This window comes from Nesoenas mayeri (assembly GCF_963082525.1).
Source record: "Nesoenas mayeri genome assembly, chromosome: 13".
Taxonomy (NCBI): Eukaryota; Metazoa; Chordata; class Aves; order Columbiformes; family Columbidae; genus Nesoenas; species Nesoenas mayeri.
Genome location: NC_137550.1, coordinates 11654021 through 11724167, shown reverse-complemented (window position 1 = coordinate 11724167; position 70147 = coordinate 11654021). Strand labels below are relative to the sequence as shown.

Sequence of the window (70147 nt, the reverse complement as noted above, 5' to 3'; positions counted from 1 at the left end):
TCTGTGGATGGAGGGGGGCTGCGAGCTCCCAACTCCATGACTCGGGGCTGCGGAGGACATCATGCTGAACACGGCTGCACATCGCTGTGGGACACAGCCCCTGGGAGTGCTCTGGTTGTGTTAACAGCAACATGGCCTCTCTCTTTTGCAGGCTTGATCTTACTGTTTTACTTCGTTTTCTACACGTGCCTGGCTGGAATGTTTGCCTTCTGCATGTACGTGATGCTGCTCACGCTGAGCCCCTACACGCCCAGGTACCGGGACCGCGTGTCTCCACCAGGTACGTTCCGCAGACAGCCCGGCCTCAGGCACCTCTGCTGGCACCTGCCGGTGAAGTGCCACCAATGTGCCGTGGCAGGGACCCTGGGTAAAGTCCTGCTGTGGCTGTACACTCCTACAGTCAACCAGCCCTCCACAACACAGGGTGTTACCACTTACCTCGGAGCACTGACGGTACTGCAGGTTATCTGCAGAGGATCGGGCATCTTAAATAGCCCTATGTGAAGCATTCATTATAATTATACTAATTGTTGTTCTAATCATGCTAATTATTACGCTGATTATCCTCAATGTAAATGGGCAAGTTTAGGCACTTCATAGGAGAAGCCCATTCACTTCAGTTGCTGCTCCTTTATACCTCATATCTTCAAAATAAAATGCAAATTGAGTAGCTTTTATGCATTATTATTTGGGGGAGTCCTGGCAAGATAATGTTTAAAAACTCCTTTCCCTGTAACAGAAGCAGCATTTTCCCAGTGTTTTTGTGTTGGTGGGGAAGAGGAGGCCCCCTCGCCCTGCTCCCTGGACCTGGTCGTATGGCTGGGAGCACAGGGCATCATCCCTCAGTCCCTGTCTGCAGTCCCAAGTCCATCATTTTCCCACAGCGCTGCTGAGACCCTCCCGGTCTCCCACGTTTCCCGGGATACTTTGATGTGCATGGTGCTGTCTGAGTGTGAAATAGAGGTGAGGGATCAGCGGCTTGAGGAGAGACGTTATTTGAGAGCTGGTGTTGCCGCTCTCACGCCTGTGCCCAGCGCCGAGCTCAGCCGCAGTGCAGCCAGCCCCTGCAGCACGTGCCCCGACCCTGAGGCCAGTCCATGCATGTCTGCTCTAGCAGGGTCTGTTTCCTTCTCCAGGAGTAATGATCAGACCGTACTTGAATGGGTTCACCATTGCCTTCAACGTCTCTCAGCCCAGCACATGGCAGCCGTACGTGGACAGCATGCACCACTTCCTAGCAGGTAAGCTCTTGGGCACCCCAGAAGCCATGCCAGCAAGCTGTTTGAATCCATGCACACATGTACATGGTGCAGGGGGCTCCTCCTGGGGCACAGATCAGCTCTCGGCATCTTGTGGCCCCCATCTAGAAAGGGAGGCTCATAAGGTGGTCATGGGAGCTTCTGCCGTGCCTTTCCAGGTGGGATTTTCTAACTCGCTTGACATGCAGATGTACTCTGTGCAGGTCCTCAGAAACATTAACAAGTCTCTTGGTCTCCAACAGCCTATGATGACAAAGTCCAAGAGGAGAAGAATATCAAGTGCACCTCAGGACGATACTTCATCCAAGGGGGCAATGAAAGCGAGAAGAAGAAGGCCTGCCAGTTCAAGCGCTCGCTGCTGCAGAACTGCTCTGGCATTGAGGACCCAACATTTGGCTACTCCAGAGGCCAGCCCTGCATCCTGCTGAAGATGAACCGGGTACAGAGAAAGACAGTTGTCTAATTCCTTCATTCAGTGCATCCCAGCGCGATAAAGACCATGCAGAGACTGAAACCCCTCCACTTCTCAGGCCCAGGGAAAAGGGAACTAGAATCCCAAAACCTGCTGGTTCATACCTGCTAGAAAACATAAAAAAGAAACGCTACCCTACAAAACTTGCTCGGTTTGATTTGCTGAGGCTGAGTGCTTGGAAGGTATTGTGCCTGGCCTCTCCATGGGAGGAACTGAGCTTTAGGGCTGCAGCTCAGGCTCTCGTCTCTTTATAATGGGAATTTTCATAGGATCAAGTTTCTTTGAAATCATCTAATAGCATAGTGGATCAGTGCACATTACTGGGAAAATAAATGTGTGTGGACGTGGCTGTGCTACTCCAAGGAGTCTGTAGTCTCCGGGTACTCTGCTCTGCCCCCGCTCTCAGGAGGCAAACTCTGCTTCTAGGGACACATAACTCCCGTCCTAAGCAATGTGACTGGCACATAGGAGAGCTTAAACCCTGGGTAAGGGAGGCAGCAGGCACCTGGCACTGCATTTCATACAAGCACGGATGTCTCTTGTTTTTGCAGATCATAGGCTACCGCCCTGGTGCTGGGGTCCCTGTGAGCGTGGACTGCAAAGGGCAGGTACTGTCTCATTCCTGCTCTGCAGGGTGCTGTGTAGAAGGCCAAATGTCTCCCTCTGATGGACCCCACCACTATCCATCCCTATTTTAGCCCCAAACACTTGCAGGACCCGGCACTGCCGATGCCTCTGGGCACAAGTGGGGACCAGTCTGCTGAGAACAACGGGGGCCACAGTCTCCTGCTTCCCAGCCTGGTCCTCACCCTCCCAGCTCCTGCCAGCCTCACCAGCAGCGCTCTGCTGAGCCCCTGAGGGCAGCCCCACCGGGCTGCGTACCAGCCAGAGCCTGGAGCTGGGGAATGAGACAGGAGCTGCTCACACCCACCCCACCAGCCCTGCAGGACCCTCAGTCCCAGGGAGCACCCTGCAAGGCACAGCACTAGGGTGAAGGAAGGGTCCAAGCAGCAGCTGGATCACACCCTTGGAGGGCAATAAAGCAGTAGGCAAGAGCAGAGAGGGATCGACAGCCGGCAAAGTCTGTAACCCTCGCCCGTGCCTTCACAGCACAGGGATGCTCTGGCTCTCCCAGCAAACATGCTGCCCACAGGCAGGTACAGCTGAGCCCTCATGTGGATTTCCAAGAGGTTTCTGTACTAAAGCTTCTTCACCTTACTCCAAAGGGAGCTGTATTTTGTGTCCCATGTGTTATGTGTGTACCCTTCTCTTTTTTTTACCAATCACAGAAAGGCAATGAGAGTGATCTCAGATCAGTGGACTTCTACCCTGGAAACGGGACGTTTGATCTCATGTATTATCCCTACTATGGCAAGATCACTCATGTAAGTAAGGACTTTGTTGCGTCCCTTTGGGAAGGAGAGTACAGATGTGCTTTCTGGCTATTTTGGGCAGATGCAGGCAGGAGGGAGGGCACTGGGATTACAGCGCTCTATTTCTGTCTCTGACAAACTGCAGGAAATCCTTGGGGACTCCAGTTCCCCCTTGCCAGCAACGGGAATGTTTAGATTTATCATCTGGAGACTAAGACTGGCTTTGCTAACTCCCAGAGAAGGTCTCAACACTAGCATTTTCCCTGGGAGTTAGGGAAAGCAAGGGTTAGGTAACACAAGAGGAAAAGGATGGGGCTTCTCTCAAAGCTATGACAAAACCACTTCAGGCTGGATGGCTCAAAACGGAGAAGTCCAGCACTGGTGGCTATTTCTGAACACGCTGGCACTGCTTTGGCCTGCGCTAGGCTGTGCGGTGTCAGGAGGTAACACAGGAGGCAGGCGCCAGACTCCTGTTGTCACACTGACTGGCTGAGTCACAGCCCCAGATGCCAGGTCTGCGTGTACTTTGAGCACACAGATCTGAGGAACACCACAGATTTCTCATTAGAAGCCATAGGTTGGTTTTTAGAAGAGGAGGAAGGATTTGGAAGTCCCATTATCCAGTGTTACTTGTCCTGGCCCACCAACCCAAGAAGCACAGTACAGTGCGAAACTCAGACATGATCCCATCCCTCCACGGTACAGAAAGGCTCAGCGTTAGCATCCCGAGGGACTACGATGGGCATCAGGCAAACACACTCCAATGCCTGGAAACCGTGAACCAATTACTAATAATTAACACTGAATATGGAAGCACTGCCTGCTTTACCTCTCCTTCAAAAATTACACTGAAATCTCCTTTCCTTTCAGGTCAACTATACGTCGCCACTGGTGGCTATGCACTTTACAGATGTAAAGAAGAATTATTTGGTTCCTATTCAGTGCAGTCTGAATGGGAAAGGTATTATCAACGATGTTAACAGCGACCGCTTCCTGGGCCGGATCATCTTCACACTCAGCATCGGGAAGTAGCCGCTGCAAACACCGGGCACTTAGGTTAAGTTAATCAGAGGCTTTTTCCTTCTTAAAGCATAAAGCCAGCATTTTTTTTTCTGCTAGAAAAAACAGGCACATGGAGATTTTTGTTAATTTATTTTTGTTCATAGTTAGGAAACAAATAAGATGTAATGGAGCTTGGAACCACATTTTTCATCATCTGATGTAAATCATTATTAGTAAAAATTAAAAGTTATCTAATGGGCAGAGAACCTGCAAAAGTATTTCAGTTTTGATTAAAAAAACAACCCTCTGATATCTGAACACTGTTTTCATAAGGTCTTTTACAAGTGACCCCTGTGGAACACATTTTTCCTGCTTTAAATTAGTTTTACTATAGTTTTATGCGCATTTCTCTGGCAAAAGCTGACAAGGGGGTAGTTTATTAGCACAATTCTTAAAATAAATAAGTTAAAATGGCAGATCTCAAAACGCTTCCTAAGACATTCAGCACCAGGGGCATCTTGACTGCAGCATCTTCCACAGCTCGTTCAGCACACCCAAGGTGTTGGAGCCAAGGCCATGTAGAAAATCACTTGCCTTTGAACCTTTCTAACTGTTCCTTTCTGAAGTGGGAAGATTAATGCATTTCTCCCTCCTCCTCCTCACTCCAGCACTTCTCTCCGCCCCAGGAATCCTCATCAAGCCCATAGGGCTGGGACAAGCGAAAGGCAGAGTGCTCTCCTCTCCTTATTGCAGCTTAGCAGCTCTTCCTTCCCCCTGTTCAGGCACAGAAGCGCCAGTGAAACCTGTGAGACCTCCTCCCCAAATATTTCGGGCCTGTTGTTCCATGTTCCGGAGAGGTCACAGCTATAGCGTTGCAGAAAACCAGAGGAAAACGCTTAGTCTTTTCATCACTAGGGGTCAATGCTGGTATTAGTGAAGTCACCACCGTGTCACCCTCAAAGACGGATGGAGCGCCCTCGCCCCTGTGAGCACGGAGAGCCGCTGACCCCGAGCACACGGGGACACGAACACGCGGACCCCGCTCTGCGTGTGACCGGCTGGGAGGACACAGGACACCTCAGGATAATGCACTAGTTGGGAAGCACACTTACTAAAATTACTGACTGGCTGAACAAGAGCATTACGGCTTGTCCTACATCCTAGTCCAGGTACTTAATCTGCCATCATTTCCTGATCTACATAACTCTTTAAGAAGTCATTTTTTGTATTAAAAATAAAGCGACAGCAGTAAAATTAACTCTATGGTAGTATTCCTAAAATACTGGTGTAAGAGATGCAGCTTGTGACTGTATCTCCCTGTGCTGGGACTGAATTTCAAAGGAACATGTAAAGCGATCCTTGTATTTCAAGCACTTGATTCACTTTCTCGGGCCAAAGAGTTCAGAAGCCCAGTACCACAAGGGTCACTGTACACTGAGTATCACAAACAACCATCCGGCAAAAACTATTTATTAGGAACCGTGAAAAACCTGAACCAGAGGTGTTAATAGTTTAGGAACTAATTTTGCTCAGGTGTGGTTATTCATGTGGCACTGATAGAACTAGGGCAACATAATCACTCTGCCGGCACAACTTACCCGAAGGGGCATGTTCTGATCTACAGGAACTGGCTTCTGCTGCGGAAGATGCTGCCATGGTAGAGGCAATTTCTCCTACATCAGAAATAAGTGAAACCCACAAACATTTCCCCACCTGCCAATTGCTTTAACTTTTAAAAAACATCTGCATTTCTGTAGGATCCTGAAAGGAAACCAAACCTGGCATGCTTTAGGCCATGAAATTACCAGCTCCCCAGCTAGCAATAGGACAAAACTTTATTTATATCTCTTCCCTACCTGCCCATTGGAAAGATCCATGAAGCAGCTGGTCCTTTAGCAGATGTCAGACCCATGCTTTGATCCAATCAACAAAGAAAGATCAGCTAATTGGGATGTAAATGTGTGAACAGATTTGAGGCAAAAGTTTGTTTCCCCACCAACATCCAGCTCCGGGGACACTGACAACCCTGTTAGAAAAGTTCTCAGAAATGGCATGTGTGTCTACTTACACTAAAACAAAGCTTTATGAACACCGTAGTTAACTTTATTTTCCACACACATATTCTGCTTTCAGCATACTTGTTACAGACATTTCAAGATTTGGCAAATTGTATACACCACTCTTCATGCTACAACAACCTTAGTGCTGGCTCATTTATTGACTTCTGCTGAAGCCCAAAAAATATTTTATAGGTATATATAAAATATATATATATGTGCATCAAGGAAATGACCACATTTTACTAAAATAGCATAGCAAAAGTGATGCAAAATACTTTGATCTGCAATCTGAGCACGAAATCACGAATAGAATCCATCTGCTGGCAGCAGAGAAGCAACACACTTTGATGAGCACAGAAATCACCAGTCTCAAAATAATTCACCATTTGCTACGCTGGGAAATCAAGTATTGTGAGAGCAAAGGTGCAACACAAAACACCGAGACAACCAACGCACACAGTCCAACTCAGCGGCGTTAAGGTACACTCCTAAAGAAAAGACAACTTGGTTGAAGAGCCCATTTGCAGTGCAAAAATCAGCATTGTCAGATTCGGGTAAAGCTTATCTTTGGTCACAGTGAGGACAAGAATAATTGAATGTACAGGTATTTCTCAGTCATCAAAACAACTCTTTTGAAATCTCCCTTCCTTGATCATATAGCTACTGTGAGTTACTTAAACACCAGCGCTGTCTCCTCTGTGCACGTGAATTATAGAAGGTGCTTTCCCGACAGTGTAGGCACAGGCTCAATGCACAAAGAGATTAAATATTGAAGTAGCTTTAGCAACCACTCGCTGCAGAGGACAGGAACGCTGCGTGCCGTCAGCAGCTCTGCACAGCCGGCAGCCCCCGCGCCTGGAAACCAGGGCTTTACCAAGATGGACCAAAGCGGCTGAAAGAGCAAGAGGATTCTTTCACCCTGTCAACGTGAACCTGATGGGAACGGAGCAGAACACAACCACAAACGACCAGCTTCTATTTTGGTGCAGTTTAGGTGTGGAACATAGAGTTGCAAAAGGTATGGTATTAATAACAAAGAACGTATCTTCAAACAAGTCAGATCTTATTCCTTTGGAAGTCACTTTCTTCACTATATATATATATATTCATTTCTTCTTTATGATCAGCATTCCTCATACTAGAAATGTTGTGCTCTTACGCTATTCATCATTTTTGTTTTGAGAGACTAATAATATCAGGAGGTTAAAACCAGACTAATTCTAGCAAAACAGCCTGGTTTCATATCTCACTTGCATTCCTAGATCACAGCTTTTCAGTGATGCCCTGTTAACCTGTGAAAGCTGCCCAAAGGAGCTGCAGGAACCTCTGAGCAATCTGTGTTCTTGGTCTTTGAGAGATCTCACAATGCTCTTGAGCCCCACGCGGGCCGGTGCTCAAATGCTGTGCTTCACTTACACACACAGAGCCAAAACTGAGACAAACTGCAGCCGGGGGAATTTCAGCCTCCCACCCCGTTTCACAATTCAGCTCAGAACAAAAGAGAAAACACAGTCAAACAAAATAGCACAGGACATGTTTCCTTCAGCAGACTGTTGGCTTTTCTGAGCAGTGACAGCTCTCCAGGACTGAGCCTTAGTGAACAAAGACATTAAAGAGCTCATGCCAGTGCAAAGTTATTGAACACGCATTGACAATCAACTTCTCCCAACTGATGTTAAACAGATTAATTTACTAGAAGAATCAGATGTTCTTCTCATATTATATTAGTTTATTAGTGAGATCAGGTACTACCTTTACATTCAGAAGGAACAGGAAATCCAGACTGATTCACAAGAACAAGCTGCTAATGAAAAAAGACAACAGCCATATGCCAAGTTCCCAAGCGACATCTGGTAAGAGCTCGGTATTCATTTTCCCATTGCAGGTACACTCCCTTTCTACACGGCATTCAGACCTGTGATTATGGTTTGAGCTTGAGCGTTATCCGAGATAAGCTGTATGCAACTAGAAAGTTTCTTGTAGAAAAAAGATTAAACAGCAGAAATGCAGTTCCATAGATGTCTTCTTCATGCAGAACAATCACCTTTCTCACACGGACACACATCAACCCTGCTCAATTCTGTGGCACTCAGAACACTCTCCAAAATCATACAGTAGCTTCAAGTAATTCTGCAACTCATCTTCAGACTCATTGTACATTGTTCCATCATGGGTTTTTAGTTTGTTTTTGTTTTTTATAAAGAAACTATGAATTTATTTTAAGGGGATGATCAGGGACCGTGGGAAAATGAGAAGAGCAGGGAAGGTGGCAGAGACAGAATTAAGAGATTATACAGACTGGTAGCCAGTACGACTTTTTCTTCTTCCAATGATATAAGATATAAAGACAAGAATGATAAGGAAGCCAAGCGCCATGCCCACTGCGATGGGAATAAGAAAGTTCAGGTCAGAATCAGCAAAGCATTCTTCAGCTGCAGAAAGAAGACAAACAAAACCAAGAGAGAATGAGTTAGTAAATGAAATAAAGCACTAGAAACCAAAGAAAGCAACAAGAAAACAGATGCTTTTGAGAACTTACACGGTATTAGGCACAATGCATCTAAAGTAAAATCAGTATTGAGTAAAGAATTGAAAGATTCGACTTCTTTAAACATACACACTACACACACCCTTTGTATTGGTAACATACTGCTTCTGATTGGTATGTTTAATCTCATCTCCCTCTAGCAAGCAGTCCAGCCAGGTTAGAAACACAGGACAAAGCAGCAGCCTGAGCTGATCACAGCTGAGTTCACAGCAATGTAGCACCAAAGACGACGGACTGGTGTATCATTGGCGTGACCAAACCCTCCGATCACCAGCACTTCTCCAGGTTCTCTGGGCATGAAGAGAAATAACAGACGGCAAACCAAGTAACAGAACAGAAATTTACCAAAACCCACAAGAGACTGCAAATATAGGTACGGGGAAAGCGCCGAATGGAAAACGCTGAGCCTCTTTGGGTGAATAACTTTATTTTCAATCCAAATACAAGAGAAGTATTACCAGTTTCAGCTGAGAATTAACTGGACCTTACCAAAATCAACACAGGAGACAAAAAAAGGAAGAGACAGCTGTAATGCTACAGTGGCTTTTAATATATAGATTGTAAAACAAGTGAGGAACTCCCTGCTGATACAAACACTCATACAACAATTAGCAAACAGCTCTGTGAACTGATTTTGAACTGGGCAATGCATCTTGATACCATCCAGCGCAGACCGTATCCTGCTTCAACACCGCCGGGTGCTTCAGCACCATGCTTTTCATATAGCAAAGCTCCTTTTAAAACCTCTTTTGCTTGAGTTTATTTTAGAGCAGAGTAAGCGCCATGCACACATTCAATGCTTTAGCACAAGTTCGCTGTTGTTTTAAGTGAGTATTTAAGTATTTGAGCATGTAGCTGAATCAGGCTTAATTGTAGGCAATTTACCATCTCGATTTGGCTCACTGCAGCTCAGCACACACGTGCCACTACCTGTTCATAAAAGGCTACGCAAAGCCTTCGGCTAAGAGGAAAGAACACACGCGGAGGTTCAGCACCTGAAAATACTGAACTTGGACAATCTGAAGGCATCTACTGCCAAGCAGAGCAACGCTTGGATGGAAAAGAACAAAAAGAGAAAAGGAAATACGTACCTTATACGGTGAGCTATTTCAAAATATTCTCACTACTGAGAAAGCGTTTGAGCATCTTAAAAACAGAACTACATTTTATGTTTAGCCATCTTTGTTCACTGAAGATCAATGTACATAATTTAAGTACTACGTGCTGGATAATGGGTCACTAATACTAAACACGAGTGAATTTTCTAAGGGTGAAAGGTGCCCAGCAGGCAGCCACAGGAATTCCCTTTCTCTATTTAAAGGAAGCAAGTGTCTTCAACACGCATCACACTATGGCATTGCCACGAGGGATTCCCAGGATAAAGGGTTCAAAGCTTCATACCAGGAACATCCCATCCTTTGCACCTCTGCATTCTGCAGCACACGTCTGTCCACGTGTGGCTACTGTACCCTGCTCAGCACCTCTAAGTGTCTTCAAACGCAGAACGTGGTAAGCGTGTCCCATGACAACCAGACTCTGTGTTCAGGCCAGGGGGAACGGCTTTTCCTACATCTTTGCTTGAATGAGTCTCCATTCAAAACCATCAGAAATCTTGGCCCAGTATAAAAGCTATCGTGCCTTTTAATTCCAATCATGAGATGAAACAAATAGCCCCAAATTGTGTGGTTTTATTGGTATATGCTATACCACAGAGAATACTGTAGTAAATTTAAAAAGTAAAAAAAAAAAAGGCATTCACTAGCTGGAAAAGCTGCTTCTGAGGACTAACTACTGTAACAGCATGGCATCTTTAAGCTACAAGATCAGAAATCTTGGTATCTCAGATGATAGTTTTAATATTTAGTAAACTGTATATAAGGCATGGTGAATAGTAATCAGAACAAACTGCAGTCTATGACAGATGATGCACGTTCGACATCTGCAAGCACACCCAAGTTAAATGCCGCTTCCGCACTATTTTTATTCACATAGTGCCACTGCATGTCTTCAATATTCTGAAATTAAAAGTGCCGTATTTTTGAAGAACTGGATTTCATTCATCAGTTTATTATGAACTAGAACATACTCTGGCTAAGTTGTTATGTTTGGCCATAAGCCCTGACAATACATTCTGTATCATTTCTTAAGCAGGTTTGGTTTTAAGCAGGTTTGCGTGACTCAGCAAGCAAGCCATCTTTTGAGTTCAGGTTTCTTTCCCATTTTAAAACTACCCCTATTGAGCATTAGAACCTTTCTTGTAACCAGAATAAGCCAGTAAGTACTAGGACACCTAACCTTCCCAAACCTGCTCTGTACTGCAATGGGTACAAGTTGTCTGCAGTCTCTAAGCTGCAGACTTCAGCTAAATAGAAAAAGGGCAATTCTGGGGGAAAAAAAAATGCATTTATATAAAAGTATTTAACACTATAATCCCCCTCTAATTATTTAAAAGTTACACCTTTCCCCAACAGGACATCAGTCAGTCAGACACATAACCCTGACCTCCTCCCACTCCCCAAAATACAACAGCAACAGTTCCCCTTCCCAAACATCAGAACTAACACACCCATAATTCCATGACAGACTCTCTTGAGGAGCATGTATGTGCATATTACTGTAGATTTATCATTCCTGTACACCACAAAGTCCAGTCTTCCAGTGTCTAGATACTCACTGCAAGTCTCCAGGACAGACAACACTGGAGATAAAATTACAGTAAAAATCATAATGCTTTGACAATAAAAGTCTTCACACTTATCCCAGGACAGCAGTAACTCCTGCTTGTTCCAAGTTTTGTCACAGACTCTTGCAGACTGACTTACTCTGACAATTTGACAGAAATGTAATACCTGCAGTCCCATCGTAGTTTAAATTCACTTTGACTGATTTAAAACCTTCAGAACCTCACTGCTGAGCTCTCTAACAAGAGCCCGTTAAAATACTTGTGTTTTTCTTCACATTAAAAAAGCTTCAGCAGATTTCAGCTTACACTTCAGGAAGGTGCTAAGGCTATTTTGACTCTGTGTAGCAGATGTGAAGGTAGTTTTAACAGAATTACACAGGCAGCACAGGTTAGAACCAAGAAGAAAGGGATTAGGATTAGACTACACTTTTTCTCTTGTCATCTGACCACAGAGTTGACAGGATGAGCCAGAAAGAAGGACAGTAAAGGGAACACTGTGTCCCTCTCGCTGCAGAACAAAGTATATAGTAGTACGGTTACCAGAAGTGGCAGCACAGATGGTATCAACGCAGCTTCTACCGTAGAGGATGCAGCTACTAACCAGTTCCCCAAAGGCTCCCTGAAGCTTTCCCACTTCTGAATGTGGAGACCAATTTCATCTTCCAGGATGACCGCAAGAAGAAACTGAGCCATTCACAGCTGTGCAGCAATTTAAGATGACTGGCAAAATCAATCACAAAATCATCTCGTCTGGATGGAGCTATAATTGACCAAGAAGTTTACAAGCACGTACCTAACGATGAACCAGATGCACAGTGTCCCAATTAGTTGCTGAGCTGTCTTCTGCTAGTGGGCTGTACCCAGGCACACTTCAGAACGTGCTGCAAAACCAAGCACTGAGGAGCACCATGACCAGCTATTTAAGAGAACCTCAGATATAGACTGACTGAAGTTGTCCTTACTCACGTAGTTTATTTTCTTTAAAAAGGAGAGCACAAGGTGTCTGGTTTCAAATCAGTTAAAAAACATGAACAAGTTTCCTTAAGAAATAGAACAATCTTTATTATTTAGAGCACACATTAAACAGGTTGACAGTTCCCTACAGAGCAATATATACAGGAAAACTAGTGGTTTTATAACTCAGATTTTTTTGAACCAGTTACCGGCATATCCGTCTAGGAGTATTTTAAACTCTGAGCCAATACACTTGCAAATGAAAATGAAGTTGCAGGTTCTTGCAAAGATACTTCCAGTATTGTTGACTTTTGGGAGCAGTTCGCACTGATCTTCTATACTGTCACTTGGAAGCTGTGCACAGCTCAAAAATGTGCATGGTCAAATGGATGCAGTGTGGTAACTACTCCTTAACAGAAATGCATATGTAACTGGTGCTGCTGAGTATCAGGCACAAAAACACTAAAAATCTATATGAACTCCTGCATTTGAGGGTATATTAATAAGAAAGTCATTAGATCAACTTTTTTAATTAAAATGGGTAGTCTGGAAGCCTGTTTCAAGATTAAACTTATAGTAGTTCTCCACTTTCATTAAAGTGAATTCAGTAACTGATGCAAAATGAAAGCTGTAGACTACAAGCTAGAGTAAGCATTATCCACTTATACTTGCTTCCTTGGCTAGTGTCAAAAGTAAACTGTTTTCGGAAAAAAAATTACTGAAAGAAGTGTATCGTATGATTTGTATACAAACATGCCACAGACACCTCTACAACCCTAGAGAACACTAGTAAAGCACTAAACCAGCTTTGATGCAGGCTGAACTCATTCTAAAGGAGGAGACAATGTTATGCTCATTAAATAAGTAGTTTAGGCAGCTCATGTCATGACATACGCAAAAAAAAAAATCACACTTACCCAGAAGTCTAAGAGACTTCTTTTTTTCCATGCAGTAAAAACTATGTATGACAAAGGGGGACCAGAGGAAAGTTGTGCAGCAGTGGTTGGTCTCTACTGAGCTGCAGTTCAAGAACAGTCCAGTTGCGCTGCGTTTTTTAAGCTAGTTATTCTTTCCATACAGCAAGCGAAACCAGATGTAGTGGGTCCACCTCAGACTTACTTGGCTTTTGCATTCTTAACATTAATAAGTGCTACACAGCAAACGATCAAACACAAAGCACATTAAACATTCAGAATGCCAATGGCGAGCAGTTATAATGTGAATTTTGACTGGCAGAGAACCATTCGAGATGAAGATTTAAAGACAGCTGAAGCTGCAACAACAGATCCTGGCTTATTAAATGAGATCATCTTTAAACAGTGGTCATTCAAAGGAACAAGACAGACCAGTTCTGTGCAGAGCATAATATAAAGTTAAGTGCACTTTGAAGTTCTGGAATTTTTACAAAGGTTATTCCCTTTAAACTGATGCCAACAAAAAAACCAAACTTGCATTAGTTTAGCAGAACTCTGCCTCAGTTGACTATTTTAGATGATTGCCAGGATATAATAAGTGATGAAGAATTCAGTGCCTAACAGTAATTTCTCTTTTGAAAGCATTTGGAAACAGCACTGAAGTCTTCCTATACATCCACCATTTGGCAAGTACGTCACCCATTTTGTTTGTACAGGCAGGTTATGGGAATGATTCCCGAAACCACAGCAAGGCAGGAGTAAACTACTCAAATTCTGTCACAGCTAAGTACGTTACTGCTGCCACTTCAAGAATGACTTAAGTTCAGCCTGAAGTTCAATTATATGAAAAACAAAGTTGTTACTGGGCGTTGTACAATCCTTGTTAAATACTATACAAGTCAACATAGTGACCAATGCTTCCAGCTTAACCATCAATTATGACAACAACTAAGAAACGCAGAGGAGAGAAGCAAGTACAAATTCTATGCTATTCCGGGAGTTGCGCAATGCACATCGGTTTAAGATGCAATCTTGTTTCAGGCTACAATTTGTAAAAAGCAGAAATAAATCCTAAACACTTCAAGGTTTTTGCAAGATAAAATCCTTAGCCTAGCAATTCCAACATCTGACATCTTCGAAACAGCTACAAAACCCACGTCATCTTCTTAGAGCAGGAAAACTAAAAACGTAGTTCTGCTTCATCTGAGATAAACGTTCGTTTCTCAACTCCAGTCAGCTGCGGCTAGTAATTATTCTTAAGGTTGGGGTCTTTTTTAGACTTCAGAACTTGCACTTGCTTTGTTTAGAGTGAAATCAGAACAGGAATCACATTTAGATTCACAAAGTTTGATATCCAGCATAGCTTTTTCTTCTGCCAATTATGTAAGCAACCACTATAATGGCAATCAAGCAAGCAAGTGAAGCACCAACTACAATTGGGACCAGAATGCTGTCATCATCCAGCGAACACTCCTGGGCTGTAGGTGAGAAAAAGGTTGCAACAAGGAATAAATAAAAACAGAATACTATATAATTAGGAGAATAAGGAAGCTAACTGCAACTTAACTACAGAGTGAAAGGGAACCTAACTCTTTAGAACGTATTAAGATAAATACTCTTTACTCTGTATACATTTGGGGAGTTAACTTACCTCTGCCTAAAAAAAGTTCAAAAAATTGCACTCAGTCTGTTTGCCTACAGACCAGTTTAGTAATAAAGACTGTGCTGCAAGTATTATCATTAAGTACAAAGATCAAGTTACACTAAAGATCAAGAAAGGTCATTTAAGCCATTCCAGTTTCCCCACACAAGACCAGAACAACGCAGCAAACAGACATTTTAGAATCCTTCTTTAGTTCTGGATATTCAAGACTGCCCTGAAAGAACCTCTGTCAGTTCATTTTTCCCCCCCAATACTCCTGTTCCTTAGACTGACAGGTAAAAACAAAGGAAACATCTAATGGTATTACCAAAGTTTTGCCTCATTTTCTTATACATTCAAGCTACAAAAAAACTGCATGTCAAGATGATGTCACAAAACTTCTAACCTATTCTGCAAGGCAACGCTTCAGTCCCTTTTCAGTGCCCCTCGCTCCTTCAAGTTTCAGGAAGGAGAACCAACATACTTAGCAGACATGTTTTAAGTGAGAACAAAGCTTTCCTTGAACTGGAATGTCACTCTCAGAACTCTGCATTCCATGTATGTAAAAAACCAAATCAAAACACAAAAAACCCCCAGAGCCCCAGACAACAGAACAAGATCTTAAAAAACAAAGCACTTGTGCCTAACACTGGCACTTTTTAGCAAGTAAGAATTTTTCAAGCATCGCAAAAATTAACAAAACCTCTTACCTGTAGAGAATTTATTTTCCTTCACAAGGAATGGCTGAATCCATAGATTGAAAGTATGTATTTGAAGATTTTCATTAATCTCAAGAGTTTGTTCTTTTCGGCACATATAAGAACTACCAAGGAAAGTATCCCACTTGCTGAAATTGCTGTTATCCGCGTTTGAAATGACTAAACAAAGGAAAAAAAAATAAAAGGAGATTTGCATGCCTACTTTAGATCCAAGAAAATTGCTACTACAATCGAGAAGCTGAATCTAGAGGGACAAACTTTTCAACACTGACTACTCTGAAAAACAAAGTAGTCTGAAGTGTGACTGATCTGCTCAACCTAAAGACATCTAGCACTGAAGTCATCACAGTACTTAGCAGTAACCTGTGCTCCATACATCCTCCATACAGACAGGACATTAGGCTCTCCTGGTACCTCCACTCATCCCAGCATTGCAGATTCGCAATTTAACTGCAGAAGCATTGACAAGCAACTCTAAAAAAAATATACTTTTATTTTGGAAAAATGTATATTTTAGTTTTTGAAGGATTGGTCTCTTTTCCCAGCGAGAGTTAAGTAGAAATGGTTGGAAGATACAGCAGCATCTTCAATCAAAGAAGACAACAGCTGGTTTAGGAAAAACAATAGGCTTTAGAATCGATACAACTGTATTTCATGCTTGAAAAAAAAATCATGTTACTGAAAACAGTTACAGAGAAGCTCTCTTAATTTATATAAGTTTACTGCAGAATAAGAGACCCCATCAGCAGAAGTTTCAGGAAAAGACAATGATCCCACACCACTGTTTAAAGTAACTCTCACAGCCATTTCTGCTCAATGATTTGTTCCTACCAACATAAAGGCTAAAAGTAGGAAGTAACAGTAACCAGGAATAGCACTGAAAAAAAAATAAGTCAGAAGTATTTTATAGATACATGCATTGGATAAAAGCTTATATTTGCTTTAAGACAAATACCATTGCTTACCAGAACCATTCAGATGGTTGAGCAGCGTAACATTCACCTCTTTCAGATAAAATTTTGGTACATTCACACTTGTATTTTTCTGTTTAAAAGGCAAGAAACAACAGTCAGCGTGCAATTTTGCATTTTTAACTTTAAGAACACGTGCTTTACAAAGTCTAACACATTTACCTCAGTCTTACATTTTCTACAACTTTTACCCAACTCTCGATTTCTCTTGAGCCAGTCAGCCAGGCAGTTCTGCTTCCCATCTGGGAACAGCCGACCGCCAGCATAAGGATTTCACCATGAGTGAGCATCATGCAACACTGTGGAACTTAGTTTAATACAAAACAAGTTACTTACAACAACAAACGTGAAAGCAATCAAAGTGCTGTTTCCATCATTCAGTCTCAGAGTAGCCGTTGTGTTGCCACATGTACCATCTGCAGTAGTCGTCTTTGGATTGATGTTGATCAGAACAGGCTGAAATACAGACACCGCACGTCACAGACATTCAGCTGCCATTAGGAACACATTGTTCTAGTCAGTAGTCTTAGCCTAGAAAAGCTTGTTGTGAATATGACTGCAGGAGGACTGAGCCTGGGTGCCACTGAACCAAGGCTACTCAAGCTAAGCTTGCGTGCTGGCAATACTGACGCAAACAAATCACCCAGTGAAGTCTCATTTTGTTGACCTAATACAACAGGTTCGCTTTGGCACCCTCTGTGGGGAAAGACGGTATCTGCAGGGACTAACGGCATTAACAGCTTAGAAAGTTCTAGGCTTTTAATGATGTTAGAGGTATTCCTGGGAATGAGTTATGTTGAATCCACATAAGGTTTTGAAGATAGGTATTATGCCACGATACTGCTCCGACATCAGAGAGGTGCTATGTACAATACTTAGAAGTGGTTCTGGACGACCAGCAGTGTATGAAGCAAACACCCTGCGCTCACATTTCACACCAAATAACTATGGCAACCTTTCCACTCTTCTAAAATAGAAGACAAGCACCTTGTCTTTGGAAACATTCAGCTGCAGCCCCACAGTAGCCAGAAGACAAGTTTTATTTCCACTTTTCAGAGAATAGTTTCCTGTGTCTGGATTCTCCACAGGTTTGGGTGCAGAGGTTGGAGTGGGTGATAAAGTGCTGGCAGATGCAGTAGTTACATTGGCAATAGTAGGCAGAACGGTAGGTGCAGAAGTAGGTGTGTCGGCACGACATCTGGACTCTGGAAAGAAATGTTAACCACCATTTCAGCACTGAAATGTTATTAAAGTCTCCTGACTCAGAGGTCAGCTCAATACAGACACCGATTTCTCTGTTGAAATCTAGGGAGTCTGCTAATCAAGTTGGAAGTCTCACGCTCAGCACTACAGCACAGTATTCCAAACAATTCACAGCTACCACTTATTCTCAGAAATTCTGTAATGCCCACAGTTTTAAATCCACGTAGCATATGCAGTACTACCTACCTCCAACACACGGAAGCGAAACACATGGACAAAGATAGCTAAGTGGTTACAGAAGCGGGATATGGATCTGCTGTAAACAAAGTAAGCAACCCTAGGTAAGCTGCATGTAGCTGGATGATGTGCTTATCTCTCAGGTAGCTGAGCTATGAGATAAGACAACAGGCACTGGATGATTTAAATGAAAAAGCATAGGCTGCCACTGAAAATGGAACGCAGGCAGTTAAAAACCTTGATCTAGTCAGCAGCAATAGTTCTGAAGTACTTATTTTAAATACCCTGATTACTGGAACACAATTTATTAGATGACCCCCTTGGCATGGGAACAACCTACATTACTATATACTACTAAATCTGTTCTACTAACCTATTTTTCCAAGAAAAAGAAAAGATGTACTAAAGGATATTTACATGAATATTATTCAGCACAGCACATCTCAGAGCTAGTAGATTTTTGTATTATGGGACTCTGCTCCCTGCACTAAGGTACAATACAAAAAAGCTCATTTACAAATTAAAATTCTCACCTTTTTTACTGATTGTGCCATTCTGAACAAAAGCCTGCAATGTAACATTCCAGAAAATCTGTATTACGTTTTCTGTTTCAAAAGAGTCAGCACTGTGACACACGTAGACGTTATTCAGGTGAACTGGAAGCATAGTATCCTTTACAACAACGGTAATTGGTCCTACAAAAAAGTACAAATTTTAATGTTTTATGAATTGCAAGAACATTCATATGTAGTGTTACGTTTTATATCATTCCATGAGACAAAGAGATAATTAAGTTTAACAATCCTAACTTCTCTTAAATGTTTTACCAATGTGACCTGATCTGAAGTGACAAATACAGAGAAGTAATCAAATTTTCAGAATTAGACATTAGGAAGTGAACCTTTTTACTTCGTTTTTTAAGGAAAAAACCCACAAACTACTATTAGTAGGTATGAGTACAGGGAAAGCCTAACGCTGCAGTGCTTTGCTAGGTGGAAGGTGAAGTAGTACATGCTAAAAGGAATCTTCCATATGCCTGTTCTGTTCTAGCAGCACCTCGCAGATCAAGGCTGTTCAAATAGTTAACCTTCTCCTTCCTTTCCACTTAAAGGAATTATACGTTCAGTGATGCTAACTAGTATATATTCTTACCCAGTAGGCAGGTATGACAAACAACAGTTAGGCAGCATATGGCACAGAAGTCATTAGATACATTATCAGTCCTTCTAACTTTGAAAAAGCCAACCGAGGCTAGGTACGCAAGATCTGATGCTTATGGCCAAGACTGTTTATTAAGCAGGATGCTGCACTGGATATTACCTTTTCTTTTCGCATCAGGAAATACAGCAGTATCATTAGTGTTGTAGGTAAATGTGACAAAATCCCCCTGGTAAGTTTCATTGGTTTTTGTAAAGTTATTGCTCCAAGAGTGACCTTCTCCAAACTGCAATGCCACAAGTGCAGCCTGCGTGTCACTGCCACAGACGCTTCCATCGTGTGTCACATTGGATGGCAAATCCAAGGTTATGTTTTTCTAAAAGAAAAGGGTAATTTCAGACATTTTCATGGATAGCAGTTCTTCCCCATGACAACGTTATGAACCTGCTGAGTCAGACTGAACCTTGCACAAGATTAGTGTGCTCATTACAGGCCATTCTACAAAACTACAAAAAAAGGTCCCTGACATCCGACTGAGAAAGAAGCCATATCAGATTCAAGGTCCAAAGTCCAATCTAACTTGGCTATAAATCTTGACCGTGCTATTTACACTTACTATTTGGGCTAAGAGCATTACTACAGTGATACACAAAAGCCATAAAGTTTGACCAGTATGCCATTTAAGCAAGTGCAACATGGCACTTTCAGTCATTTGCATTATTAATTGAGAATTTATGCTTTGTTTTAAACATGAATGTTTAGGAATACTCTTAACAACTGATTTAGTAATTAAAAAAAACAGGTTCAAAAATCAAATGCCGTAGGAAAGAGTATACTTAAACTTCTACCCAGGACAAAGTACAGTTCTCAACAAAAGTCGCCTCCAAATACTTACATAATCACTACTGTTTGTTTCATATCGTATCAAGAATTTCATCATCCATTTTGCATACAGGCACGTAGTATTAGAGGCATCCTTTACTTCTACTTCTACTGCATAGGACTGGAAAAAACCTGTAAGATATGACTATTAGCTAGTAAGACATCGCTCTTACTTCATTTTCTAGAGCAACTTAAGAGGACAGCTCATTACAAAGTAGTAAATCGTTTCAGGACTGGATTCAATCTGCCCGGCAGTGAAAGAGTAGCGAGATTTCTAAAAAGTATTAAAACTAGGAAGCGCACCATGAACGCTCAGAGAATGCTTTACGTACGGTCTGTTTGCCTGACAGAGACTAACAATGTAAGCTGCCAGCATTCGGGTGGCACACTGAGCACACCCAAGGGCGAACACATCGCTTCACCTGCTGCCTGCACACCAGGGGCTTCCTATTGTGTCAGCCGAGCCCTCAGCCGTGACACTTCGCCGTGTTTGCGCAATTCCTGGCCCGACAGACACGGACGTTAAATTCCCTTTACGTTTTCAGAGAACTTTTTAACAGCCGTTGTGTTTTTGACCCTGTGAACCTCGGCCGGTTTCGCTGCGCGCCGTTGTGACCGTTGCCCCCGCAGCTCCGCGCCCACAGGACCCGCACACGCAGGTCACCGGCGGCTGCGGCCCCAGGGGCTGTGCCCGCGGCCCCGACGCCATCCCAGCGGCGGAAACAGCAGGGCCCCGCCAGGCCCCGCTCCCCTCCCGCGGGTGACAGCGCGGCCCGGCACCGGGGCCGCCCCGGGGAAGCCGCCGCCGCGCTGAGGCGGCCCCGGGCCCGCCCGCACCCCGGCAGCGCCCGACGCCGCGTCACGTGCGACACCTGCCCACCCCCCGAGCGGCCACCCGCAGGCCCGGCGCCATCCGCGGGCCCGGGCCTGCCCCGCCGCGCTCACCGCAGGCGCCGAGCAGCAGGAGGAGCAGGCAGGCGGGGGAGCGGCAGCGCGGCTCCATGTCCGGGACACCCAGCGGCAGCGACGGGCGAGCGACGGCGGCGAGTGGGCGACAGCGAGGCCTCGCCACCGGTCATGTGACGAGAGGGGCGGGGCCGCCCGTGCGCCGCCAATCGCCGCGCCCGGGCCTCGATTCAATGGGTCGCGGACAGAACGCTCACTCAGCGCTGCCTCGGGCGGGCGGCGGGTCGGTGCGGAGCGGGCGGTGCGGAGCAGCCGCTGCCGGCCCGGGAGCGCCGGCGGGACCCTTAAATAATTAATAAATAATCTTAAATAATTAAGATATTTTCCATGTTTACAATAAATAAGAAGGGGAAAGAAATAGGTTAAATTGACCTAAGTGTTTAAGTTGGTGGTGCAGAGCAGCAGAGCACTGGAGCGGGTTATGGCGCGGGGTCACTGGGGGCTCAGCAGGGCTGCCCTGGGGACACCGCTCTGCCCGCGGACATGGCACTGTCCTAGGGACGTGACACTGTCCTGGGGAAATGGCCCTGCTGTGGGGACATGGCACTGTCCTGGGGAAATGGCTCTGCCTTCGGTGTCGCCTGGGTCTGACACCACTGCCATTGCTGTCCCTCCTGCCACGCCACCCAGGACTGAGCAGGGCTGGCCTCGGGCTCTCCGGGGACTGGGCAGAAACCTTTCGCCGTGGCCTCTGTGGAGCTGGGAGGAGGTCGGCAGCAGCACTGAGAACTGGGATGCTTTGCCATGTTGTCACTCATGCTGAAACGCAAGACCTGGGCCAGAAAGCAGGTGGGAGAAAGCAGCTGCCTGGTATAAATGTGAGAGAAAAGAGCCATTGGGCTGGAGCCGAGGAGAAGACAGAAAGGGACAAGAAACTGGGTGGATCTGAGGGTGGAAGGAGATATAAGATGTGGTGGGTGTTGCATTGCAGCCTGGAGACAAGGAAGAAGTTGAGGCTGGGAGGCAGCAGGACACGGCCGGCGGGTGCTCAGCAGGGAGCAACTTATTCCCATTTCTGAGGCTGTGGGAGAACTGCAAATAGTATTTCAAATAGTCAGGCACCAAGAGATACGGCCAGCCATAGGGAAAGAAAATGGAAGCTCTTGAAGAAGACAATAAAACACACTGACCCGATATAGGGAGACACCACGAGTGTAGGTGGTGTTGATAGGTACGCAGTTACGAAGTTGAAATAATGCAGTTTGTGATTAAGGGTGCGTTAAATACTTTCAGCTGCATGCTTCCAATGCCGTACTTTTCCAAAGAGTGTCACAAAACCAAACCTGGCAAGGCAGGACAACCACGGAAACCCACGTGTTGTACCGTGGAGTTCCATGCACACATGCTTGTGTGGTCAGATGCATTCACCGCTTCTTTGCATTTCTTTTTGTGCTTAATAACTGCACTGTGAACCGCCTTATCATGTGTATCACATACCTGCACATGCATGTCTAAGCAACGTGTGAATATCAAAATGCACGTTATTTCAAAATACTCAGAAATAATATTTTTTTATTTAACCTTTGGGTTTAATTTACAGAAAATTTCTCTGGGGAAATAAACTTGATGTGGAATAACGGAGCCAGCACTTGCTGCAGGCTGTGGCGGAGAATCCAGTCCCAGCAGCACAGACAAACCCACAAATTCTGAAAGCAGCAAGTCCTTTGTCTTGCTCAGCTGCAGGGCAAAGAATGGGGCATTTCAGAGGCTGCGGGGAGCCCTGCTGCTGGGGCTTCTACATTTTCTCATGCTTCACTATTTTAGTGCAAAGTCCTGTTTCTAAAAAGTGGTCTCTCCGAGAGTTAGGAGCCATTACATTAAGAGGATTTGACTATTAGGAGGGAGACGTTGAATTAGGCTTTGATTAATTGGAGGAGGAAAAAATGATTGGTATGTTCCAGCAGTTTGTGTGGTGGAATGTCGCCTTTTGTATCAGCTGGAACACTTACTTCAGGACATGCAGCTTTGTGGGTAAACATTGGTATGTTCAAACACCCCCTTGTTCTGAGTGAAGAATCCCGAATATTTTGATGTCTTGCTTGCACATAGGAAATAGACTGTAAAATGACATACATAAGGAGACATGTAGACATAGAAGGAACACTGATTACCTTGTTTCCTTTATGCCAATTTAGTGAAGCTTGAAATGAAATAAAATGGTAGCTATCATAACAAGCAAATCGGTTTCTGCTTAATAACACAGAATAGAAGTAGCAACTGGTGTGGGATTAAAAGAACAGTATAGTTGATATGATTTAGCATAATTAAAAATACATTATTTTGCACCAGACATACCATTGTTAATATCCGAACACAGGATGCTGACGCTGGTGACAGTGTGGGAAGAAATGAGGCAGCCACAAAGGTTAAGAACAATGTCTGATTCCTCTTAAATTCAATGGAAAGTTATTACATTCAGTACTTGTAGGAATCAAGCTCTAACAAATACCACTGCTTCTTATTTATAGTAATTTCTTTGTTGATTGCGGCAGTCTATAAGAATGAGAACATTTATGTGATAGCTGGACTTCAGTAACATAAGATCCAACTCATATGATCAGCTGTTTTCCTTTCATGATAGAAGTGTGAATGATGATTACCATGATGCAGAGAAAATGCTTTACCCTTTTGGTTGCTATTTTGCATTTGGCGTGATTTTGGGAGCCACTGGTGGATGACAAGCTGATCCTGGTTTTCTAAGGCATTCCTTACATTTATTGCTGGACGTGAAATGAGGACCGTGATGTTTCTGTACAGCATTACATTTTTACTGCATGTTACACTCAGTCTGATGTCAGTAGTTTTAAGAAGGTATTGACATTTACTGAGAACAAATATGCAGAACCTCATGATTTCTTTTGAGAGCATTGGTTCAACAAGGTATATAAATTTCATGCCCAATTTCAAATGTATAGGCTGTTCTGTGACTTTCATTCACATCATATTCTTGATGTCCAGTGTATGCTTAATCCTTTGCGAATCCTTTAGCAGTTTCAGCTGGGTAGATATTTTATCTGTAATGAAACTTTCCTTAACCCTGGGACCTGCAAAAAATGATGGATGTGTGTGGTCAGAAGCAAAGTGAAGCAATTAGTAACTTAATGTTTCTGGCCTCTGGTGCAGAATGTGGCTTGTGATAAAAAGAAGAGATAGTACCTAGGACATGCAGTAATTACTACTTTATTCCAACATATTTTTATTCATTATTTTAGATATCTCTTTAAACAACAGGGCATCTTCTGTATTTTTTCCCAGGGACAAGATTACAGCAGAACCAATTATTCCTTTCCAGAAGGCAGAGGAAGGATTTGTTTTTCACATGGGATGGATGGATGGATGGATGGACGGATGGATGGACGGATGGAAAGATGAAGAGATAAATGCTGGCTGGGGGGGTCATAGATTGACTTGGCAGCGGGGAATGAACCACAACTGCGAGTTACAGCGAGTCACCGAAGTTTTCCTTCCCATGCAGCCCCAGTTTGTAGCCCGGGGAATAAGGATTAGATCGCCATGATGAAGCCCACGCTTTGTCCAGCGCAGAGCGACCCTGCGGCGCTTCGGCTGCGTGTGCCACCCGCTCTGCTGGGCTGGCGCTGGAAACAGCTTGTTATCCGAAATGTGCGAAAGCTGCGGCTCAGCTGCGCTCCCGCGGCAGCGTGTGTGAGCTGCCGGGCTTCGGGAGGAGGCGGGAAACCAAACCATTAAACGCTGCCGTAAGAAACTGCTGAGTCAAAACTGGGGTAATCACGTGAAACGCCGAAAAAAGAAACCGTGTTGGGGAGGTGAAGGGATGCAGAGCTTCCTGCTGGAAAAACACATTCCCACATGGGCGGGAAGAGCCCTGGCACGGCTGGGTGTTTCCTACAAGCCTGTTACACGGACATAACCCATGTACCTACAGCTCGGTGTAACCGTGCGCTGGCCGCCCGGGCTGGTGACGGCGCGGCGGGAGCTGGGCTGTGGCACGGGGCGGGGACAGCAGGTGACCCTCAGCCCTGGCTGTCCCACCTTGGGCATCCTGGACGCTGTGGGATGCAGGGGGAGGTGCTGCGTTGGGGTTACCCCCTGCAACCCCAGCGTTTCCAGCTGCCATGGGGTGCGCCGTGTGCTACAGCCTGTGCCAGCACATAGACTGATGCGCTTTGTGAGTGATGCCAAACTCCTGCTACACGTGCATCTGTTTAATGCGCAAAACCCCCATTTGACTGACAACGTATTCTTAGGGCTTGTAACAGCAAAGTAGAAAAATGTCAATGCTCCCAGTTTTCTGGTTTTATCAGCATGCATTGCTAACTTGCTGGAGATACATCTGTCAGCTTCAGAACAGGAATGATTTTGTGGCAATGACTGGCTCTGCACACAAGGCACCTCCCACTTCCAACGCTCACGGAACATGTGTTGGCTGTAACTTTTTCAGTGAAATTTCAGCAGGAAATTTCAAATTTCAGCAGGAAGTTATGTCTAAAATACAGGCTTGGGAGGGAGAATATGTATTATACAGTAACTTTCATATCTGTATATTGTAACTGCAGGACTGCAGTGCTACAGGACCCCTTATGACCTAGAATAACATTACATTCCTTTAACAGCACATCAGGGCAGATGATATATGTGATTATGATATATATAATTATGATAGGTGTCTTGCGCAGCCTGTAGTGTAAATTATTAGAGCAGCCTTGCTTTGAGCCTCAAACTACCACCAGCTGCAAGACTGCCTTGAGAAAGTCAAGGGGCTGCTTTTGAAAAAGGTATCTGTTTCTGACTGGTAACAAATTATCAGATATACTTCAAGTTCAGAGACTACACAAGGGTAAAACAGAACATGCATTGGGATAATTTCACATGAGGTTTAGCCCAGGAGGGGAAAAAGGGCAGTTAAAGTGAACATCTTGCTAATAATCCAGCACTGAGATTTCATGCTGAATTAGAACTACTTGCCACTCCAAATGGTAAAGAGAAATCTGTTCCACGTAATCTTAGATGCGATTTACTCTCTATTTGCAAAGTCACAGTGACTAAGCTTTGCCGAGCAGCGCCTGCTGCCCGACCCTCTGCGTGCCCTCCTTACATAACGCATCTCAAATGCTGGATCTACTGAAAAAGCAGTGACTGCGATTTCCTCGTTACTGAAAATATCATTAGAGAGAGCAGAAGCTCTAGACTTAACACTTCTTTGACAAGACAAAATTTCACAGCAAATTAAGATGACATAGGCATTTTAACACAGAAGTACATGGTGAGCCCTATTTTCCTCCAGCTCTAAAATACAGGGGTTCCAAGCTGACAAATAACTGATTGCTTGAAGGAGTAAGCTAAAAAACTATCATCAGTCTTAGAGAAGAAAAATGACTAACTGCGTTCTTCTCTCTGAATAGTCTGGTTTAGCATTAGTGGCTCGGCATAAGCAGCTGAAGTAGCTGAAGCCTCAGGCTGCAAGAGCTGATTAATTGTAAACTTTTGATAAAACTAATGCTGCTAACGCAGAACTCACTGAATTCAGCAGACAGGAGCAAAATGAAGGACCAAGGAGACAATTCCAAGAGAATGAAGTAACTTCAGGGGAAGGCCAGCCTTCCCCAGGTAAGAAATCAAGAGACCACCGACCAGAATTAAGTGACTGGACTTGGGCATCAGGTGATGGGTGGGACAGGTATAACTGAGAGGCATGAATTGGGGTAGGGGTCCCTCCCCAGAGACTCCCAGCTCGAGCTGCAACTGGAGAACTAATAAAAGACTAACTGGCCACCTTCACTGGGACTGGGCGTTCTCAGCGGGATCCAAGGGTCGCACCCTGTTACGGTGGCCAGCGTGCATACATCTGTAACAATCACTAAAAATGCAGCGTTTGCTGGATGTGAACAACTTTTCCTAAGCTTAAGAAAAGCAGTTTATCTACGGTGCTGCAATGTCTTACCGATTTCAGAAAATTAACTTTCAAAGTTGGTTCTCTTCTTTGGTTTATGTCCTAATGCTTATTTCCCATAAGCAGCAGCAAGACAAGTTGTATTGAAGATGACCTCGTATCAGGAAGCAGTTACCAGACCAGAAGAAACACCTGCTCCGTGTAGGCTGATCAGCACCCATCGCTCCTCCTCCCAGTGAACTCCACATGTTGCCAGATGCTCTCTGCACAAAGTCCAACGTCTCTCAACCCCTCAAGTAACTTTTGAGGTGTCCATTTGCTAAATACCACAGTTCTCCACAAGCCCTAGTCCCTTTGAGGGGTGTAGGGGGAAGGCAAATTCAAAGCTACTGTCTTAAACTTGATTTGGCATCAGTTTCTCAGTGACATATATTGCCCTTCATACAGTAACAAGTTAAAAGTATTTACCGCTCTCTGGTGTTTTTCTCAGAGTAGACAGATCTATCACTTCAAATATCCATCTGCTTCTGTAGAATTTTATTATTCAACAAAATTGTTTAGGATTGCAGAGAATGTAAGAAGTAGGAAATATTCTAAGGAGAAATTCTTAGTGGGAAATACCATCCCATGCATTTAGATGCTTCCAAGCTGTAACAGCGAAGGAAAGCACCTGGGCAGCATGAGTGGAAGGCGCTGACCATAACTATTAAACACCACCGTGCACTAGGGAAGTGTTGTTATTCCTTTGTACTTCAGTAATTGCACCAGAGCCATCGAAACAATTAGTGCCCATCCTGGGAGCCAAGCAATGGGGGTACAGCAGAGCGCAGCCCCCTGGACCGGCAGCAAGCCCCCACCTTGGGTAGTTTTGTACCACTGCTGGTGCTGCTACATATTCTAATCCCGATCCAGAATTCGCGAGCATGTTTATTTTTTCCCCTCCAATAACTTTGTAGAAGACTTAGTTAAAAATAAAAAATTCAGGAATGGAAGCCACTTAGAAAACTCAAGGGATTTTAATGATTGAATGAAGAAGGAGCTACTTCTTATTATATTTAAGTAGCAAACAATTATTTTGCTATCAAAACACAGGCTAAAGAATTTAAAGAAGCCACAAACATTAGTAAGCCCAACATACAGAACTTTGAGTAAGAAGGCGTTTTACACACGAGTTTATCAACACAAAACTGTTTAATATTTATTAAATGACACAAAATACCTAGGTAACAGACTCACTCTCTGAAAGGACATGTATTTACATTATTTACCAACTTAAGAAAGACTCTCTGTACCCATATCAGACTTATGAAACATAAAAAAGGTTTTGCTGCTTTTGGCATCGAAGGATGCACTGGTGATACATGCCCTGTTTGCAAGTCTGCATAAACTCTAACATCTGATGCAGTGAAAAAGCACAACTTCATATGCTGGCAGCCGAGGGAAGAGGCTTCTGAAAAGTAACAGGGTTAGTTTTTCCCCCACTCCAGACATACTCTGAAGAACTGTTATACAAAAAGTATATTACATTTTTGAATGCTGCTGTACTCTTACAACTTTAGTGTAACGTTTCAAAGAAAATAGTCTTCCTACTATATGAAATCACTAAAACAAAAGTGGTATTTGAACATTTCTTTAGATGCACTTTTTTTTTTTCTTTTAAAGAAAGCATTGGGGGAAATGATATGTCTAGGAAAAAAATGACAAAAAAAAGAGACCAAAATATGAAGAACAGCTAAAGCAACTTAACAATTTGCTAGGGTTTGTCTTGTTTTATTTACTATTTACTTTGGCACCTTTGTGTAAACTATAGAACAAAACGACGTTTACAACACATTTGCAATTACAGCATTTAAACAAAATGGTCACTTTTAAAACCAGCCAAGACAAAAAAATAGTCCATTTATGGGTATAAAGATTAAAAAACCTAAAATATATATTTCTAAGAATAAACTGCAATTTCTTATGAACAAGGTGCTATAAACTGCATGCAAGAGTCAAGATTAAAAATGTGTGGCCAAACAGACAAGCTGTGTTGTAGCCAGATGAGCTGTGGCCCAAGCCCACTTGAATTGTTTTCTTACAGAGATATATATGGCTCAATAGGCAGGCACATGATCCCAGCGAGAAGCTGCGGAGTTGTACGGCTGGACGATAAATCTGGGCTGCAGCTTTGTCATTAACCAGGAATGAGCGAGACCTTCGCAGAAGAGATGAACAAGTTCTCAGGGAAAACCCGTGAGGAAACAAGAAGGAGAAGCCTTCTCCCCTCCCCTCCCCTCTCTCGGCCTGGCCAGGGTTCTCAAAGTCCAGTCTTTGGGTTGCTTTAACTAGATTTAGCTGCTTAGGGTCTGCCTCAGATGGTGGGAGTCTGATGAGCTTTGAGGACAGTTTCTCTCTAATATTTTCTGCATTTAAGTTAATGAAATGGATGGGCTAAAAATTAAATAAACCTTCAGACCTTTTTTGTTAGTTTGACTGAATGCAACACACTTGTCTAACGAGGGAGGATTTCACCAGAACAGGCATTTTAAACGTGTGGTGGTGTTAGATTTACATGCCACCACAGACTGAATGGGACCAGTTCAATACTGATATTCATCATCTCCTGTCTCCCAAAGAGGTAAGTTTTTTATGCTCCTTTTCCAAAACACCTTTGTAAAAGGAACCTTTTATTGGCTAAAGATACGAAACACATACAAGAAAAAGGACCATTGAATGAAAAATACAGAAGGTTTTTTTAGGGAGGCATCCTTTCCTCCCCAATGGATCTCTATCTGAACTAATACTTAAAGATTTGCAGGAGCAGTCTTCAAGTTTCTTACCAGATAACTCTACTGTTAGTATTTTTCTTACAAAGGCAAGGGTGGTCCTGGATGTCTACCAGTGGTTATGCTGCAGTAGTGTCAAAGGATAAGGTAGATTTTCCGCACATCACAAAGAGCTGTATGTCAGTTAGCAGTGGGTAACAACACATCATTCAGTAGGAGAAAAAAACCTCAAAAGATCTGCTTAATTTGTTAGATGAGGACTGCATATAAAAGAGCTTTAGAGAAAACACAGCTGGAGAAAATATGGAATTAAACAGTAGACCAAGAAAGCAGTAAGGATGGGATGAGTCAGATAAAAAACTACACACAGGTACACACACTCTGCCTGTCTCGCACATGCACACCCCTGAATGTGGGATCACAGTGATCAAAGTTATAGATCATAGAGAGCTCAGTTACTGCCATTACATAAAAGTAACATCTTGCTTTCAAGCAATATCTGGTGTTCCTCAGGACTATCAACGCCTGAAAGAGGACGAAGTTTTTCATTGTACTCTGCAACACAGCTGATCGTAGGTCTAGAGCCTGGCTGGGTAAGGAAGAACTGTTACCTGGAGGAGTTACCTTTTCTGCTGACACTTTTTTCCCATATATTCCTGGCACATGCTGCTATAGCAATAAAATAAACAAAAAAAACCGCATTTTGTTGAAACAAAGCTCTACATTCAAGTGACTTATTCTCTCATGTCTTATAAAGATGCAAAGAATGCTCTCTGGTCATCTAAGAAAATATATTTTAGATGCCTTGTAGCAATACGTAACTTTCTATATGAGAGGTAGGCTTCTGGGTTCTAGGAGGCCTGCCACATCTAGGGCTGAGTTCTTAAAGCTTTAAGTTAAAGCAATCCAAAGCAGGGCAGCCGTGCAAGAGCTGCCCTGTCTAAACCTTGAGGTTAGTTCAAGTTTAGAATGTTGCAAAGCAAAGTAAGTATTAAAATCCATTTGTAATTTTTGTTCTTACAGCTTTACCACAAGAACACCGTGGCTTTTCATAGATATCTGTAAATAGATTCTCTTTCCTAGAGTATTGCTGCCAAGAGGTGAAGGCCTCCTACCCATGACTAGTAAAAACTGTCACTTTTTCCATTATGGCTGTTTTATGCTTAAAATTCCCAAAGGTGAACACTAAGTCTTATCGGCAAGCCATATAAATCTGATCTGAACTTGTTTTGTTGTAGCAGTTACATAAGAATGGTGTTTGTATATATAGTATATATGCCCACTCTGGAAACTTTATATAGCGTTTCATATTGGTACCATTTTGTCTTTTCCATTAGATCAGCAATAAGCACAGCTTGGCTTATTCCCCATTTTCCCCTCCCTCAAGGGATACATCCAAGTGTGGGCATCAACCAAACCAATGGTATGTTACTAACTGAAATTCATTCTGTACAGTAAATTAGAAGTTTGCATGCAGTTTAAGCATTTTAAAGGCTATTTTTTTTATATTAATTAACCTTCTATTTCCATTTAAAGGTGTGAAAGACATCTGTCATATATCAAGGGACCCCTCTTCAGACCCAGAGACAAATGGAATCACAAAGACCATGTACTTTCTTTCAGCTTTCTGCACATCTTACTAAATAACATGCAAAGAGTTCAACAGCATTCTTCTTAAAATGTAAATAGTACTCTTTAAATGGGCATGTTAACCACTGAAAGAAGTCCACTCTACTATACTTTTCCATTACACTGCTTTCATTCAATCATCGGTAGTATAAAAAGTCAATTAACAGGATCAACAGGCTAGTTTATCCACTGGCAACTGTGTATGACACCAAGTGTGCAGTAAAACAAAGGCCAACATATGTTTATGCAATATAGTTGTACTGATTTGGGTTTTCTTTATCTCTTTCCATGTAGTCCCTGTCAATTAAGGATTCTATTCTCTTCTTAAGGTCAGCAGGCTGTAAAATAAAGCAGATGTCAGCATTATTACTTTGCAATCAATGTTTTTCATGGCGTTCTTTCTACTTAAGCCAAATATCCATCCTGCTTAAGGTGGCTGAAGAAACAGAAATCACAGCGTAACAAAAGAAATCCCTTAAAGCATCAGAGCTTCTAAAGTCTGCAATATATAATTGATGGAAGAGAAAGTTACGGAACTAGCTTGCCACCTGCAGCTAAGCATAGACTTCTTAGAGTGAGGAAAGATATTTGCTGCTCTTTAAACCAAACTCTGCTTAAAGAGCCACAATTCATATATTATGCACCAGTGCTTCTATTTCTGACTTTTACCTGGTAAAAGATGGTACAAGTTTCATTTTATCTTGATGCGAGTGAGTTTTGCAACAGCTTGGGTGCCCTATGGTTTTGTTGGGTGAAGGACTCTATAAAAATGCCTCATAAAGAGCGAGGAAAAGCATTTAAATCATGTTATAACCCTGCAAAGCACAACTGCAGTTTATGCAATACTTACAGGCCTGCAGGAACCTAACATGGTAACAAAACACAATGAGATGGCAGCACCTTTTATTTTACATTTCCATGGATAGAAAACACTGTGTATTTGAACTCAAAACAAATGCATCACTGTCTATTTGAAAAGCCATTTCCATTTGTACACAATAAACAAGCTACTCTTTCTGTATTGCAAGTGTGGACTTCTTTAGCTTGGAGACATTCACCAATATTTAATTTTCATTCCATATATATATGTGTGTGTGTGCGTATATATTAACCAATATAATCTGTCTGGAAAAACCACTGTACATTTACTGGCTACTAATTTATTAAAAAGTATCAACCAAATTAAGAATCAAAACCAGTTCTACATTACATGTCTGAATCATTTCCCCCCATGCCCAAGAACGCATTGCCAGAACACTTAAATGCAAGAACAGCAGCACACAAGGAGAGCCAGCTTCACAGCTAACACCCTCTGGTTCTGAAAGCCTTTGCTAAGAGGTTTTATTAACTTACTAAAAGCCTGAGATAATATTCAGATAAATTAATGCAACTGGCACTTTAAAATTCCTGAAAGTGAGTATTTGTCCTTCCTAAGAGTAAAAAGATGCATGTTTTAGACAGAAGCACCATTTAACTGAGTACAGGCCGGGGAATATAAGAAGTAATAAGGTTTTAGAAGAAGAAAAATCAGTACTATACCTTTACTGGGAATTTAAGCTGGTTGTAGACCTCTGACACAAGCAGGTTATGACTCAGTGTCTTGCGCATCTTCATGATTCGTACAATTGCAGCATCGATCTGGTACTGCCGGTCCTGGAATACTCTCTCTGTAGTGCTTGCCTGTTCCTCTACCTGAAGGATCCATTTAGAAAAGTTTTACAGAGAACACTAGAACTGGCAAAACAATTCTTCATATCTCTAAGAAAATTCTCAGTTTAAGACAGCAAAATGCCTCTTGTGAAATATTTGACATAAATCCTTTACAAATACAAAGACCATTTGTCTATTAAAAAAACCCACTTGCACAAGGAATTAAAATCTTTGCACAGATTTTACATGGAACTGCTGTCAGGGGAAATTCACTGTGAACTTGAGTTTCTGTGCTCACAAGCCATTCAATAAAGCTCCAGGGAATGATCAAGGCTGAAAAGAACATTCACTAATAGGAGCTTCTCTTAAAACAACCTTATTTAGAGGAGTCTAGCATCACTGGTGTCTAGGTTAGTATGGAAGCACACATGTAAATTAGCATTATTGGGTATGTGCTACCATCCAAATTATATGTGTAACTTGACAAAGATATCAGTATGTATGTTACCACTGAGAGGAAAAAAAACTTGTACATGGGCAGGCAACAAAATACGTAACCCAAGGATCTAAATCCCAGAAGATTAAAAAGAACATACTGTTTCTTTCATCTGAATTTGGTTGATCTTTATCCTGAAGAGCTTATGTCTGAAATCATCATTACATGTGAATTTATCGCCGTCTTCCACATCTTTGCCTTTGGGGCTCTTAGTCAGTACTCTGGCTTTGCCGCAAGCCAGAGATTGAAGGGTCCTTCTTAGCTCTCCGTCCTCTACAGCAGAAACAAGTTGTTTAGTTGTTTTTTTTCAGTAAGAACACTTGGGAGTATTCAGCTGTTTTCAATACCAACCTATTCCAGTGGCTTGCTTTATCTCTTCTAAGCTGAATTCCTCTCCTTCATTAAACATGAGCAGCACCAGTGTCTGGAACAAGGAGACCTGAAGTTCTTTTTTGCCCTGTAACAAGGGAAATTAACAGACATCACTTGGCTTTTTTTTTGGGGGGGGGGAGGGGGAAGTGTAGTGAGGGGCAGCAAGGAACAAGTCACTCTTGTATATCAATTATTTTACTTAAAGGATATGATTGTTATTCATTTGGGAATATGAATGAATGAAAGTTACTGGTCACCTTGTGTTTACTATGAAATGCAGAATAAACCAGAGGTCGCAAGGCTAGACTATTATATCCAGTGACAAAACTCACCCAAGATATGCATCGACTTACTCAAGACAAACCTCAAAGTACTGAGCGCTTAAAATTACAAACTGAAAGACCTTTAAGTCAAAGTGTAACACAAACATTAGTCTAAGAAACACAGTATTAGGAACTGTAAGATCTTTGAAATAACCAAGTTTGATAATAGGTACTTGTTTTTACCATTGACACTTTTCTGAACAATAGAACTGGTCAGCATTCCTATTCCAAGAGACGTTTTCTTGAAATATATTTGTGCCCATGAAGAAATGCTGAAGGCGAGTAACTGAAAGCCCTCTCAAAACAGTTGTGCTCTTGTACAATCCACAACTTCTCTATTTCAATAAAGAAAAGCTACCGGTGAAGATGCTGAATGCTGTCAGATGAAGTAAGGTCATCTATGGAACACAGTCCTGTTTTCTCCTCTGTATTAAGATTAGCACCATTTTCAATATGGAACTAAACCCACTGGATATTTTCCCCAAGCAGTAACCAACAACTTTTTTTTTTCCCCCACCGATACAGAAATCAGATGCATCTTCTTAAACCTTAATATACCTATTTCAGAAACTACCAGCTCTGGAAAGAGGTCAAAAGTTAAAAGTAATTGCAAAAACAGTGTTAAGTTTTCCATCACAGCACAAAAAAAGCTTCCCGATGACATCCCTAAGGTACAACCCACACCTGGGATTGGCTCAGCAACAGGAATAAGAGAAACAATACACTCACCTCTTTAAATTCTGCTTTTAGTACACAGTGGCCTAGTGTTGACTGCCACTGAAGCTTCCTACCACTGTGTTTTCCTAAGTAAAAGGTCTTGAAAATCTCCTGCAGTTTTACCATCTAAAAAAAAGAACAAATCCAAAACAATAAACCACAATTTCTACTTTAAAAGCATCCTTCCATCCTCCACAATCAAATAAACCTTAAATAAAGGCTTAGAAAGATGAAGGGAATTGCAAGAAAAGAAAACAAACTTCATTTAAAAAAGACACTTCTGCATTTCTTCTTAGAGATCATATGCCTATTTAAAACCAAGTGGCAGCTGCTATCAGGACACATTACTGAGAGGCTGATACTTGGTATAATATGTCTATATTCTTTACCTCTGGGGGCAAGTGGACCTCCATAGGCACGTAGGTTGGCCAATAACCCATAGTCAGAATATTCACTGTTAGTTCAATGTTGCCAGGTACATTCTGGTTTTGCATATACTGTAGAAAGAAACAAAGTAAATGAAAATAATGCAACATTTATTAAACATATTCCACGTAGAACTGAAAAGTTAGTTAGAACAGGCATTATGAGAGCACAGAAGACAAGTGACCTTATGATGTCTTCACTATAGAAACTGCGAGTAACATATAAGAAAATTAGGATAAGAAAAATAATTTTGCTCAAGTTCTAAAGGCACTTTCATACAGGAAGAAAACAGCAAAAGAAGTGTTTTAGCAGGTTGATGTGATAGGTACCTAATTACGTGTGGAAGAAAGAATGTTCAAATTGGCTCGTAAACAAAACATTACCGAACCACCAGAACTAATGGGCAAAAACATACAGGGCATTCCATCATAATACATTGGTGTTAAAATGTTTTATAACTGCCATTAAAATATTTTACAAGTTTACAATTCTTCTTTTATTACTTCAAGTATTTTTTTTTAAGCAGAATCTTGCTTCAGGCTTTTTGCTTTGTTGTTCAGGAAAACCATACACAGATTCAGTAAAATTTTCAAAAGCACAGACAGCACAGAATTAAGAAATAGGTCCTGACTGATTTTCAGGACTGTTTTCCCAGCTGGGTTTTTGTCCATTCCTTTTGAAAGCAATCACCTACAAAGTCCTTTTCTCTGTAGTGAAAGAACCTTACAGACAGCTGGAGTAACTCAAAAGGAGTTTAACTCAATTACAACAGAAACATTCCCAACTGAAGACATCCTGCACCCTCTTGCTAGGCTTTCTGAGAATAATTATTCAAAAAGCAAGTAAACGAAGGAGCCATGGCAGGCTCTCCTGCAGTACCTGTTTAAACTGTATCATTATGTCTTTTGAAAGCTCCATATCTTTAAACATTCCTTCAAGTTTGCTGGTGAAAGCAGCTCCACATTCTAGAAAAGAGAGAAATTAAATCTTAAAAATTAATCCTCTTTATTTTCAATTCCATAGTTATTCTATATATCAGAATGTACTTTGAAGCAAGATGACCTATTTCAGCATAAGTTCTTACATAAAGATCTGGATTCTAATTAAGATCCAGAATATGGTTATAAACAAGAATGGGGAAAACGCCTTCATTCGTCAGCTGTTTTACAACCCAACTGTTTTTCCAGGTGGACAAGACTGTTCATCCCAGGACTCCACTGGCAACATGTCTCTCAGGTGACAATTCTAATTCCCATCAGCTGCCTGCTAAACTGTCTCTTGGTGGTAGAACATGATCAGGTTCTAAAAATCTTACTCTTACCACCCAAAGACTCCATCCTACGCAATAATGAAGACCAGACTAGAAGACTGCTAGCTGGCAGCCTCATGTTTCAGAGCATATACAGAGCGAACAACAAGCAGACAACATTCCCAGGTTCTCTGAGCACATCACTGATTTGTTCAGGAGGGAATCTCAACTCTGTCCCACAGGCCAAGGTACACCATACACGTTAAGCTCCTGTTTTTTGGCTATTGTTGCTAAAATTACAAAACTAAAAGCAAATCAGCCTCCTCAAAAATGTACCAGTCATTCAAGACTTGCACATGAGGTTTTTGTATTTCCCCTTTGCACGAGGACAAACAGCACTTCTGGGAAGGCATGTTAAAATGACTGTTTTTAAAAGAAAGCAAGCAGATAGATATTTACCATGTTTGAGTTTGGAAAGCATAGATTTTTCAGCATCTACTGATGCACTCTTCCCAACTAATAGTCTCTTTGCTAGATCTTTTTTATAAAAGGCCTCAAAGACATCTTTTCCTGTAAGAGATGAGATTTGACAGTGATCACAAATCGTTTGTTTTAAACGAGCGTTACTGACAAGAGATCAAATCAAAAGCTCAGTAAAGCTGCCAAGGGCCTTCACATTAAAATTTCCACAGATTTTGAGTCAGGTCTTGCTATCAGCCTTTGAACATGTAAATTAGTTAAACAGCACTACACCAGCAAACTGCATCTACAGAGAATGAACACTTAAAATTCAGAATGCAAAAATTATTTCCAAGTACCTTTATATTACTGATGAAATAGCTGTATCCCCACAAAAAACCCCAATACTTACCATATATGAATCTAAATATGATCATAATTTTATCCAGCATTTTTTCAAGTTCTTCATCTGTAGCTTCTTTGTTGCCTGCACGAAGCTTTGAATCTACATATTTAGCTAAAAGAGTGTTGAGGAATAAAAAGTTTAGTGTATGCCTAGTATCACAAGGAAACTTTTTTTTAAAAAAATCTAATATTGTGAAATCTTATGGAAATGTAAAGGTCCTGAAACAACCTCCAAATCAGTTTCATCACAGCTAGTTTGATTAATTTTCATAAAGGCTATAAAGTTAAAAAAACATTATAGCCTAATCTATTTTTTTCATATCACAGAATCTCAGAATGTCAGTGATTAGAAGGGACCTGGAAAGCTCATCCAGTGCAATCCCCCCATGGAGCAGGAACACCCAGATGAGGTTACACAGGAAGGTGTTCAGGCGGGTTGGAATGCCTGCAGAGAAGGAGACTCCACAACCTCCCTGGGCAGCCTGGGCCAGGCTCTGCCACCCTCATTGGGAAGAAGTTTCTTCTCATACTAAAGTGGAACCTCCTGTGTTCCAGTTTGCACCCACTGTCCCTTGTCCTATCATTGGTTGTCACCGAGAAAAGCCTGGCTCCATCCTCCTGACACTCACCCTTTACATATTTATAACCATTAATAAGGTCACCCCTCAGTCTCCTCTTCTCCAAGCTCCAGAGCCCCAGATCCCTCAGCCTTTCCTCATAAGGGAGATGCTCCACTGCCTTAATCATCATATATCCAATTACTGCATCTTTATTAGCATACATAATGTAATAAAATATTTTTATGTGTGTGTGTGTGTTAAAATTATGGTACATATTATGATCTCAAAGTAAAAAGTCACTACTGCTGTAGATTGACATGGCTATGATAGAAGCAAAAAGAGCAGAAGAAATATACATAAACCAGATATTTAAGTGTACTGACTATACTGCTGAACTTCTCTAGCAGATTACTGTCTTAATTTCAAGTGGTTTGGTAAGCACATTACAGTTAGTGAGTTGATTTAAAAAGTGGAGGGCAGAGAGCATTCCTGCACATGCCTAACAGCACAATGATTGCAAAGCAGGTATTTATTATTCACTGTGTGGGGAAATGATTAAGGTATTCAAAAGTGCAGAGTCAGGCTTGTAATGCACAAATCCGTAACAACGTTCTTGGCAAACTCCAGAGGCTCTGTCCCTATAACATGAGGGGTTCAGTGCATCCTCATCTCTCTTCACTTTATATTAAAACACAGGAATCTATGTAGAGCCCCTGGTAGCTCTGTGTATGTGTTGGTGGCACAATTATATATTCTCACACCTGGACACCAGTCAGTTGCTGGAATGCCTAAATTCTCATGTTCTTCACTTCTTTATAGCCTGGCCAGTGAACTGATAAATAGAGCTTGTTCTTAGTGTTTAACGCTATCCTACCAAATAAATCACTTGCACAATAAGGCACTGTAGATGCCCAGTTTGACAATGCACCGTGCATAATGTCTTTTAACACACAATTCCATCATATCCCATCTGTAAGCTGCAGCGGCAACTCTCTTGCCCCCCACCCAAATTCTCACATGGGAAGAAACTGAAGGAAAATACCTATGAGTTCAGCTGGCTTATTTGGTCTTTTGTTAATGAATGTTTCAAAGGCTTCTTTCATGGCATTTACAAACTTCTCATTCTTGAGAAAGCAAACATCAATAATATGGTCAACTTTGTCTTTAAAATCAAGCAGTTCTTGGACCATGGTTTTGTCTTTTTCTGGATTAATGACTATGGTGCTACCAAATGCCTGCAAAATAAAACATGTCTTTCAATCAGCTTGAATAACAAGTATAAATGACAAGAGTCCTAAGAGCCTAAGTTATCTTTGTAATGTCTTCTTTCTGGTATTCATATTAGTTCCACTAACACATTAGAAGTAAGAGCATTATGAAGTATTTACTATATAATTATTCCTAGACCTTGTATGTTGATTCAAAACCAATCCATGAATAAGTGAACAGATTCAGAACTTTTGTCTGAAGAAATAAATTTAAGCAGGATAAAATTAACACACCCTTTTAAAACATCTACATGCTCAGGTTTTAAACAGGTAAAGCTTCCACTAAACTCGACTTTATTTAACAATACGCCTATGCCATCACAAAGCCTTCCTTCACAACATCCATTGGAGAAATACAGTTGTCCCCTACAACTAACTATAAGCAAGAAAAAAACCCTTCAAATTTATTTGAGTTCGATAATTCAACTGAACGTTCAATATTTTCTTTGCCAGGGCTAGAACAGCTATGGTACTTTTCCTAATACAGTTTCAAAAGCTGCCTATTAAATGTACGCTTATAAACAAGTAGTCTTTAAGTCTTAGAAAAATGCAATAGTTTATAGAGACGGATCAAATATCTGTGTATAAACCCCATAAATACAATAGTGGTATCTGTTCCAGAGCTCTAAGAACAGTACCTTTATGTATTCAATCCAGTGTTGCAATAGAACCTGTACTCCGCCTCTCACACGACTGAACAACTGATACAGAAGAGACAGATCTTGAATTCGGTTTTCATCAAGAAGGTGGTTTAAACCTGCAAATGAGATAATTTCAATAGAAATTAAGAGCAGAGCATTACAAAGAAAGTTCAGCATATTATTACAGTAAAGGACTTGTTCAAAGCTGGTATTTTTTATCAAGCAATTGGGGTTTGTTTTTTTTTTTCTTTTGGGGTTGTGGTTTTTTTAAGCTACCTAATATAACAGCAAAACACAAAATGTCTACCTGAACTGGCTCAAACCTTAAAAGCTTTGTTACTGCACTGGATATCTTAGGCTACATGTACTTTACATAACATACTTATCACAACACCTTTGCTTACTTCTACTTTACTATTGCCTGAAGATTTGAAAAGTTTATGCTCTACTGATCTATAGGGAACATTCCTTGGCAAGACAGAGCTCTGAGTCTCAATTCCAGCTGTAAAATAAATTTTACAGATGTTTGAAGGCAAGCAGTTTCAAGAAATATCTTCACCTTTCCCTTTTTAACCTTTTGGCAGAGAAGGCCTGATGCTCCACAGCAAGGCTCTAAGACAGCAGATGGGTAAATACTGCAAACTGGATACTCCTCTCAACGAAGAGCCTGTTACAGATGTGCACGAAGATGCTCACATACCCGTTTCATCCACAATCTGGCTAGTAAGGACTTGATAATTTTCTTTTACTATTCAACTCTTGCTGCACCCATATCTATTTCCAGACCATTCCTCAGAGCGACAGAGTGCCACTTCACTCCTCAGAGACTATTGCAGAACTGAGGGAACGTACTTCATTACTCAAACTGCACTACATGTTTAAAACAAGCTGCTGTTTGTGAGCAGCAAATAAGCGATGTTTCCCCTTTTCTGGCACAGCCATTATTCAAAGGCTATTCCTTTGCCTCTGAGTCTTTAAAAAGCTATTTAACGCACTGAACTCAAGAGTCCCTTATTCTAGTTTTCCTTTTGCTTTGCTGTGTATCTCTAAACAATATTGCACCTGCTGACTCCTGACAAGGAGAACTGTACTTGAATAATGAATAATGCTATTTCATGAACTGAGTAGCAAAAGACGTTAGATGCAGCTTGTGTCCTCCCCCAGCACCTGAACCTGTCCCTTTTTCAGCACAGGAATTGAAAGCCCCAAAGCAGTAATTAGAAACACTTCTATAAAGAAGAAAGATTACCTTTCTGAAGAATGGCTGTTAAATGTTCACCTAGAAGTTGCTTTTCTACAGTAGCAATTAGTGGCTTCCTATAGAAAAAATGTTTAGAATTACTTTTCCTTTTTTCCATTATTGACAGTTTGACATCCTTTTTTTGAGATGTTAACTAGACTTGTCATTGGGGGTGCTCTAATTATCTGTGGCCAAGGACCCAAAATAATTACATATTTATTTTTTTTCCTCCCCAGTAAGCAACCTTTTTTCCTGTTTGCTGACTGAGAATTTAATTCACACAATAAGCCTGTTTAATTCACACAATAAGCCTGGACAATAATTCCATCACAAAAGTAACTGGTCAAAAGTTTGTCAAAGAATATACCTTTTCCTGTTTGGTGGGAGGAGATTAATATCTTGGGAGACAAACCAAGGAGAAGAAAAACCACACCTCACAGATCAGGAGGTATTAAAACAAAATGGGGAGTTGGCCACTAATCATGGTGTGGAAGAAGGAAGCCACTAAATGAGCTAAATGTTTTTAACAGCTGAAGGAGGAAGGAAATAAAAATGTATGACGGTAGCAATAAAACTTCCTCTCAGAGACATTCTCTGTACCTGCTCTTCAAAAAGTTGCTACTACTTGCTTGAAGAGTTTTGTTATATTAGTGACCTACATTTTCTATCAGACACAACAGCTGTGGCTTTATGTTAGGAGAACATTTCTCCTGTCCTACCAGTCATGACCTCCACTTGACTGTATTTGAGGAAATCCTGCCTCTAAGTAGAAAATACTGAAGAGTGACATTAGTCAATAATTCCCCAGACTCCATAAAGAATATGCAAATATTTTAATGAAAATATTCAAGTCTTTAGCTTGAGAATCCTCTATCCCAGGTCCTATCTTTTTCAAGCAGGACGACAGCTCATTAATTGCATTTCAGCAAGAAACAGATGTTCGGACTGGGGGTGGCAACCTGTTTTTATCCAACCAAAGCCCCAACAAAGTTTATGTCAAAATACCTAGTGGCTTAGAAGAAAGGGGTATTAGCTGTGTAAGCCAAGATAGTGCTTCACTGTAAACAAGGAATTGTGGGAAGTGAAGAAGCATTTGATGGTCAATAACTGAAATAAATTGTAGCTATTAGATGGCCCTCAACAGAAGAAGGGCCAAACAGCTAACAATGCCAAGCAAAGAGATTGCACTTACTGTGTGCTCTGATCTAAATAAGTGATTATCCTGTCTGCTTCTTCTTCCAAGCGTTTGTTGACATGGTGAAGATATTCTGGTACCTGGAAATGTCAGAGTAGTTTTGCACATTTAAAAAAAAAATCAAGAGAAGAAAAAAGAAAAGAAAGTACTGGTCTGCCAGCAGCAGCTCCGGTTTTAAGCAGAAATCATCAGCGTTTTGACTGAAGGCAACTACATGCAAGTTTCCCTTTTCAGACTGCTAGAAAACATAAAGGTCACACTATTGCCCTGTACACTGGCCAAGGCAACAGAACAGCTCCTCTTCCTAACAAATATTGTTAAACATTCAAAATACCTCTCGTTCCTGCATAAGCCTCTGTCCCTCTGCTGCATACAGGCGGTTAGTCTCTTCCAAGAATCTATGTTCGAAAGAGTCCTGATAGATCTAGAGAAACAACACGACAGCAATGCATGGTAAAGCTTACTGAGCACTAAATAAGAATCTGAGTTGTTCATTGGTTTAAAGGTGAAACACGTTCACTCACCTGCAGGTCAGAAAGCATGCTCAGAAGGCTTCGCAGTAAACTCCTATCGATAGCCTCACCATTTCTTTCCCTCTCAATCAGCAGAAGAATGCCATCAATGGTTTTGTTCTGAACCTTCTGATCACTGATTATATGAGTTCTGAACAATTCTAGCCCCATATCCCTAAAACCAAAATAAAGACTGTTCAATAAATTGCATAAGAATCAATCTCAAATGTTCTCTAATAATAAAAATTGATCTAGATCAAACAGAGAGGCCTATAAATCTAGCATTTGCCATATTCCTCATTCCTCTGCCTCCAAATCACTCAAGATGAGCAAACACTTAAACACTCAAATAAACCATGACAAAGCATCAACAGTAAGCTGTAGATTTTAAAGACCAAAGCATGTATTTTTCCTAAATACCCACCTAACTTTTGCAGCACCTAACTTTTGGCAGGATGATGGAAACTGAGTGAGCAGCAGCCTTCCTGAGTAAAGGATAATGTCATCCCAGGTCCCAATTCCATGGTTAAGCCATTGGACAATGCTACTACTTTCGTCCATCACTTTCTAATCTCCGATTCTTAGGCAGAGTTTAGAAGAACTCAGTAATGCAAAAGACAAGGATCTCTGCTTCAGGCATCCCAGTTAAAACCTTTCATGAATTTGAGACTGTGGGTCTGGACACTTTTGGGAAAAGCCAGGCCCTCCATCCACTCCTTCAATCTCTGGCAAAGGAATTCACAGAGTGCCAAAGGCACTGTAGACATTTCTAATTATTGAAGTATTGGTGGGGGAATCCAAAAGAGAGTAAGTTGCTTTTATTTTAGGTAACTTTTTCCTTCAAAAATCCTTACGGAACTTTGAATACTACACACGTGAAAGCCAATAACTGGGCAACCCTAATCCTCACACATCAATTGTTGAACAGGCCCTTTCCGTTAACGGTGCAAACTGGAGGCTGGTGTCTACCTACCTGAAATTCGCTATCACAGCTATTCTAGAAGAATCCCGTAATTCACAGCAAATAAATTAATTCATGGCAAATAAATGAAAAGTGAATCTCCCTTTGCAACAAGCATGTATTAATTCTCCACCTAATTTACAGGTCACTATGAACTTTGTATAAAAAAAACACAACACAACAACGACAAACAACAGAAAACCAGCAAGATATATCGATAAATACGCCCCCCAATATTTTTTTCGTTGTGCCCTTACCAAATAGATGGCAGCATTGAATTCTGAAGTACGTAAGTTCGATCCAAGAACAAAAAGATACTTCTAATCATAATCTGTTATGAGAAGGAATAAGAAAGCCGCAATCATTTTACTCTTGAAATTGAAGAGCAACACAATTATGCTCCAAAAAAAACCCACACCACCCATTGCCAGGTTTCAGGCATCACTTTTTCAGACAGTGTTGGTTTGTTTAAAATATTCTGCCAATCTCAGCCAGGTGATCAATGCGACATTTAGCATCTTTCTATATAAATGGATAGCTCCTTTTGTAATAGGAATAAAAGGAGAAAGGTTTGCATAGGAACAATGGTTAGGAGATGGGGGGGTGGGGTGTCCAAGATCAGACCAATGTGTGAAGAAACACACTACAGACAAATTATTTTCAAGGCTTGATTTATAACAGGCTAGACACAGTTGTATTTCACGAAGAAGTCTTATATAAATTTAAGACAACATTTCAGGATGTTCGTAAAGGAACAAAGTTAAGCAAAACACAGGCTGACTAGGCAACTGATTTTATTTAAAAAGATAAAAAACTTACCATTTGTCTGCAGTGATCCTGCCAACATTTGTCTATTTTCTTTAGAAAAAGCACACTATCCAATGAATCCATGAAGAAATCATTAAGAAAATTATGACAAATAGGTAGTGTTAGCAATGAAATAAACCAACATTTTTTAAGACACTTCACAGAGGGCACAAACTCACCTACTCCCCAAAAGAACCAGTTAACTTCTTGCAACATATTTGATTTTAATGAGGGTCCTTGTGTTAATAATGAGAAAACAAAATTATTTGAACAACTAAAATAAACCGATCTAAATACTTGTGTTTTGTCTAATCCCCTACTCCTGGGAAGTGGAGGAAACACACATATCCCCACACCTCAAAAACCAGTACAATACATGTAAGACCCCATCACTACACTAATAGTAAAATTTCAGGTCATGTTAAGAGATAATCTTAAGACATACATTTTGTCCTTGAAATTTAACTTTTATTTAGCCCTCTGCACACTTCTGATAATAGTTAATATCCACTTAACAGGATATCAATCTGATGCAACTCAAAACTTTTGAAAATAAACCATTGTGATCCTCAGAACCACTAACACTGTATGCTGCCAGACCACTAGCACTTCTCACAGAATCCCAGAACGTCAGAGGTTGGAAGGGACCTGGAAAGCTCATCCAGTTCAATCCCCCCATGGAGCAGGAACACCCAGATGAGGTTACACAGGAAGGTGTCCAGGCGGGTTAGAATGTCTGCACAGAAGGAGACTCCACAACCTCCCTGGGCAGCCTGGGCCAGGCTCTGACACCCTCACCATGAACAAGTTTCTTCTCAAATTTAAGTGGAACCTTTTGTATTCCAGTTTGAACCCATTAGCCCTTGTCCTATCACTGGTTGTCACCAAGAAGAGCCTGGCTCCATCCTCCTGACACTCACCCTTTGTATATCTGTAAACATTAATGAGGTCACCCCTCAGTCTCCTCTTCTCCAAGCTCAAGAGCCCCAGCTCCCTCAGCCTTTCCTCATAAGAGAGATGCTCAAACTACTTGTTGGAAGACTTCTCTGTTTACCTGAGCATGGCAAGTTCAGCATATAAAAAAGCCTGGTGATACAGCCAATACAGCCTTTTGGAGCCTTGCTCTAAGTCTAATCTGAGCTTTTGTACGATATCAAAGTGTTTCATAAACACCAATGAAACTTTCTCACAAACTTTTCAAATGGTTACAGACATAAAGGAACTAGCTGTGGTTTCTGAGGTCTCACAAAAAAATGAAAACAGACCAAATTACGTAAAAACTAGAAATTCCCATTAGCATGGAGTAGCGTCATGAACTAGTCAAAGAAATTCATCACCACATACTGTCACGTAAAAATGTTTTGGCTTGTCAACAGCTAAAAAAAAGGATATTCTCTGAATTGGTGAATTTGTGCTTTAATGTGGTCTTCGCAGATCTGTCTCAATTGTTTGTACAAGTTTGCAGAAATCTTGTAGGAGCAGAGATTTTCAACAGCCTGAAGTAAAGAGAAACAGATACTAAGAAAGCTGTTTATACTCTTATATGTGGTTTTACAAGGAAAGGCGGAAAAGAAAAACCAATACCAAACCAAAATGAACATGGAATTCTTCTGATTCTCACTCAAAAATCTACCAGCTTTTAATTGTAACACAGTTAACAGCTGCACGCAGAACACCAGAGAGAGACGTGGCGCTGGATATAGCACCACACCGGTAATGAGAGACAACGGCGGGCCATGCCCTGAGCAGCTCCCAGGTTCTTCATTTCAGTCAGAGCACCGTCACCTCGTAAGGAACTGCAAGACTTGCATCTCTAAGAAAATCATGTCAGTCTGTGTGCCAGCAGCTTGCTGGGTTTCATTCTTCAAAGCAGACGCTTAAGGTCTTAATTTTATTAACTGCTCTGCAAGTCACACTGATGAATAGTAAAGCACTGCTAGTGTTAATTTCTTCTGAAGTCCTTTCCTCAGTTAAGCTTCCCTCATCCCCAAAAGTACACACATATAGATATTTATATATATATTGCCATACATCAACCCCCTGCCTGAGTTAGTTATAATCCTGAACAATTTTTAGTAGTATGGCTACATCCCCAATGTGTACAGTGACAAATCTCAGATTTCTAGATCATAACCAAATATTAGAAGAGTTGTCACTGTGCTTCACAGTGAAAAGTGAAAAAGTAGTATAATGGGGACATGCCCTGGAGATTGAGCAAGGAAACAAGCATTCTTAAGCATAACTTAAGACTTTTTCAAAATTTATTCTACTTGCCTAGATTTGGAAAGCAACTGAGCAACTTTGTGAACTGGCGAAAGCCACAGTATGTGACTATTCTGTAAAACATCTGTAGAAGCTAGAGAGGAGAGGTATATATGATTTTCAACTCATGTCTGTCAAGTTTGTTTATTTTTTAATGGAAAATAATTCCATTGCCAGCACAAACAACTCATATGAAAAAAATGGACGGGAAGAGCAATCTGTTCCTCAGCAACCACGCAGGGACAGCACAGTTCAGAAGGACATAGAGCAGATCTAACCCGTGACACCGAGTCCCCACCCGGGTATTTCCCAACAGTCCAGGCAGAAGCCCCCAGCAAACAGTGAGCAGCCACTATTAAAACCAGAGCAACAATCAAAACAGTGAAACAAGGAGTTTCTCAGTTTATCTCAGCATATCAACAGCAAACAACTCTCTAGAGCAAGTGCACTACAGCAAATACTGGCTGTAGGACAAACAGAAGTTAAACTACACAAATAAAAACCTCCACGAAAAATAAACCCCAAACCAAAAACATCCCACACAAAAATAAAACAAAAGAAAACCAAACCTGCGTAATCTTACTGTCAGAAGCAAATGGGTATAGCAAGAGAGTAAGTGTGCCAATAAAGACTAACCCAGGTCTGAACAATGATTATTAGGAAAGGTAGAATTATCACTGAAGTGCACACGTTTTACTGCTTTGAAACAGCAACAAATTCAACCCTCAGCCTTAACACTTAAGGAACCCCAAACAAGTACAACGATGTGATAGGAGAATATAAGCTACAGTTCCCCATTCAGAGCGACTTATAGACGCTGCTCAGCTCCATTCTGCTCTTGTATCCCCAGGGTCCAGCTCTAACTGAAACAGCAGCAAAGCAGGAAATAACCACGGCTTTGGTTCCAGCAGAAAAGGAATGGAAAACATTGAGCTTGAAAAGCCTGATTAGATCTTCAGCAACTGCAATAAATAGTTTTTTTTTCTTTTCTCCCACTTAGTTTGGAAAAGCCAATGGAGAGCTGGGAAGATGAATGTTTGAGACAGAACTTGCTGTTACCTGCAGAACCACAGCTGGTCTCACATCTACCCACCAGCCCTGGACACCAGCGGCCACCTCCTGCTACTTCTGGTCACTTCATCCACCTCAACTACCAACATTTTTGTAACAGCTGTCTATCAAAACAACTACTATTGAACCATGCAGCTCCACAGCCTTAAAAGTATGAGTCTCTGCACTGCAGATGGACAAATGCATACCACTAACCTAGTGAAATAACATTTATTAAAACACACTTGTACGTAGCGTCCATGTAAAGCTTTTGCATTTGTGTATCAGAAATTACGAAGTGTTAAACACGTCTGCTAGTATTTAGCGTTTGAATATAAAGTGCAAAACTTCTGCTTCTCTGCTGATAATATCCTTAGAAATGTTTTAATTTTAAATTTTATTTGTGAATTTTGCTTGACTGGCTTTTTTTGAGAGATTAAACTTTTTAAGCACACAAATACAAAACCTTTTGCTAAGATTTGCTCCATGGAGCATAACATCACTACCGCAATATTAAGCTTTGCAAATTTAATTACTGGTATCACACAACAGTAATTGTAATGTATAAAAAGTTCCTGACAACTTAAGGGGCCCTAGTTCACAAAATTATCTTGTTCTGATCTAGTGGAATAAAGCTTTCTGATCAGGGAATTTGTTCCCTGAAGTGGTGTGAACATCCAAAGGCAAAGCATCATATTTCCTTTGCGTAACATATATATATTTTTTCCTTTTAAATTTCAGCCTCCACAGCTGGGTTGGTGTGCTGGGGAAAAGCAGGAAAAAGAACTGAACACAGCTCTGATGAGAGAAAGAAATCAGAACTTTCCAGAAGTACTTATATCTGAGATTGATTTTTAAAAAAACGTACAGATCTGATACCAAAGATCAATTTTCTGGTACTAATCTAAGGAAAATTATTCTATTAAACAAGCTTTCAATTCTGTAGCACTTCAGCTACTCAAAGAGGTGTTATCACTTCTCTTGCTGGGGAGGAATAAAGCAAGTCCAAAGCTAGTGTCTCCCAAAGAAATAAAGCCTCAAAATGTTTGCTCAGTGGGATTTTCCAATGCAGACAAGAGTTAAACCAAACTCAGTAAGTTAAAAAAGACACAAACAAATATCTTATTTTGAGGTGTGCAGAACTTTTACAGACTCTTTTGCAATTCCCCTCTGTGCTTGGATAATGGTGTCTGCCAAGGCATATTTGGCATCAGATCCATTTACCAAGCAGCTGTTCAGAAATGACATTAGTTTAGTTAGCGTTTAAAAACACTAGTGATTTCTATTACTATTTTTAAATCAAGACACTTATTTTTAGATTTATTAAAAAAAGGAAAAGTTTCATACTTGAGTGCACTCTATTTCATGGAGAAGTATGTAAGTTAAACCTAAGCTTTAAAAGAAAAAAAAAAAGTGTATTTTTGTTCTTCTGAGCAAAAGTATCATTAAATTAAGCCTATAGTAAAAGCAAGCAGAAATATAAGGGATAATTGTGAAGCAGAAGCAAGGCTTTCAACAAAACTTGGTATATTTAAACAAATTTGGATATCCTTCAAGTATTTAATTATCTGTTATTTGCTCTGTTGTTCAGTCTCAAGTAATTTACAATACGAGACAATAGAGTGGGTTGTGATATATTAGTTTCATCCACTTTTGCAAAAGTAATAATACTATTGTTACGTTAACAACACCATATATTGTCCTGACCAACTGTTAAAATCTCTCTATTTTTCAGTTAATCAAACGTTACCAAAGATTATAACGAGCTTAAAAGCGCACTGGTCTGAGGAACTTGGAGGAATGGCAATTTATCCTTCCCAAAAGTCTGCCCCCAAACCTTGTTCAAACAGGACTTTTATCCCCAATTTTTCACAGAAATCAGTCGTATTCAAATGCAACTTCTATTGAAAAAGGGAGAGCAAGGGAAGAAGAGACACTAGAAACAGATGGAGAGGCTAAACACACAGAGGAACGAGTCAAACAACTAAGCAGGTACTAAAGGCTTTCAACGTTGAGTAAAAGGCTTAAGTGCTGCTTAAGACCGAGCAAAAGCGGCACCGCTGCTCGGCTGCGAAAACCACAAGTACCACAGCGTTAGTGAGGAAAAGGTGAGGAGAGGGTGAAGTGTCCCCAACACACTCAGCTCAAAAAGCAGAAGTGGAGCTTATGAAAAAAGTTAGGAAATGAAGATCAAGTGTGATCGCTTCCTCAAGCATTTAGGGCAAAACAATCAGAGCTGTTGCTGGGAATAAATCTTGATTCTCAGTTGTTAGAACAGACAGAATGCTGAGGGATTAGAACATTACAATCAAATCAAAATTATGCAATTTAAGAAGAAAAATTACATTCTATTTACCTTTCAGAAGCCAAATAAAAATTTCAGGTTTCAAGTGATTTATGGTACTTAATCAGATAGTCTCTTCAGGAAAACGGTATTTTAATAAAAGTCTTTTTCTTACCTAAACACCAACATTTTAAGATATCACATTTCTCCTGTAGCAGCTATATACAATAAACCTCAAAAGAGTGAAGGGAATACAGCTCCTTGCCTTATTTAATTGTTATTTAATTTCCTGGGAAGCCATACCTTGGATTATATTGTGGTAAGTAAAGAAATTTCCAAGTTCAGTATCCACAATGTTCCAAGTTCACAAGTTAACAATGCTTGTGATTTTTTACTAATGATTTCAAAATCTGAGGAACTATCATTGAAAAGTTTTTCTATGACAAAAGCAGGTATCAAGTAAAATGTCATATTCTTCCCACTGTTTCAAAAGTGTCCTATCACATCACTTCTACTTAAAGCACTTACCTGATAGAGCTCCTCTAAATTGTACTTAATCGAAGTACTGTTCTGGATAGCTTCTACAGCTTCTTTCAGTTTTTGCCAGGTTTCATCTGTGTAGTTTTCAGGCAATTTGGGTTTATCTTTAAAAGAAATTATATAGAGAGAGTTTGAGAAAGTATTTTAAAAAAGCCAGAATATTTTACCTTTTACAGAAATGAAAAATGTAGCTTTGAGAGGGAAAAGGTATGAGCTGATGCTCTAGATTTTAACTTACACTTCCATGAAAAGAAAGCAATAGTGTAAAAGCAGTACCTTATTTCCATTTAAAATAGTAATGCATTTTAAAGATTCAGCATTGCTCTTCACATGCACATCACAGCATCGGCAGCCCAAACAGTATCTGTGATGTATAAAAACCACAACTCTGTGCCTGACCAGCTCAAGAAGGGACAAAAAGCTAAAACCCAGCATGAACTATCTACATCTCCACGACACTCTTTTTCACTACTGGGACATCGCAGCTAAAAGAAAGTGAACATAAAAATTGAACACGATGAATTAAAAGATAGAGTTGTGTATAGCTTTTTTTAAATAAAATTTACTGTTCATTAATTCTACTCTGTATTAACAGCTGGAAAGAAACCCTCAAGAAGCGCACATACAAATACTGTAATTATAACACAGGCTTTGTGGTCACAGGGAAAACCTGCCTATTTTAAGGTAATCCATTTATGTCTCTCTTAGGTTTCACCTTAGAGTTTAGATCTCTTTTAATGGTCAAATAGCTCAAGCTTTGCAGATTTGTTTCCATCTGCTGTTTTTTTCAGCTTCTTTTCTGCAGATGCCCCAGTATCCTCAACAAGACTAAAGCATTTCCAACTGGCTAAGAGAGATTCCCCAAGTCACATCCTCAGAATACCCGGACTATTTTAAAATCCTGTGTGTTCCCACAGCTAGATATAATGACTGTTTGTGTTCTATTAAGCACATTCCCAAACGGAGAAGGAAGAAGGAGAAAATTCAGGGAGGAAGTCACGTGCACACCCACACCACCAACAGGTGAAAACGGCCCAGAGTTTGTACTCTACGAAAATCGACAATTTGTAAAGCTTTGTGACTTATCTAGAAATAACAAATGGAGAGAAGTAATTTATTTTGTCCTCCCAAGCATTTCCCTTCAGTATTGGCAATATCCCAACACCAGCTGTATCGTAAGAATGCAGAGACAACTAACTACAAGTGACACTTGCCTGTTTCCACTATGCACTAATGCATATGCTACTAAACAGTAAATACCAAGATTCTGGATTTTAGGAAGTTATTTAAGTTGTAAAGAATGTTATTGCTATCACACTAAGATAATAATCTTATTATTGTTTAGCATCTGAGAGTAAATAGAAAGGAAAGCTGGCAGATTCTTGAGACAGTTAAGCATGTGATTCAAATACCAATGCCTAAGCAATGATCATAGCACCATGCAATCCATGACAGTTAACAAACATTTTAAACATAAAAAGTTGACTTCCCTTAAAAGAGAAGGGTGTGCAAGCAACAAGAGAGTGGCATTTATTTCTCACTATCATGCACCATAAGTATAAATTTTAAAATAATCGATTTAAATAATTAAGATGTGATGAGCAGAGAACATTTCTGAGAATTAGAAGGACCTTAGAGCAGAAAGTGACGCTGTGCACCTGAATTGCTGTAAAACATTACATGGCTAAAATAATCCTAAACTTTACCTTCTGTGATATCTCTACAGAACGTTTGTATCAATTGTGTATTCAGAAATTCATTTTAATATCAGTAATATCTTTTACTCCCCCTCCCCCACACACGGGAAAAAAAGAAAAACAACCAAAGAAATAAGCTATCAGACTATTTTAGAAGATAGCAATAGGCAGGAAATAAGAAAAGCCCACAATTTCCCCATCTTTATAGAGAAAAAAATGGCAAAATTTTAGCTAAGCTTTCTGCCTACACCTGTTTGTATTTTTGTTTACTAGACGATGAAGCAGCATCAGCACAGAAGTGTTTCATTTCTTTGCTTCAGTTGGTCTCTAGTAACAATACTCGAGAATTGCAAACATCTTTTGAGAGAATTTATAAAACAATGTAACCTTGTAAAGTGAGAGGATGTTAAGACGGAGAAAAGACATTAACGAGTCAAGTAATAAAAATTACAGCAAGGATATTGCAAGGAAAACACTCAGCAAAAATCTGAACTACCTACTTTAGAGGCAAGTGGGGAAACCAGAAAGGAAATCCACCATAATAGCCTGATAATCACCTTAGCGTTTCAACATTTAAAACTAAGCACAGGCAGATTAACCTATAAACAGGTAACATTGATAGCAGCAAGATATATAGATTCAGGCCCAATTTAAAAAAATGTGTAAAGACTCATCATAAACGGGGCTAAAATATACATTATGCCCTGAATTAGGATTTCTAGAAGAGACTATCAAATGTTCAAGGTTTGAAGAAAGGCGATTTACACACTTACGTAGTAAAACCTTTCATCTAACTCACAAGTTAAGGCCTTCTCAACAGAGTGAAAGAAGTCTGAAGAATAATCCCAAGCAGTGAAATGTTGCTCAGGATGTGTACATGACTGGGCAAGAATGCATTATAAAACATAATTCTCCCTTTACATAAGTATGGAAACATTCACCACAGAAAAGCATTTCCTGTAAAACCTGGAGCTATTTGAAAACCAACCGGTTTTCACATTGAAAACAAAACACGAAGCTGAGCTCCCCATAGGTTGTGACAAATTATGGCCTGTTACCTTTAAAGTTCTTGATCACTAATTTCTTAGCAGAGCCAGGTTTACTGTTGGCAAAACTGGAAACAGTAGAGGAGGCAGCTTTGGTCAGGCCATTTGCATGGTGCCCCACAGCCACTGACGAAATTAAAAGGCTTTTATTTTTGAGCTGTTGTTGGTGCTGCTGTTGAGAAGAGGCGGCAGGAGAAGAGGAGGAAGACGACTCTTCAGCCATCTTCACATCGAGTCCAATAAAATCCACCGAGTCCTCAAAGCGCAGCTTCTTCTGGAGGTGATGGTTAGAGGAGGCAACCCCTGAGGAGGAGCACGAGGAGGTGGTGATGACAGAGGAAGAGGACGAGGAGGTGTTTTTGGAAGGAGAAGAGGCGCAGGAAGAAATGGAATCAAATTCTTCTCGTTCAGAATTGCTGTTGCTGCTGTTATTTAACTTTCTCTTCTTGCAGGAGGAGCTGCTGCTGGTATTACCATCAGTGGCAGGTCTGACCTCCTGGGCTGCAGCTGGGGGGTTGGGGGAAGAGAAACCTGTGGGAAACATGAACACACAGAAGTGAACAGGCTGAGGTGCATCAAATCCTTGGGGTGTGACAAAGAGAGAGAGAGTTTGAGAGCCAGTCTCTGGTTGGTGTCTCTCGGGGGGTTGTCTTTCAACTCCTCTCTCTCATCAGTGGAGTCCTTCCGTATTCCCCCTCCTTCGCGTTCTTCTTTCTCGGAGGAATCACTTTATCGCCTCTCTTTCCCTTTTCTTTATTACTTTGTTTCTTCTCGTAGTTTGTTTCTGCTTTCCTGCTATTTTTACTCCTTCCTCGGCACAGCGTCTCGCCACCCACGACTTTGCGTCAATTCTTCTCTCCAGCACCGGTATTTCCCCGCGGCTGCCCGCTCCCCCAGCTCGGCCTTCCGCTCCGCTCCGGCTCCAGCCGCCTCGTCTCCGCCGAGCAGCTGCGGGAGGGCTGAGCGGCTCCCTCACGCCTCGGCTCGGGCCCCTCGCCCCAGCGGTATTCCTGTCCCTCTCCCGGCCCGCACTCCCCCCGCGGCCCGCGCTCCTGGGGCTCCCGCCTCCCCCCTCTGTGCCGCCCGCTTGCGCTTCCTGAGGGGGGACGGCCCGGCCCGGGGCTTGTTATTGTCAATACACGGCGGAGAGGGAGCCTAAAGATGGCGGCACATCCGGTCGCCGTGCATGCTGGGGCGCGGCCGCCCGGAAGCGCGGCTGGGCAGCCCGGGGAGGCAGCGGCCCCACCTCCGGTCCGGCGGCCCCGCTCTCGCCGGCGGCCCCCGCTCCTTCCCGCCGCCCCCTGACCTACCGGAAGTGATCATCCTCGCCGGCGGCTCGTTACGGCCGCGCTCGTTAGCCCCCGCCTCGCGCGCCGGCGCAGCGCGCGTCCTGCGGGAAGGGGCGTGGCCGCCGCCTTCCGCGTGGCGGGAGCGCGGAGGGGCGGGGCTGCCGGGATTGTCCCTCGTCGCACCCCGTACCCGGGTCCCGGCCCGGCCCCGGGGGCGGGTCCCACAGGGGCCCCCGGCTGAGGTACCGGGGTGCGAACCGGGTGACAGCCCGGGCTCGGGGCCTGCGGGAGAGCTGAAGGCCTCGTCCTGCCTGCTTCCGTTGGAAATAACTTGTCTTACATTTATAAATAGTCGTTCAGTGCCAACTTTTTAATGTGATTCTAATATATGTGGACCCGCATTGGGCTAAAGCCTCGGGCTGCGTGGGGTTTGTGTTGTTTTGTTTTTCGAAAACACCAGCCGTGGACCATTCGTGTCCCTTTCTGCTGCTGGTGTGTCTGTTACCAAAGGAAACGTGGACTCCCCAAGAGCATCGTTTAATTCAGTCGCTGTTGAGAAACAGCTGCAGAAAAAGCAACAACGCAAGCGATGAGGTTTTGTTCCAGCAGAAACTCTCCAAGGGCTTCACCCGAGAGCTCCCACCCGCCGTGCTGACCACAGAGCTCCCGGCAGTTCTGTGCTTGCTGGAAAAAAGAGACGCTAACTTGTTCTGGCAGAAACTGTGGTTTGGAGAGATACAAATGTAATTTTTCAGAGGTTTTTCCATAGCGTGTTTTCTGTCTGAGTAACTGGCAGAAAGCTCCTGAGGCCTGAAACGTTGTGCTAGTGACGTCTAGAAAAGTACGTTCTCCAGATTAAAAGAAAAAAAAAAAGCTTCAGTCTGTGTTGTGGTTGAGACGGACAAATGACATGGACCAGGTTCTTTCAAGATGAAAGTAACAGGTGCCATTTATTGCTACAAGTGCATTTTTATACAATTCTACCAGTTCATGTGTCTTTTCACTATTGGTTACAAGTTACAGCACTAACACCTCATTGGTTTATTTTTCTATCATCCATGTTATTCTTCTATCCCCTTCTCTCTCACGGGTACATCTCTCCTCTCTCCGGATACTCCTTTACTCCCATCCTTCTCAAGGGTAAATCTTAATATCTCAAGGCTGATCTCTACTCTCATATTTTCTGTCAAGGATTCCACAGTCCCGCTGCAGTTTCCCACAAGTCTGTATTTTGACTGCCTTTAGAACAAGTTGTATAGTTCCCAAGCACTAATAAGTTACATTCAAAGTCAGATGTAATAGAAATAAGCAGGTTTGCTGAGTAAATAAAACTTTATGATTATGCTGTCGTGTTTTCCTCTGTTTCCTGTAACTGTTATGTTCACTTAAGCCAAATAAGGTAAGAGGTGCAGAAGTGTAAGAGATCTTAAATTTGTATGGATTCTTGGTTTTTGGAAACGATTGGATTTATATAAGTGTCGCTGTTCCTGGAGGAGCAGGAGGCTGTTCCTGTCCAGGCAGCCATTCAGGTGGGGAAGAGCCAGCGACTGTGTCCCGTTAGTCAGAACACGGGGCTCCTCACCGTTCAGGTCTGGGGTTTGTGGGCGAGCAGGGGAGGGTCAGGTGAAGTGCTGGGGACCCAGGAGGAAGCCAAGCACCTCCAAGCCAAACCTAATTTGACTCTAATAAACATTACATAGCCTAATCGCCTTACCAGAACCCATCTCTGTGTCTGGCAGGTGTCTGCCAGCGTGCGCAAGTTGCAGAACAGCCACAAACCACGCATGAAACGCAGAATTGATACGTTCCCATCACCGGGGAATCTCCGAGAAGCACCTGTGCAGGTGGGAAGGCGGGTGTTGCAGAGCTCGGTCCTTGCCGGAAAACCTGCAGACCCGCTGGTTTCACCCGCCCTCCGAGGATTTTCCGCTGTGCTTTGATCCCTCTCGCAGCAAACGGGAATCGCGGGCACGTTCGATCTGGAGCCCGGGCGCTCCTCCCCGGCCCGCGACACCGGGTGCGGCGGGTCCCGGTCCCGGTCCCGGTCCCCGTCCCGCCCGGCCCCGCTGCCCGCTGGGAGTTGTAGTCGCCGCCCGCCCCGGTGTCGCTGCGCGCGTTCCGTTGCCATGGAGCGGCGCGACGGGCCGTAAAGCGCGCGGCGCTTCCGGCTGGTGCGGAGGGCAGGGCCGGGACCTCGTGTGAGGAGCGCGGAGCCCGGGGTGCCCGCGCCGCCGGCCCCACGCACCGGCCCCAGGATGTTCAAGAAGTGAGTGTGGCTGGACCCGCTTCTCCCAGCGGGCCGGGGGGCGGCGGGAGGGTTGGGAAGGGGCCGGGCCTGGCGGCTCTTCTGTCCCGGGGCTCGGCCCTGCGCCCGCGGGGCCGCACGCCCAGGCCCTGTTCGGGGCCGGGACAGCGCGGCAGGGCAGGCCCCGCTCCCCGCCAGCCCCCGGGCCCGCAGCGTCGCCTTTGTCTCGGGGCCCTGGGCTGGGGGCGCTCGCTTGTGGGAAGGAAAAAAACCTAAAGAGTAACGAGTCGTTAACTTGCATGAACTTCGGGGTTCAGTTCATATGGTAAAAGGTGAATGAAGGGCTCTTGCAAATATGTCTGGACAAGGTGATAGGTGTTGGTGCTTGCAGTGCGGTTTGCTCTGTGTGTTGGGTGGAATGATGCTCTGTGCCATTGTGTTTCTGTGGGACTGAAAGTGTGTTCCGTGGATGTACACAAAGAATAGGGGTAAAGAAGGACAAGAAGACAGTTAAAGAAGGACAGGGAACTGCTGGAGAGAGTCCAGCACAGCCACCAAGGTGCTGAAGGAGGTGGAGCATCTCCCATGTGAGGAAAGGCTGAGGGAGCTGGGGCTCTGGAGCTGGACAAGAGGAGACTGAGGGGGGACTCATTCATGGGGATCAATATGGAAAGGGGGAGTGTCAGGAGGATGGAGCCAGGCTCTTCTGGGTGACAACCAGTGACAGGACAAGGGGCAATGGGTACAAACTGGAACACAGGAGGTTCCACTTAAATATGAGAAGAAACTTCTTCTCAGTGAGGGTGGCAGAGCCTGGCCCAGGCTGCCCAGGGGGGTTGTGGAGTCTCCTTCTGTGCAGACATTCCAACCTGCCTGGACACCTTCCTGTGTAACCTCATCTGGGTGTTCCTGCTCCATGGGGGGATTGCACTGGATGAGCTTTCCAAGTCCCTTCAATCCCTGACGTTCTGGGATTCTGTGAAAGGCAACCTGCTAGTGGGGACCCTTCCCCCAGCCCAGTGTTCCCACAGGAAGAATTTAAGACTTGTGAAATCCTAGATTTGAAGGTTGGACAGATGCAGTGCTGCTGAGGTGTTACAGAGAGTTTATAAATGCTTCTGAAGAATGCTGCTGAGATATGGCATCTTTGGGGAAGCAAATTGTGCGCTTCTGAAATCTTGTCTCTCACTTAACAGATTTGATGAAAAGGAAAATGTGTCAAACTGTATCCAGCTGAAGACTTCAGTTATTAAAGGTATTAAGAATCAACTGGTAGACCAGTTTCCTGTTATTGAGCCATGGCTAAACCAAATTATGCCAAAGAAAGACCCAGTCAAAATAGTAAGATGGTAAGTTCCTTTTTCTCTTAACCTCTGCTTCCATGGTGATAGGGTTGCTTCTTCTGTATGTGTATTTTGTATATTAGGTGAACCTAGTGTTTTTGAAAAGCATCTGATTTCCTATAGATAATAGTCCATGTTGTGGCAAAACCAGCAAGTTTGCATGTGCTTGTCATGCTCCTGAAGGCACATGAGTAGTATGCGTGAGGAAAGCAAAAATGCTGCCTGCTAGTGAATGTGCAGTATATTTGGGGACTCTATGAGGGTCAGGCTGTTGTTGAAGGGAAGCATTCAACTTTATGGATATGGTCCTCAAACTTGTTTGGATAGTTTCCAGTAGCTTCAAAAAATTGTTTTTGGGCTTCCATATATAATCTATATTATTTTTAATTAAGGGTAGTATATTTTTGATTATTGCTTCTCCACACTGTACTGTATTAAAAAAAAAAAAAAATCGAATGCAGTTTGTGAATAGCTAGATGTTTTTCTGTAGAAAGTGTGCAGGAGGCCAGTGTTGAAGAACAAGCCATAGAAAAGATAGTATTTTTAGTTTTAAATTTTCCTGCTAATTAACTGTCTTAATTCTCAGATGCCAAGATAGACTGGATTCTGTGAAGTGAAATAATTCATTTAAACTACAAGAGTGTTAAGTAGCTATTGGAATATTTTTTTAAATTTTGCAGTCATGAACATATAGAAATCCTCACTGTGAATGGGGAGTTGCTGTTCTTCAGGCAAAGAGAAGGGATTTTTTACCCAACGCTACGGTTGCTTCACAAATGTAAGTTTCCTGAGGATGGAAATGGTGGGGAGAGAGGGGAGAGTGCATTGGTAGAACCAAATTAAAAATAACTTGCTATGTACATGCATGTATATATATGTATATTCCTGAATAGATCTTAAAGGTATAGTATACCTTCTCAACTGTAATTTACTGCTTTGCTATTTCAGGTGCCTATATGGATTGCTTCCCCCATAATTATTGTAATGCTGTTGACTTCTGAGAGTTAAATTGTGCAAAGTTTTGCAAAAATCTTCAGAGGTTTCCTGAGGACAGTGTTCCAAATGTCCTGTTGTTAGTCCCTGTCTTTGTCCTTTCAAGTCTTCCCTTAAATCCGTTTTGCTTTCTTCCAAGTACTTGTAGGTTCTTACTAGAAACATATTCTTTAACCACGAGTTTAATGATGTAATATATACTTGTCTCCTGTAGGAACTTGTTGCATGCTTTTTACAGTTTACTCTCTTGCATTATTTTTCTTGCTGTTCTCACTGTTCTGCTTGATTGTGTTACTCTGATTTGGATGAGCTTAGGTGTCCCTAAAAATGTCATTCAGTCAACTCTCAATGTTTGAAATACTTCAAGAAGGTGCGTGCACTTGAAGGATGGCTTGGGGAGCTGACTGCCTTCACTAATTTTGTCCATCTTTGCCTTTTTTGTCCTGTTAATGTTAACCTCTTGTGAAAAAGTAACAAGTTATACATGTAATTTGGGGGATTTAAGACCCCTTAGTATGTGGGCGCCTGTGTGATTGTTTTCACTGGGGAAACTTGTTAAAACTGTTATTCAGTGTGTGGGTATATGGGGGCACAGGCCTGGTGTTGGGTTCCCCTGTGGGGCTCAGGTGGAAGATGTGCTCTGGGAGCACAGAACTTGTGTCCTTTCAGGATGGCACAGCCCAGTCATAGTTTATCAAATTTCCCACCCTTGCAGCACACCGTGTATCTAATTGCTCCATCTCCACTGACTTGGTAATGAGTTATTCGTGTTGTCATCTCACTGTGTTAATTGTCATGCTGTATCTTTCCCTGCCTAGATCCATTTATTCTACCACATCAGCAGGTTGATAAAGGCGCCATTAAATTTGTACTAAGCGGAGCTAATATAATGTGCCCTGGCCTGACGTCTCCTGGAGCAAAACTTTACCCTGCTGCTGTTGATACTGTTGTTGTATCCTTCTGGAGCTATGAATTACTGCTTGCTGTGAGATGAGTTAAATTTCTGTTCTTGTGTTCTTGGCTGATCGTAATCTGAATTACTTTGGATTTTAATGGTATTTCATGGAATAAATAGTAATCTGAAAAGAGCTGCAGAGGTTCAGATGTTATTTAGCGAGGTTAACATTTTTCTTAATTTTTTTAATTTACTGTGATGTCCCAAGCCAAATAACTATTCCTGCTGTGCTGTTGGGTGGGATAGTGTTCCATCAATCTAATTGATAATTTGAGCTGCTTTGTGATTTTAGGCAGAACTGTAAAAATGAAGTACAGTGCATTTTGTCCCTTGCCTCCTTAATCAATCTTCTATATCCTTCAACTATAGAAGATTTTGGTCCTCTTCCTGGGGAATTTGGAAAGATGTTTAGGATCAACTTTGCTGTAGGCAGGACTTGCTCTATGTCTGATGAAGTCAGCCTATGTAAAATGAGGAATGTATGCTAATTCACTCATGCTCATTATATTACTGAGAAGGGAACCCTGGGCAAATACAGCATTAATGATACCAAGCTGTGCTGCTCTTTCTAGTTAGTTAGATGCTACAGGAAAAAATCAGCAGTTAGCATCATGGGTTGCTAAGCTTTGAAAAGGACACATCTGATTTCAGTACTTCTGGATCAGTGTCTCGGTTCTTCTGTACCTTGGAATCTAAAGTGGCCCCACAAACCTGCAGTTTTGTTCCAGAAAGAGCGAGTCTATGATCTCTGGGTGTTGGGCACAAAGGAAGAAATGGAATGTAGTGCTGGGAGATCTTTTGCTGTAATAGCTGCTTGAAGTTCTTAAATACATGCTTTGTTCTGCACGCTGTGATTCAGTTGTTAAATGCAGTGCTTTGTTTTACTTATCTGTAATAGCTCGAGCTGTAGAATTACTAAGAGGGTGGAAGGTCAACGTGGGATTTTGAAACGTTTTGGAAAGTTGTTTCCTCAATGCTTTTACTTTTCTGAAATAGTTTTTAAAAAATCTGTTTTCCTTAGCAGTGATTTGTAGGCAATAATGGCAGAGGGAAAACAGCATGCATTATGTGTGGGAGTAATGAAGATGTCGGCTGAGGACATGTAAGTGTTTTAAAAATGGAAATATAAGCTTTCCCATGTTATTATTCTGATGTTAGTTTGAATTATAAGCACCACTGTAAAGGTTCAAGGTTACTGCATCACTGTTGCAGAATATGTCATTTAAGTACAGAATTTAACATATCATTTTGTTGATATTGAGGGAAAGGAGGCAGGGAATATGTTCCTACTTATTTGTTTAACAAACGGAATCAAAATAATTCTTTTCAGGTGAATGTGGACATTTGTACTACTGCTGAATGTTAGTATTTCTTGCTGTCTGATCATACTTTCTCAAAGATACCGTGAAGCAAATAAATGTTTGTATAGAGGGCCTACTACCTGGGCTGTGGGCAAGAGATCTAATTTGGATTTGAGAGGGCTGGAAACATTGAAGTGGGTTTTGTCTGCAAGGACAGCAGAGACTCAAGTCTTACGGGTGCTCAGTTGACCAGCTGCGCTCCGCTCTGTGCCTTCTCTTCACCTTGTACCTACGTGCAGCATTCCTGCTTGATGTCCTTACTAGCTTAGCTGAGCTGCTTGTGAAATGCAGAGGTCTGTTCAGGGGACAAACATCAACTGAAAACTCTTTGAGAAGGGAAAGCTACAGAAAAGGGAAATGGATGTTTGTTCTTGGCATTTGGGTAGTGCTGAATGAAAAGTAGCTAAACCACTTTGTCATTTTAAATTCTGGAATGTCTTGAAGCAGGATGTAAGATGCACCCAGCAGGTTTGGGCTGTGGTGGTTCCAGCCCTTTCTAGCACTTGGGTGGGTGAGGAAGCTGATTTTGATGAAAACAAGTCGCTCTTTTTTGTGGGAATAATTCTCAGCAGGATCATCTTCTGTTACTGGGTCACTCTGCTGTCCTAAGTCATCATACAAGGGAGAGAGGTGGGAATGTGTTACAGAGACTGCAGCAACCTGGATTTGGACCTGCTGTAGCTGCTGGGGACTTAAATTCCTCAGGATTCTTTGTAGTGCCTTCAAAAGACTCCCAAGAACAGGTGGAAAGAACAGCTGAAGAGCTGCTTTTGTCCCAGTCCTGCTTGCAGTGATCTCTAAGCACCGCAGCCCAAGGGTCTCTGTATTCCTAGTTCTTAGCAGCTGAATATCCTGTTCCTGTGAGAGCAATGTGAACTGGACAGGAAAGTGAAATTAGACTGATCTGTGCAGCCCACTAGCATGCTTTTTTGTGAGATATTGACTAAGCCAGAATATTGTGAAACAGTATGATTTTAGTTACCTGTTTTGATTAGGATACACAATGTGTTAATGCAATTAACATAGCAGTATTTTCCTTCTTGATTGCTTTTGGACAAGTTGTATAAGTAATGGAACACTTAGTGTAAATACAGTAAATTATGTTCTTCAGGGGGATGAAACTTTTTCTCAGTCCTAGAATGATGAGATTTGCTTGTTTGTTGTGACAAAACTAGATTTTTCTGTGGAATAAATTACTAGAATATGAACACAAGTCCAATACAGATGCACAAAACGACCATTTTTAAAAGATGACATGACTCAAAAGATACAGAAAGGATAGTGTGTTTGTAACATGCTGCAAGTCCTTGGCACATAAGTTTTGTATTTCTAATTCTTGACTGAGTGTGTAGATGTCTCACTAGCAGCGAAGCAGCTCACCTGCTTTGATTATGTCAGTGGCACACCTGGAACCACAACTTGTCACATTCCACATTCCAGCCGTGTTCCACCACCTCCTGTACTGGAAGGGGGAGAGTCACTTAGAGCTGCTGTGCTACTGTGATACAGAAATGCTAAAATCAAGAAAAGCAGCAAAAGTGTTGTCTGAAGAACCGCCTCCCACAAAGAAGTAGTTAAAAATATTGTGGAAGGATGTTGACAAAGCATGGAAGGCAAATATTGTCCTCTTATCGTTCAGCAATGTGGGTACATGTGTTATAATAACAAATATTGTTTCTTGGATACCTGCTGTTGATTACAGCTTTGTGGATGATAGTTTCTCCCCTTCCAGCTGACAAATGTTGCATTTTCTACTTTAAATATTGTATTTTGTGCTACTCTAATATTGAACCTAGCTAATACTTCTGTACCTTTTTCCTGCTTCTACAGTGAGAAGGTCAACAAAGGGATTGGTATCGAAAATATTCACTATTTAAATGATGGTCTTTGGCATATGAAGACGTACAAGTGAAACAAAAGGAACTGTGTTACTCCAAAGGAATGCACTTAGGTTAAATGTGGACTGCTTTGTAATTCCTTGTTTTTAATGTGACTGAATGTACAAATTATTCTGTTCTGTGGCTATGCTAAATAAATCAAGCGAATGCGAAAGTAATGTTAGGCTACAATAGTTTTCGAGATTTCTTTTTGTTACAGTTCTTTTGTTTTGTCTTAAACAAGTCTTTGGTGACTGAAGACACCTGATGGAAAGATCCTGCATGGACTGTGAGTAGACTATTTCAAAAAAGGAGGAAAAAAGCCAAGAAATGTTTACATTTTTATGCTCTTCTAAAAGAGTAATATAAAGCATATGTGAAATATAGTTAACACAGTTTATAAAACCTCTGAAACATTTCAGATTTTTTTTCTTCTGATTAACATCTTGTTAGTCTACTTGTTTCTTGAATATGGAGAAATCAGGGTTTTTTTGACCTTTATTTTTTAACTTAATTTATTAACAGCATTAACTTCAGTATTTTACTTAAGGATTTTCTCTTTTTAATATGCATTCATCTGTATGGGATTTATGAACTTAGGTATGTGCACTAGAAATTCTTTTATACTAGCTGATATCTGAAGAATATATATATATGTTCACATTTTTACCTGCCAACACTGTGTGATATCGCTCTCCTTACAGTGGAGTTTATAGTACTGGTGGGCACACTCCAAAAGGAGCGTGTGCTGACTTGGTGCCTGATGCTCTGCTCCCCGTTTGCCGCTGCCTTTTAGGAGCAGAAACAAAGTCACTGTTTAACAAAGGCATGATAGCAAAACACGGTTATCAGTGTAGCCAGGAGCAACTTCTTCAGGTGGAACTTCCAAAGAGACCTCAGCTTGTGCACACTGCCACACGTGCGTCACCTGCAGAGCGGGTCATAGAGCCTGTGTGTGTGTCTGGAGGATCCAACTCATTGTTCAGCAACTGCACATCCAAAGCTATGCTTGTGGAAAACAGCCTGTGCCATGGAATCCTTTAATAAACTAAGGAACTTTTTAAGGTCTACCACTCTAAATCTTGTCTCCTGGAAGCATTTGTTAATATTTCAAGTCTCTATTCTAACGTAATTTTGTGTACAGGTGCCTTGTCTCTGTGCTGTTCTGCATGTTTGTTTTCCCCACCCTGAGACCTTTACAGGAGATAGTGGCAGAGATTTCTCCATCTGATTTTGAAGTCAAATTAAGACATGGATGATGGAACATGTTACCTAATACATGCTACTTCTAAATTTTTCCTGTGAAATTTTTTACAAGATTGTGCTTTTGAAAATGACAGGGTAAATCTGAAATTATTGACTAATGTAGGAAGACAGAAATTAAGGTGATTATTACAGCAGTGTTACAGAAAAAGGTTTGGTCAAACCTCAGACCTTCCATCAGAATGCTAATGGACATTTTAATGTGTCTTAAAGACTCTGCTATATATGTAATAATTTCTTGTTAGTGCTATGGGGAATCAGTTTGTGCCTCAGTGGCTCTTTTTTTTTTTGCAGGAAATGAGCTAGGCTTGAGTTCTGCGCCTCGCTTTTTTATCTTCCATCTTCTGCTGCGTTATAGTACGTCTTAAATCTTTGGGGTGTGAGGTTTATGTTGGTTCTAATTCTTCCATTCTTTTTCCTGTTGTTACAGTAGGAAACACCACTGAAATCCAAATTTTACTTTCTTCATCTGGCTTTGTCAGAGTATTCCCAGCTGTGGATCTAATATTTTAAAAATGTTTCTGTAAGAAGATAGAAGTTAAATCATCATTGTCAAAAACACTGAAGTTTTATCTAGGTTTTGGCAGCAATCGTGTACATGTTTTGTCTTGTTAAGTCAGCTGAGCTCTGCCTGACAGGGACGAGGAGAATGTGCAAAATGTGAGAAGGGTGCGCCTTCTGGAACAGCTGAGCTGTGGGAGCTTGCCTGGGGCTCTGAGGAGTTGTCTTACTGTTCTTGTTTAAAAGAAAAGGATCTGATGTTTAAAACAAGAAAGATGTTGATTTCTCATCAGCTCTGAAGCAGATGCATCTTCTAAACAGAGTAAATATTGAAGTGCTGTTTATTCCTGCTTCCTGGAACTGGGAATGTGACCTTGTGTAAAACTGATTTCAGTTGTTTAAAAAAATCCCAAACCAACCTAAGCAACCCAACCAAAGAACAAATACAAGACAAAACACAACCAAAAAAGCCACCACCACCACAACCCAACCCCACCATCCAACCTCTCCTAGCCCAGTGTTGGGGAGTGCTGCATGTTTCTGTTGTGCACGTAGTCTTTCTTTGAATATGATGCAAAACAGGTTGAGAGTGTGAGCAGAGGTTGCTGTATCTTGGTGTTAAAACTACCTGTAAATATATCTACACTACGTTTGTATTGACAGCTAAACAACTTCCATGTAAACACTACTAGCAATACTGACAGGAGCAAAAATACCGAATGCTTATATATGAAGCAAAATTTTAAATAAGCAGTTAGTCTCGTACTAATAGGCTACCTGAGAGTGTTACTCAGATATAGTTATCTCTTTCTTTTGAACTTAAAACAAGCAGTCCAAAGGTCATTTAATATTACTCTGCTACAACTTCCTAACAGCTCTTATCAGCATATTTCCTGCTGATTCCTTGCTGGGTTAGGAGGCTGTATGTAAAGCGACAGGTGCTGCATAAACAACACAGCTCAAGCTGTTGCGTAGTTTTGTGTCAAGGAAGTAGATTAACACTAGTCTTTGAGACTGGATCTGTAGTGAGTTTTATTGGTACATCTTAGAAAGATATAAAGACATTCTAGAAATGCCTGGAAGAATGGAAAGAATCAAAGTCTTGCAAAAATATATTTGTAAGAGTAGACTAAAGGTCATTTGAGCTTTCATTAATAAATATGTACATGTACAAACCCCCCCATATAAACTTAATTTCCTTTTATTGTAAACATTATCAATTTCTTGATCATTTCATTCCAGCACTGTCAAAAGCCAGAAGCATTTCTCTATAAAACATTTAGAAAAGAGTTCTCCTTCCACTTTTAAAATTAAGAACTTTACCAAACCTTAATGTGCAAAAAAAATTGTACACTGGTACCACCAGATACAAAACCCAAATCTGTCCATACAAATGTGTGTCATGAGAGGAGTTGACTGTGGTTCCAGGTCTTCTTGGAGGAGAGGTCAGTCATTGTCTGAGCCTGCGGGCGGCAAGAAGACGAGCGCGTCGCTGTACGTGTGGCCATAGGGCCTCAGCCGGTACACGCCGTACATCATGACATGCATGTGGTTGGCCGCCAGCCCACTGAATGTGATGGCCGAGTCGGAGCAGCAGCCGTCCACCACCTGCTGCGGGTGCGTGGCCATCGCTTCCTTAATGAGAGTGCTGACCGCTTTAGTGTTAAAGACATCTTTTCCTTCTGAATCCTCCGCGTTTTCGGCAAACGCTCCGGTATACTTCAGGCAGATTGCTAGCTGTTTATCCTCAGCGAGTTTCCAAATCATGCCTCCCTGCTCCGGACACTTGTCAGGGTCTTCAAGAACACGGGAGAGTCGTCTCAGTGACTCAATGCTTAAGACGATTCCTCCCTCGCCATCTACATACTCAAGGTCACCAGATTTCACAGTATGGCCTATATAAAAAGGCTGCGAGGGGTCTTTTTTCAGTAAGAAATACTTGAGATTTTCAATAATAGCAAATGTTGTTGGATACGCAAGGAAGAACCAGTTGAATTCATCTTTATAACGTTCATATGTTATCTTGTAAGCTTTTCTCATCATCGCCCACATATCATTTGTGTTGAGGGCTACAGAATCAAACACTCTGACATCTTCAGAGCTGTAGAATTCCGCCTTGTCACAGTGCTTGCTCCACGTCTCTCTCACTGCTGCCCAGTGCCCTAGAGCTTTTGGTTTCACCAGGATGATACAATAAACGCGGATACTTTTACTAAGTTCCATACGTTCAGCTTCTGAAAGGTTCAGGACATCTTCTTTGTTGGGAGCCTGGATGTGATGGTGCTCGTGGTGATGCGCTTTAGTCCCATGACCCACCTTGATGTGTCCCAGGAGTGTAACCAACATGCAGAAGACTCCTCCAAGCACCACCCCCTTCATGAAGGAGCTGCTTTCAGACATCATCCTGCCTGCAAAGGAGACGCACCATGAGAACTCACAGCAATGAGTTTACTCCTACAGATTCCGTATAGTTTTCACACATTCCCCAACTCGCTGCTGCTCTCTTAACTCACACCTTGAGACAAGGCCAGGAGAGAGCAGGGGCAAAAATCACAGAATCCCAGAATGTCAGGGGTTGGAAAGGACCTGGAAAGCTCATCCAGTGCAACCCCCCCATGGAGCAGGAATACCCAGATGAGGTTACACAGGAAGGTGTCCAGGCGGGTTGGAATGTCTGCACAGAAGGAGACTCCACAACCCCCCTGGGCAGCCTGGGCCAGGCTCTGACACCCTCACTGAGAAGAAGTTTCTTCTCATATTTAAGTGGAACCCCCTGTGTTCCAGTTTGTACCCACTGCCCCTTGTCCTATCGTTGACTGTCATCCAGAAGAGCCTGGCTCCATCCTCCTGACACTCACCCTTTCCATATTGATCCCCATGAATGAGTCACCCCTCAGTCTCCTCTTGTCCAGCTCCAGATCCCCAGCTCCCTCAGCCTTTCCTCACACGGGAGATGCTCCACTCCCTTCAGCATCTTGGTGGCTGCGCTGGACTCTCTCCAGCAGTTCCCTGTCCTGCTGGAACTGAGGGGCCACAGCTGGACACAATATTCCAGGTGTGGTCTCCCCAGGGCAGAGCAGAGGGGCAGGAGAACCTCTCTGACCTACTGACCACCCCCTTCTAACCCACCCCAGGTACCATTGGCCTTCCTGGCCACAAGAGCCCAGTGCTGGCTCATGGTCATCCTGCTGTCCCCAGCACCCCCAGGTCCCTTTCCCCTACACTACTCTCTAATAGGTCATTCCCCAACTTATACTGGAACCTGGGGTTGTTCCTACCCAGATACAAGACTCTACACTTGCCCTTGTTAGATTTCATTCAATTTTTCCCCGCCCAGCTCTCCAGCCTGTCCAGGTCTCGCTGGCAGTTCCCGGTCAGCGCTCTCGGTACCGCTGGCGGTACCACAGTCCCCCGGGGGACTGCACGGGGATTCTGCCACCGGGACCGCACGGCCCCCGCCCCGCCGCCTCCCAGAGGCCGGGCCCCGCCGCTCCCCGCAGTCCCGCGTTCCCGCTGCCCGGCGCTGTTCCCGTTCCCGGTCCCGCTCCCGCGCTCACCGGTGCCGCCGGGCCCGCCAGGACAGCTGCCCCGTCCCGGAAGCGCGCGCGCCGCTCAACGCTCCCTTCCTCTTTCCCGCCGGAAGAGCCGCGTGCGGCCCCTCTAGGCACCGCTCGCTCGCGCAGAGGCGCCTCCTGCCGGCTCGGGCGCCATCTTGCAGACTCTCCGGTGCGGGCGGGTGCTCCCCCAGGGCTGGAAGCGCGCAGGGTCCCGTCACCGGGGCCGGCTTGCGGGCGGGGAGGGCGGGGGTCTGGGCGCCCTTGCGGTTCGCAGCAGCGGGGCCGTGCGCTGCCGTTTGTCTTGTAGCCGGTGTGACGGGGCCGACGGGAGCCCCCAGGCGGCTCCAGCCCGAGTGTGGAGAGGGGCCGCACCGCCCCCTGCTGGAGCCGGAGCCGCACCGGGTTAACGGAGTCCCGGGGGTGCCCAGCGGGGACACAGCGCCGGTACCCGCGCAGGATAGATAACGGACCTGCTGGAGAGGGGCCGGAGGAGCCGCAGAAATGATCCGAGGCTGGAGCAGCTCTGCTGGGAGCACAGGCTGAGAGAGCTGGGCTGTTCAGCTGGAGAACAGCAGCTCTGGGGAGAGCTTAGTGCGGCCTTTCTGTGCTTTATAGGGGCCTATAAGAAAGATGGGGACAGACTTTTTAGCAGGGACTGTTGCGATAGGGCAAGGGGTGATGGTTTTAAACTAAAAGAGGGAAGATTCCAGCCAGACATGAGGGAGAAATGTTTTACGCTGAGGGTGGTGAGAGCCTGGCCCAGGTTGGCCAGAGAGGTGGTGGATGAACCATCCCTGGAGACATCCCAGGCCAGGCTGGACGGGGCTCTGAGCAACCTGAGCTGGGGAAGATGTCCCTGCTCATGGCAGGGGTGAACTGGATGAGCTTTGAAGGTCCTTTCCAACCCAAACTATTCTATGATTCTATGACTTTTTCTCTGTGAACATATTTACATGACTAAAGGGGAAAGCAGTTTAAATTTCTAGCACAAACTTGCTGCTTTTAAATTAGAAGGTGCATGAATGGGGACAGGATGGCAAAGGAAAGGCAGACTCAGCCTTAAACCATATCCTGGATCAAACGTCACACTGATTGGTTATACTGCCCTGTGTTTCCAAACCAATACAATAAACTGTGCTGGAAGCGTAATACATTTCACTTATTTTACTTGCCCCCTCCATAGAGCACAACTAATACACAGGATTAGTTAATATTTAGCTAGTAAAGCCCAAGTGTTTTTCTACTAACATAGCTTTTTCTTTACTTTAGTGATAATATTTCCTGAGCTCCAGAT

At 42.4% G+C, this 70147-nt stretch overlaps 5 protein-coding genes across 7 annotated transcripts in view; 2 read left to right on the top strand and 3 right to left on the bottom strand.

Annotated features, from left to right (window-relative positions):
• The window catches only part of ATP1B4 (ATPase Na+/K+ transporting family member beta 4), a gene marked incomplete at both ends in the record, with an annotated part of 6637 nt that extends 2501 nt beyond the window's left edge, over positions 1-4136 (top strand). Inside the window, 6 exons of the mRNA XM_080352546.1 lie at positions 152-280; positions 1137-1241; positions 1502-1698; positions 2283-2339; positions 3021-3116; positions 3975-4136. Coding sequence (XP_080208672.1) covers positions 152-280; positions 1137-1241; positions 1502-1698; positions 2283-2339; positions 3021-3116; positions 3975-4136 — 746 coding nt within the window. The remainder of the gene's footprint in view (positions 1-151; positions 281-1136; positions 1242-1501; positions 1699-2282; positions 2340-3020; positions 3117-3974) is intronic.
• Positions 4137-12433: 8297 nt separating this feature from the next.
• Positions 12434-21141, bottom strand: LAMP2 (lysosomal associated membrane protein 2). Its single transcript, XM_080352903.1, has 9 exons — positions 21023-21141; positions 20091-20209; positions 19358-19571; positions 18571-18732; positions 17585-17802; positions 16934-17053; positions 16592-16670; positions 15618-15785; positions 12434-14743 (listed from the first exon to the last, which is right to left on the bottom strand). The coding sequence occupies exons 1-9, from the start codon at positions 21078-21080 to the stop codon at positions 14604-14606; spliced, it is 1278 nt and encodes a 425-aa protein (XP_080209029.1). The 5' UTR covers positions 21081-21141; the 3' UTR covers positions 12434-14603.
• Positions 21142-27928: 6787 nt separating this feature from the next.
• CUL4B (cullin 4B) lies at positions 27929-54858 on the bottom strand. Of its 2 annotated transcripts, XM_080352417.1 has the most exons (21): positions 54780-54858; positions 53482-54000; positions 50715-50830; positions 45983-46086; positions 44603-44672; positions 44041-44114; positions 42835-42997; positions 42645-42734; positions 42308-42390; positions 41125-41192; positions 39873-39991; positions 39009-39201; positions 37414-37518; positions 37002-37112; positions 36173-36258; positions 35257-35364; positions 34880-34993; positions 33807-33912; positions 33556-33728; positions 32849-33001; positions 27929-31647 (listed from the first exon to the last, which is right to left on the bottom strand). In XM_080352417.1, exons 1-21 carry the CDS (start codon positions 54790-54792, stop codon positions 31552-31554), a joined length of 2664 nt encoding a protein of 887 aa, XP_080208543.1. In that variant the 5' UTR covers positions 54793-54858; the 3' UTR covers positions 27929-31551. The 2 variants fall into 2 exon arrangements, 1 of the variants encoding a protein (XP_080208543.1); XR_013922733.1 differs by lacking the exons at positions 27929-31647; positions 32849-33001; positions 54780-54858 and having other exon boundaries at positions 33595-33728; positions 33807-33902; positions 34869-34993; positions 53482-54597.
• Positions 54859-56917: 2059 nt separating this feature from the next.
• MCTS1 (MCTS1 re-initiation and release factor) lies at positions 56918-64975 on the top strand. Of its 2 annotated transcripts, XR_013922748.1 has the most exons (7): positions 56918-57024; positions 58200-58352; positions 59027-59124; positions 60158-60291; positions 61329-61396; positions 63486-63821; positions 64329-64975. XR_013922748.1 is itself a non-coding variant. In XM_080352545.1 (6 exons), the coding sequence occupies exons 1-6, from the start codon at positions 57014-57016 to the stop codon at positions 63565-63567; spliced, it is 546 nt and encodes a 181-aa protein (XP_080208671.1). In that variant the 5' UTR covers positions 56918-57013; the 3' UTR covers positions 63568-64975. The 2 variants fall into 2 exon arrangements, 1 of the variants encoding a protein (XP_080208671.1); XM_080352545.1 differs by having other exon boundaries at positions 63486-64975.
• A 1342-nt stretch (positions 64976-66317) lies between these two features.
• Positions 66318-69062, bottom strand: C1GALT1C1 (C1GALT1 specific chaperone 1). Its single transcript, XM_080352902.1, has 2 exons — positions 68854-69062; positions 66318-67704 (listed from the first exon to the last, which is right to left on the bottom strand). The coding sequence occupies exon 2, from the start codon at positions 67697-67699 to the stop codon at positions 66743-66745; it is 957 nt and encodes a 318-aa protein (XP_080209028.1). The 5' UTR covers positions 67700-67704; positions 68854-69062; the 3' UTR covers positions 66318-66742.
• Positions 69063-70147: the final 1085 nt, after the last annotated feature.

Bases quoted from the DNA above. Each gene is read 5' to 3' on its own strand.
- LAMP2 (XM_080352903.1), bottom strand. From the start codon at position 21,080: ATGGAGCCGCGCTGCCGCTCCCCCGCCTGCCTGCTCCTCCTGCTGCTC. The intron at 17,803-18,570 runs GTGAGAATTTTA...ATTTCTTTCCAG, and splicing joins TGGCACAATCAGTAAAAAAG to AGTCCAGATGTCGTGCCGAC. The intron at 14,744-15,617 runs GTAAGAGGTTTT...TCTCACCTACAG, and splicing joins GGAAAATAAATTCTCTACAG to CCCAGGAGTGTTCGCTGGAT.
- C1GALT1C1 (XM_080352902.1), bottom strand. From the start codon at position 67,699: ATGATGTCTGAAAGCAGCTCCTTCATGAAGGGGGTGGTGCTTGGAGGA.
- CUL4B (XM_080352417.1), bottom strand. The intron at 42,391-42,644 runs GTATTTTGAATG...TGACATTTCCAG, and splicing joins GGCTTATGCAGGAACGAGAG to GTACCAGAATATCTTCACCA. The intron at 35,365-36,172 runs GTACTGCAGGAG...TTCTTTCTACAG, and splicing joins TAATGATACAGTTTAAACAG to TATATGCAAAACCAGAATGT.
- MCTS1 (XM_080352545.1), top strand. The intron at 58,353-59,026 runs GTAAGTTCCTTT...TAAATTTTGCAG, and splicing joins CCAGTCAAAATAGTAAGATG to TCATGAACATATAGAAATCC. The intron at 61,397-63,485 runs GTAAGTGTTTTA...CTGCTTCTACAG, and splicing joins AAGATGTCGGCTGAGGACAT to TGAGAAGGTCAACAAAGGGA.